Source organism: Saccostrea cucullata, unplaced genomic scaffold (assembly GCF_032062105.1).
Source record: "Saccostrea cucullata isolate Sc308-1 unplaced genomic scaffold, CSIRO_AGI_Scuc_v1 ctg2158, whole genome shotgun sequence".
Lineage (NCBI taxonomy): Eukaryota > Metazoa > Mollusca > Bivalvia > Ostreida > Ostreidae > Saccostrea > Saccostrea cuccullata.
Window position 1 is genome coordinate 1 of NW_026938387.1, and position 60,000 is coordinate 60,000.

The window sequence follows — 60,000 nt, forward strand, 5'->3', positions numbered from 1 at the left end:
GTTATAAAAAGTATTTATGGGAAAGAAAAATATTCAAATTATGTAGTTTTTCTCTTTCAACCGGAAGTTGACGATTTTGTTTCCGGTGATACTATCATATTTCAAAACTACAAATTAGATGCTTTAATGTGATGCAAAAGTTTCTATAAAGAAAAGTTGAATTTTTCGATTTCTTTGATCACTTCCTGTGACAACCGGAAGTGACGGCGGACAATGTTATCCCAACTGGTTTTGCCTACTCATCAAGATCTACCACTTGAAACAGTTTGGTGTCTTAATCTCTTATCGTTTACGAGATCTAGCTATGATAACCTCTCAATTTAAGGACAGAAAATCACGCGACCGGAAATGAATTTAACAAAGATATTTGACCTTCCTGTAGACATTTGCAGTCTGAATTACATATCCAAAAATCGTTACAAATATGTCATGTATAAGAAATATTTAGGAGAAAGAAAAATACTAAAATTATGCAGTTTTTCTCTTAAAACCGGAAGTTGACGTTTTTGTTTCCGGTTGGACTGATATATTTAAAGATACAAATAAAACATTATAACGTCATGCCAGAAAATTTTAATAAAAGAAAATTTGAACATTTTGATTTTTTAGAACACTTCCTGTGACGACCGGAAGTGACGGCCGACAATCTTATCCGAACTGAATTTGCCTACTCATCAAGATCTACCAATTGTATAAGTTTAGTGTCTTAATCTTTTTCCGTTTACGAGATCTAGCTATGATAAGTACTCATTTTGAGGACAGAAAATCACGCGACCTGATGTGAATTTTACAAAGATATTTGACGTTACTGTAGACATTTGCAGTCTGAATAACATATCCAAAAATCATTACAAATACTTTATCTATAAAAAATATTTATGGGAAAGAAAAATACTGAAAATATGCAGTTTTTCTCTTATAACCGGAAGTTGTCGTTTTTGTTTCCGGTGGGACTGACATATTTCGAAAGAACAATTAAAATACTATAACGTGATGCAAAAAAGTTTCATACAAGGAAAAGTTGAAATTTTCGATTTCTTAGATCACTTCCTGTGACGACCGGAAGTGACGGAGGACGGATATAAACAGATTGCACAAATCTACTTATCATGATCTATTATTCCTGAAAGTTTTATGTCTTAATCTGTTATCGTTTCTGAGATATCGTCCGGACATGATCACTTTTGGAAAAACGGAAATCGGACATATTTGACGACGGGAAGTGAATTTTGAAAAACTGAAAACTACATTTGAAAGATATTTTTACTCTCTATCATCCCTGAAAATTTCATAAGAATCTGTGCAGTCATCTCTGAGAAATCGTCAAAAAAAGAAATTACAAAAGGGGAAAAAAAAAATAATAAAAAGAAACAGTAGAATCACTATAAGGTCTTCCGTCTGAAACGGAAGACCTTAATAATAATAAGAAACAGAGTAAAAACAATATGTTCCCCAACTTCGTTTGGGGAACATAATTAATATAATGTAATGTTTCATAACAGGTTATTAACACTTTGTGAGGCTTCTTTTTGAAAGAATTCAGGGGTTCAAATTCTACCAGTAATGTCCATCATGTAGATTAAGATAGATCGAGCCAATGAATTAACATGCAAAAATGAACATTCAAAGTTTTTAAATATATTGAACAAGTGTTTTACAATTTGAGCAGCAATTAAGCTTATCTCCTGAATACACAGGACTATCAAATCCAAAGTAATTTATATATAATTACGAGCATGAGTCTTAAACAACCTTGATTTGTACAGTATTTTCGCATATCTTCTGTCACTCCTTTTCTATTTTTTGCAATGTCACTTTGGTTGTAAAACATTGTAGCTGTGGCTGCTTGTCTTAGTTGTCCAGCTCTTCCAATTTCCTGGAGGTATTTTCCCATTGTTGTGGGGGGTCTACTGTGGATGATCTGCTCAACACTAGGTGCATTAACACCCATTCCAAGAGCAACTGTTGCAAAAACCAAACGCAGTTTACAGTGTATTGAATTTGATTCATGTTTTAAGCCAGATGCTATATGGCATTCACAATTTTGAAAGAGGCACCATTGATCATCATAACAATACACTTAACAGTTGCTTAGATTGGTAACTGAATACCCATACGCAAGGTAGGGGAACAAAAAGGCACTCCAAGTAATCAGTAATATTCAGCAATAATCAGTAGAGCCCCTTACACGGTGACATAAACCCCTTACACTAGGTCCAAACATTGCACAAATTTTTAAAAGGCACCGTTAAAATTGCCTATCAAAAAAATATATAAATGTTTTATAAATACATAGGAGCAGATTTCAAACAATAAATTCATTTTCAGTACATAAGCAGAGCCCCACCCCCACCCCCACCCAACCCCTGAACCTGGGGCCTTAAATACACAATTCTGCAAATTAGGGTTCTTGCTCATCATAACTACAGGTAGTTCATCTACTTCGTACCCAGAGACAGAGAAGAAAATTAAATGAATTTTCACTATATAATCAATAGAACCCCGGCCTAACACCAGAACCCTTGACCCTGGGACCATAAAATTCACAATTTTGGTTGAGGCACTCTTGCTCATCATTACTATGCACTTAGTAAGTTTATTAAATACCTAGGAGCAGAGAAGAAGATTTTCTGAGAATTCGTGTATTTTCACCATATAATCAATATACCCCCCCCCCAAACACTAGAACCCTTGACCCTGGGGCCATAAAATTCACTATTTTGGTAGAGGCACTCTTGCTCATCATAACTATGCACTTAGTTTATTTAATACCTAGGAGCAGAGAAGAAGATTTTCAAAGAATTCATGTATTTTCACTGTATATTCAATAGAGCCCCCCCCCCTACACCAGCACCCTTGACCCTGGGGTCATAAAATTCACAATTTTGGTAGAGGCAATCATGCTCATTATAACTATGCACTTAGTTAGTGTATTTAATACCTATGCGCAGAGAAGAAGATTTTCAAAGAATTCATGTATTTTCACAATATAATCAATAAACCCCCCAACACCAGAACCCTTGACCCTGGGGCCATAAAATGTGGCTGAAATTGGTTCAGTGGTTGAAGCTGAGAAGAAGCTGAAAATGTTCAAATGTTAACACACGACGGACGAAAACGGATAGCAATAGGTCACCTGAGTTAACTTTACTCAGGTGACCTTAAAACTGATTGTTAATGGCTTGATAAGAGAACAGTCACAGACACAGAGTTCATCATCAGGTTCATCACAGGCCTCAACTTCAGGTTCATTATCAGCTTCCTCAACAACTTCATGTTCCTCAACAACTTCAGGTTTATCTACAAATTCATCATCAGCTTCACGATCATCCTTTCATCATCTGAAGTTCATTTATGGACAAGTCAAGAAGAAGACATGTTGGTCCACCTTCGACATGAAATGAAAGATGCATTTATTCAAACAAGAAACCATCAATCCCTGTGGGGTGAAATTACCAAAGAGCTAAACTCTTCGTTGAAATGTAGCATTACCGCTATTTAGGTAATGAATAAGTATCACAATTTGAAAAAAAACGCTGGAAGGAAGTCATCGATTCATCTGGAATTAGCATACTTATTTTTATATTCATATGAAGCAGAATTTATGCAAAATCTTTTACGTGAAAAGAAGAAAATACTTGCTGTGGCCTTCAACTCGACATTTAGATATATCGACGACGTATTGTCAATTAATAATGATAATTTCCATTCCTACGTCGACACAATATATCCTGGTGAGCTTGAGATAAAAGATACCATAGAGTCCGACACTTCTGCTTCATACTTGGATATTTTACTTGAAAAAGACACTAATGGTAATCTTAACAACCAAGCTATATGATAAAGGTGATGACTTTAACTTTTCTATCGTCAACTTCCCTTACTTATGCAGCAATATACCTTCATCACCTGCATACGGAGTATTTATATCTCAGTTGATTCGATACGTAAGAGCATGCTCCACGTATGAACAATTTCTTAAACGAGGTAAATTATTGACAAGCAAGTTGATGAAACAAGAATAGAAACAGTCTCGTTTAAAGTCATCATTTCGTAAATTCTATGGTCGATACAATGACCTTGTCAGCAAATACAATTTATCATTGAATGAAATGCTGACTGACGCTTTTCATACCAATTGTTAGTCCATTATTTATACACTGAATTGACCACGGATTTTTTCCGTTATTTCCTGATTATGACAACGAGCACACGGCGGGTGTGACCGGTCGGCAGGGGATGCTCACTCCTCCATGGCACCTGATCCCACCTCTGATTTTTCGGAGGTCCGTGTTTGCTCTGCTCTTATTTTGTATATTTGTTTAATGGACGTTGAGATTGAGTACTGTTCGTTATTTCCATACCCTTCCTGGAACCAGTGGATCAGAAGCAAAGTATTTTCGACAAAAAGAAGCATTCGATCAAGTATATAGAACAAAAGTTAGTTCGAAACCAGTATGCGTCAAGGATACTTTCGAGAAAAAACAAACACAGAGCGAAAGGAATCCACAAATCCTGACCAGAAAAATATTAAAAGTTAGGAAAGATCTAGAAGGGGTACGTGCACTGATATTGTGGAAACATTAGAAAAACAAAACGTAGAATTTTCAAATAAATTAGAGCATCTACATAAAGAAAAAATGGCCAGACTGGATCGTATCTTGGACTTGTATGAACAAGAAGTGAACAATAATAATAAATAGTAACTCCATAAAAATTCTTGTATTTGTTACATGCATTCCAGATAGAATGATCTTTTTAGCTCACCTGAGGCGATTGCTAAAGTGACCTTTTCTGATCACATTTTGTCCGGTGTCCATCTGTCAGTCTAGTTGTCTGTCTGTCTGTAAACTTTTCATGTTTTCGATTTCTCCTTACCAGAACCATTGGTCCAATTTCAATTTCAACCAATCTTGCCACAAAGGAAAAGGGGATTCAAGTTTATTCAAATGAAGGACCATGTCATCTTTCAAGGGAATATATTTAGGAATTTGAGGAAACATCCTCAGGTAATGCAGATTCTCGTTTCTCCAAATTATGCCCTCTGTGGTAGGGTGGAGCCACAGGCAGTGTAAAATTAAATTAGTTCAAAGAGGGACACTGTGGGTAGAGGCTAAGGGCAGGGGCCTAATTGGGGTCAAATTTTGACAAATGAATAAATAAGAAAAAATCTGCTCATGAACAGAATCATCAAGCAGTTTAAAATAGTCCCCCTCTCCATGTAAATTTTCAATACTGAACTGATTTTTATTCGGCCAATGAGCGATGTGGGTCTTGGGCCTCTTACTTATGAAATTTTAGTTTGATTTGCTCTGAAATAATATGTTAATGAATAACATGATTCCTTTATTTGTAAATAAATATCTGAAGAACAAAGATTATATTTTGTCTGAATCTCCGATATGTCCGTTTAGCTTTGTAAACTTGTCATCAGGAATGAGGTGATTGAAAAAAGTATTTGAAAAAATCAATGTAAGTGAATTTGCATTGAATGGACAAAATTATCAATGTATTTGAAAGTATTTCAAAGTAACTGAACCGAATCCTGCGTGTCATGGGATATTTACAAGCTGCAAACTTCTGAGAATTCCAGTATTTCCAATCTGGTACACATTTTAAAAATGATTTTGATCAACATCGTCTTCTTCAATGTATCCTTCCACTTCATCTTCATTCATAACACATATGTTATGTAGAACGCAGCAAGCAAATATAAGTTGGCAAATATCGCCATGATTATGAAAAGGCACATCTCTAAGTCTTCTGAATCGACCTTTCAGGTGTCCAAAAGCCCTTTCCACTGTCTGACGTATGCCTGAGAGCCTTTTGTTGAATTTCACTTGTCTTGTCAGAAGGATATGGAAATAACGAACAGTATTCAATCTCAACGTCCATTAAACAAATATACAAAATAAGAGCAGAGCAAACACGGACCTCCGAAACATCAGAGGTGGGATCAGGTGCCATGGAGGAGTGAGCATCCCCTGCCGACCGGTCACACCCGCCGTGTGCTCGTTGTCATAATCAGGAAATAACGGAAAAAATCCGTAGTCAATTCAGTGTATGAATAATGGACTAACAATTCGTATGAAAAACGTCAGTCAGCATTTCATTAAATGATAAATTGTATTTGCTGACAAGGTTATTGTATCGACCATAGAATTTACGAAAAGATGGCTTTAAACGAGACTGTTGATATTCTTGTTTCATCAACTTGTCAATAATTAACCTCGTTTAAGAAAGTGTTCATACGTAGAGCATGCTCTTGCATATCGAATCAACTGAGATATGAATACTCCGTATGCAGGCAATGAAGGTATATTGCTGCATAAGTAAGGGAAGTTGACGATAGAAAAGTTAAAGTCATCACGTTTATCATATAGCTTGGTTGTTAGATTACCATTAGTGTCTTTTTCAAGTAAAATGTCCAAGTATGAAGCAAAAGTGTCGGACTTACCAATGTTCTTGAAAGGAGTGATGAGCCAGTTACGCGGTGGATAAGCATTATCTCCAAAGATGTGATGATATGGAGAAAATAACTCTCCAGCTTCAGCTTTGGTAAACAAGCTTGAGTTTTGCAAAAATCTTGCATCATGTACCAACCTGTCCAACCAGTGTATGCATTGAGGATTTTCATCCTGTTGTCCACTACTATCTGTAAGTGAAAAAGACATACCTGTAATTGCATGGAGCGGTATCCTTTTCTGTTGTAATAGTCCTGCTCTCCCCCCAAAGCAGCTGAAAGTCTGATGTGTGATCCATCTATGAAACCTATCACTCCTGGCAAAGAGCATATTTCTTCATTTTCTGTGGCTATTTCTACTTGCTGCTGTGGTGAAGGCCAGCGAATTATCTGAAATTTATTAAATAAAGAATGAAATAATTTTCATAGGATCGGATGTAAGACAAAGAAAAAAAAAGATTAACTTGAGAAATCAACATGTATGATCATGTTGTGAAATTGATATTTTAAATTTACTAGGGGTTAATAAGGGATCAGAGTGAGCTAATTAAAGAACACATCACCATGATCACTGATAAAATTAAAGAATGCCTCACCCGATTACAAAGTTGTGCCAGGACAGTGCATACATCTTTCAATATTTGGTGGACAGTTGACTTTGAAAGACAAAATATATGTGCAGTTTCTTGCATTGACTGGGTCGTTGCCAAACAACTAAGGCACACTAAGAGCTGCTTCTCTGGGGGGCGGTCTGGTGGGGACCAATTCCAGTACTGGTTAGTGAATCGTTAATATTCTCCAAAACAATGTGAAACACGTCTCTGCTCAAACGAAAATTAGTTTAAAAATCGTCAATGTGCTCTGGAATATCCATTTGAAAACTATTTCGGTCACATAATTTTCAATTTCTGGTACATATTCTCGTCTGTAAAAGGGAAAAAATGAATAAATAAACGAATTATGTACATTACAAATGTTTGTATATAGACCCGTTTACTAGGATATGTTTGTATAGAAAAGAAAAAAGTAAAAAAAAAAAAACACCATGAATTTATTAATTTTTTTTATATTTATGTAACCGGTTCTTGGTTTGATAAAACAACAAGATGGTTCTCTCGGGTGTGGATCCAATTTATTTTGGTATAGGTTCAAATCAGATAAGATCAGATAAGATTCAACCCTACAATAACAGTAACATGTAAGCACATACACACACAAAGCAATACAAAGACAATACATACAGATAATCACAACTTGAACACAATCATTTTTAGTTCACTTACATTTATACCGTTTAAAATTATTAGGTCACACTTCACTCAGTTTAGTTATCTTTTTAAACCATTAAACTTTACTTCTAATTCATAGAAATAACTTATAAACAATATTTACATTAATCAATCTGATCAATACACAAACACATACCCATTTATGGAATAAGGTGAATTCCTAACTCCTAGCTAAACCAATCTGACTTCACTTCAAATATATCTGACCTAATTAACAATACGTAAAATTATAACAAACTCTCAAATCCTTTATTTAGGATGCAAGAATAGATTAAAATAGTTAACTTGCTTTTTATAGATCTTTACCAATCTTTATATACATTCCTTACACACACTCACACTTTATTTAGCAAGTTTAGATTAAAATGAATTAAAATGAATTATTTAGATTTCTCATTCATTAAGAAATTATTTAGATACTTATTTAGTAGTTTAATTATTTATTAAATTACTCACAGGAATAAGGGTGGTGTCTCCAACACTTAAACATAGGTAATTTCACTATACACAGGTACACCCTTCAGAAACCAGTTCTCATAATAAGGGAAATCATTATAGTAATTCCCGCCAATTCTACCTTAGAACCAATCAACCACACTGACCAATAGAAATCAATGTCCCACTACATAATGGAATAACCCATTCACAACATTACCTGGTAGTCTACCTGGAATACAACACTTAACTAAATAGGGGTGTTTAGGTTTATAACAGACACTGAACAAGACAACATAGAGTGTTAGTAAATCGCATTGCGCAGCGCTGAATGAATGAGTGAATGACTGAATGAATAAAAAAATGAGAATAATGTGTACAATTTAAAATACATATCTTAAAAATATAAAAAGTACAACTACCACAAACTCCCCCCGCTTGAGAAATGACGTCCCTGTCATTTAATTAATCTCAGCGTAACATCATAATCTGCTATATACAGTAAAGTCATAAAAACATAGTTGTACTAAAGTTTGGTAATCAGGTCCATCAGACCTCTCAATAAGATCAACCGTTCCTCTGGAACATCAGTATCCTCCAACATTTGTCTAAGGATATCTACTTTACTCTTACTCCTGTCATCAGTACTTACTTGGTAAACTTGATACTCCTTTAACCGTTTTGGTGGTCTTTTCTCTCTCCTTGATCTTCTTAATACTCTCTCTGTATTCTCACTGGGCTCAGAGCCATTACCCTCTTCCACCTGGGGTTCAGGGTCTTCCCGGGCTACCCTCTCTGGCTCAGGCCTCTGCTCCTCTACTTTCTCAGCTTCTTCAGCTTGTTCAGCTCCCTCAGTAGTGATGACATGTGGGTCATCGGCTGGAGCTTTTCTAGCTGTTGGTACCGGTACCTTAAAATAATAGTCAACTTCCGAGTCACTGGAACTTTCTTCTACTACACGCTCCTCTCTAGCTTGATCTGTTTCTACTCTTGGTATGTTTTGTGGCTTCTTTTTCCTAGGTTTTGGTTTTGGTCTATTGGTAATCTTTTCCTGCTCATCTGGGTCGATGCATCCAATTGGCAGTAATAGATTCCTATGAAGAGTCTTAGTTCTTCCAATGCCATCTTCCCTCTTCACCACAAAGACTGGGATATCAGGATTTGGCTGGTTGTGAATCAAATAGGGCTCTTCTTCCCATCTGTCCGCTATCTTGTGTTTTCCATCAAAAGTCAAAACTTTCACTAAAACCCTGTCGCCAACCTGTAAATTTGCACCCCGCACCTTTAAATCGTAATACTTACCCTGTTTCATCCTAGCTTTCTCTGCTGAATCCATAGCCAACTTGTACGCTGTACTCATTCTGGCTCTTAAGTCAGCTACATACTTTGTTAATGATTTGCCTTCGCTGTTGTTCAGCCCAAAAGCTAAATCTACTGGCAATCGGGGCTCTCTTCCAAACATCAGGAAATGTGGGGACTGTCCGGTACTTTCATGCCTGGTGCTATTGTATGCCTGTACCAATGGTGATAAATACATTTTCCAGTTGGATTTCTGGGATGGCTGTAATGTTCCAAGCATATCTAGGAGTGTACGATTAAATCGTTCACACATCCCGTTCCCCATGGGATGGTATGGTGTTGTTCGGGACTTCTTCATTCCACTTATCTGACATAGTTCTTTAATGATATTTCCGTCGAAGTTTGCTCCTTGATCGCTATGTACCCTGGTTGGAAAACCATATTTGGTGATGAAGTTTTGGTACAAGGCCTCAGCTGTTGTTTTCGCCGTCTGGTTTTTGGTTGGAATGGCCTGGGCAAACCTTGTAAAGTGGTCTGTAATGATTAGAATGTGATGGAAACCTCCTTTGGATGGCTCTAATGTGAGGAAGTCCATACAGACCAATTCCAGTGGATACGATGTTCGGATTGGAATTAGAGGTGCTCGCTGGTTGGTAGGGACTTTTCTTCTGAGACATCTCTGGCATCTCTTAATCCACAAGTCGATGTCTTGATTCTGGCCATTCCAGTAAAAACGGTCTTTGACAAGGGAGATAAGCCGATCTCTACCTGGATGACCAAAGTCGTTGTGTAGACTCCTAAGGATAGCTGGAATCAAGTCGACGGGTACAACAAGCTGTTTCCTGGTGATTCCATCTATTTCTACTTTCCTCTTCAGTACTCCATCTTCTATAATAAAAGAATTAAAATTTCTAATTAACGCTAAAGAATGATGAGTAGGTGGTAATTCATCCATTCTTGGCTTCCTTCCTGATCTTACATGCTGTATCCAATTCCTCAGTATAGGGTCTTTGTGTTGAGATGTCTCCCAGTTGATTGCCTGAAACTGAAAATTACCTGTAGGAGAATTAATCTGATTTAAAATACCTGCATCCAAAGAAAAATTCTCTACATATGGAACCTGGACTTCTATGGAATGACATAAGGCTTTGAAAGAATCTGAAGAAATAGAAGAATTTTGAATTTCAGAATTAGTAAGTCGGGAGAGTCCATCTGCATCCGAGTTGTTTCTGCCTGGTCTATACTGGATCTCTAGATCAAAGTTTGCTAAGGCGGCTAACCATCTGTGCCCTGTGGAATCTAATTTAGCAGAAGTTAGAATGTAAGTGAGTGGATTGTTATCTGTTAGTACTTTCGTCTTACTACCTAACAAATAATCCTTGAACTTGTCACACACCGCCCATTTTAAAGCTAAAAATTCTAATTTGTGGGCAGGGTAATTCTTCTCTGCCTTGGTAAGCCCTCTGCTTGCATAACTGATTACTCTCTTCTGTCCATTCTGTTCTTGATACAGTACTGCCCCTAGTCCGTGATGGCTCGCATCAGTGTGGAGCTCAAACGGGATGTTGTAATCAGCATAGCCTAGGATCGGGGGTGATATCAATGCTTCTTTCAGATGGTCAAAAGCGTCTTGTTCTTCTGTGCCCCATCTCCACTTCCTCTTGGTTGAACTTTTCTTAACCGTTTTCTTGGTCTCTGTTGGGTTTGGCATTAACTGGCATAATGGCTTAGCGATCTTACTGAAGTTCTTAATAAATTTACGATAATAGCCAACAAATCCTAAGAACTTCCTAACTTCCTCTGGTGTTGTTGGGGTTGGCCAGTTGATAACTTTACTTGTTTTCTCTGGGTCTGTCTCGATGCCGTTGTTGGATACGATATGTCCTACATACTTTACTCGTTTCTGGAAGAATGTACATTTTTTCTGTGATAATTTCAGCCCTGCATCTCTAAGTTTATCAAAAACTTGTTGTAGTCGATTCAGATGTTCTTCGAATGTCCTAGAGAAAATGATGATGTCGTCTAGAAATATAAAGCAGATGTTCAGATGCAAATCACCGAGGCAGTCTTCCATTAGGCGTTGGTATGTTGCCGGGCTGTTCGATAATCCAAATGGCATTCGGTTGTATTCATAAAAACCTAGTGGGCCTACTGTAAATGCTGTTCTCTCTTTTTGACTTTCCTCGATTTCTATTTGGTGGTAACCCGATTTAGCGTCCAATACAGTAAAGTAAGAATTTCCCGATAAGCTGTCTAAAATATCTTCTATTCGGGGAAGGGCGTATGCATCTTTCTTCGTTTTGTTGTTAAGTTGTCTATAATCAACGCACATCCTCAACTCTCCATTCTTCTTTCTTACTAGTACAACGTTGCTGGAGAAGGGTGATTTGGATCGTCGTATCACTCCTGCTTCCATAAGTTGCTGTAGATGGTCCCTAACTTCTTTATACATGTTTGGTGGAATACGTCGGTGTCTTTGCTTGAATGGCGTTTCATCTGTTAATTCTATTTTGTGTTTCACTGTTGTAACGTGTCCAATATCTGTATCTCCCTTTGAGAACATGTCCTTGTTTCTGTTGATCATATCTCGTGCTTCTAAGTATTGGTCTCTGCTTAAGTTGTCTTCAGCAATATTGAATGCTTCTTTCTCTAATGTACTCTCAGGTGTTGATTGCTCTGATAATAGTCTTGAATCTTGAATAGTTACTGGCTGAATTTCAGCTATAATAGAATTTGGCTGAATCCTGACTGTTCTTGTTGTCACATTGCTGACTGCTACTGTAACTGGTTCTCGCGTCTGATAATCAAAGTCTATAATCTTTGGAATTATATCCAAGTCGTTTGGTATGGCTGATCTCTGAGTGGCCTGTATAAGAGCAACTGTCTGATGGTAGGGAACTATCTTATCAGTAAATCCCTCAATGGTCACTTCACAGTTTGGTGGGATAGTTACTGGCTCCCTCTCAGCAGATTTGATGACTCCTATCCTGTAGCCATTTTTGAGTAACTCTTTTTCTCGGACTGTCAAACATCTGAATGTTGAGTACCAAGTAGTGTGAAGATCTGTTTTCTGTAGGAACCGCTCACCATGAGTCTCCTTACAACTATCCATAATCATGTTTAGGATATTGGTCCCTAAGAGAACTGGAACGTTCCTATGGTAATTGGTATCATCTACGAGAAGAAAACATCCATAATGCACTGTATTGTTTTCCAATCCTGGTGATGATATCTGTAAATCTATGACTCCTTTGTACGGTAAATGACTTCCATCTGCACACTGGAGTTGAAATGTTTCTTGGATACTCTGGATATTGACATCTTGTAAAAATTCATCATAAAAGGACTGGCAAATTGTTGAAACTGTTGATCCAGTGTCCAACAAAGCATGTGTTTTAATTCCATTTACAGTCAGTTCAACTTCAGTCGGATCTCCAATGATTCCTCTCTTGTGACGCTCAGTATTACTCTGGCCTACCGTCCGCGTCTCGAAGCAGGCCTGGGGTAGTTTAAACGTCGATGGTCCAGTTTGACTCTACATCCATAACTTAAATGTCCTAACTGACCACATCTGTAGCACACTATATCTCCTTCATCATTGCTTCTGTTCCGTGGGTCTACAGGTACTTGTTCAGACTCTGAATCATTACTATTGACTCCGTATCTGTCAATGTTTCTTTCTTCGTAATATCCTCTTCCTCTTGATGCAAATCCTGAATACTGACCTCTTCCTCTAGATGCAAAGCCTGAATACTGACCTCTTCCTCTGGATGGAAAGCCTGAATACTGACCTCCTCCTCTAGATACATATCCTTGACCATATTGCCTTGTCACAGAAGGCTGCATCTGATACTTACTTCTGACATCATTTATATCATCTTTCATTTGGTTCATCTTTGTGTCCATCTTCTGAATCATGGCTTTCAGCTCATCCATTTGTGTGTTACTTGCAGTTGTTTGTTGTATTGTAGCTTTCTTTCCCTCTTTTCTTCTCAACTTATCCTGTTCGACTTTCCTTATCGCCTTTCTAAGCTCGTTAAAATCTGTACATTGTTTAAAAATATGCCCTGTAATGTCTTTCAAGTTTTCTGTGAGCCCATTCCAAAACATGTTTCTTAACATCTGGTCTGTTTTTGTTGGTGAAATTTCTCCATTCTGTATCACTTTGTTCAATAAGTCTTCCAGACGACAACTCCATTCAGAAACATCCTCATTTTCCTTTTGTGTTGCACTATAAAACTGGGAAAGTAGATTTTCATCATCATCCACAGTACCGTATACACTATCAAATCTGTGTAGGATATCTACAATGTGTGCATCTGTTCCCAGCCTCATCAGAACTCGAGCTGCACTTCCTCTCAGTGAGCGTCTTATACTCTGTAGTAGAGTTGAGTCCTTTACATCATCTTTCCTCAAACATTCAACCTCGTAGCGCCACAGGTCGTAGGTAGTGTCACCCTTCTTATCACCTGAAAACACTGGTAGTTTAGGTGGATTGTTAATAATGTGGTGCTTTTCACTTGTTTCCTCGAATTGAGAGTGCGAATATTCTCCTTGAGACATCTTTGGTGTCGTCCAATGGGCATAGCTCACCATCCATGCTTTGAGATCCTTTGCAGTTTTAGCTTTGGGTTTTACACCTAGCTCTTTGAACGCATTTGCTATTTCCTTCAGTTCCTCATCCGTCATAGTATCCTGACCTTCCGGGTTTAACATGTTTACACTGCGAGTACTACTTTTACTTAAATAATATATGCTAATCTATTCAAAGTAAATAAATATTTCTAAGGTTAACTAAGTAACTAATAAACTAAATCTATTCCTGTTGTAGATCAAAAATAACTATCAAAGTCTAATATATCCTAAATTTCTAACTAAACTGTCTTATGTTCACTAATTAATTGCTATAATCTAATTAATCTCTACATCTTATTAATCTCTAAAGTTAACCTGCAAAGAATTTGAAGAATAAATTAAATAAATACTATCAAAATCTACTAATCAAAGTTGCTATGTAATCTGAAAAAAAAAATCTGTAATAAAAAATAATTATCAAAATTGTAATAACAAAGAAGTTCCTGAAATGCAAATGTCAATAAATAATTTCAGCAATTAATTATTTTATCAATGAACAAATGAAAAAAAAAAATGTCAGCAAAATTCTGAGTGAAATTCCAAGAAAAAAAAATACTAATTAATTAAGACTAATTAACTAATTAAGTAACTAATTAAGTGACTAATTAACTCTAAGTAACTAAGACTAAACCTCTAAGTAAGACTAAGAACCTAAATGAATTAAACTAACATTAAGTTTAAGAAACCGACACGCTAAATACAAGAAACCGACACGTACTATTGTTATTATAAAGAAACCGACACGAAAATAGCTGAAATTGAAGAAAAAAAAATTTAAAGTCAGAAATTAAATTATGAACTGAAATATCAAGCAAAATGTTTGCAACAGCAAAAATATGAATATGAACTGCGAGATTACAAACTCTGGGGAAATAAATAAACAAATGACAGATATCAATGACCACAGACAAACTTCTCTCAGTGTTTCTTACCTAAGGTCCATCACTTGAAGTGTCTCTGCTAATATAATTCTACTGCACTAAATATTGCTGAAGTTTTGCACTTGGCAGAAAAAAAAAATATACTGCTTTAAACCATCATGATTAAAACATGATTCTATGTATGTAATTTCCTACTTAATACTGATGATGAGTGACTGATGAATGAACGCAGCAAGCAAGCGCAAGTTTAGTAAACACACAAGACAAGACAAAAATATTTCAATGTTGTTGACTGAGGAAAATTACTTTGGTATTTGACCTACATTTTTATAAAAACTGCAAAGTTTGGATTTGAATCTAGTTTAATGCAACAAATAATCAAATGTCAACCTTTGACTAAGAACTAGACGAACAAACCTTCAAATAATACCACTGCAGTGAGGAATCAATGAATGAAATACTCTTTTCTTTCAAGACAACGTGGTTTTGTTTACACCGGATATGGCTAAGGAATGTCAAGGGCAGATAATAAAATGTAGTTTAAGGCGAAAGTTAAATTCCGGATATAATTGGAAAATTTTAACCTTTACTTTACACTTTCTCAACCCGCTCTCAACTTTCTTTCAAATAATAAACAACCACAAAAAAAAATAATTATGAACAAGACACACAAATAATAAACACAAATGCAAAATAAACAGCTAAAGCAAAATGACCTCGTTACTCTAAATATAGAATCAGCTGATGTCAATCACGTGACTGGGTAATACTGTCACTGCAGTTTCACGCACGAAAGTTTGAGCTCATAAAGTATCAAATACAAACAGTCTTACCAGCTGGCGATTTCGTGATCCATGATTCTGTAATCATACGGACTGTACGTACATTTAAACACAACACAGGCGTCACAGTTCACATCACCTATGGAACGAATACACAGAACACGTGCACAATACACACAAACACAACCACCTGTCCGCCGCACTCCAGGAATGTAACTTCCGGGAATAGTGAGTAGTAGTCGGTAGTAGTCATCGGCCACCAATCGGTTGTCTAATGCTGTTGGGCGCCATTTTTTGTAACCGGTTCTTGGTTTGATAAAACAACAAGATGGTTCTCTCGGGTGTGGATCCAATTTATTTTGGTATAGGTTCAAATCAGATAAGATCAGATAAGATTCAACCCTACAATAACAGTAACATGTAAGCACACACACACACAAAGCAATACAAAGACAATACATACAGATAATCACAACTTGAACACAATCATTTTTAGTTCACTTACATTTATACCGTTTAAAATTATTAGGTCACACTTCACTCAGTTTAGTTATCTTTTTAAACCATTAAACTTTACTTCTAATTCATAGAAATAACTTATAAACAATATTTACATTAATCAATCTGATCAATACACAAACACATACCCATTTATGGAATAAGGTGAATTCCTAACTCCTAGCTAAACCAATCTGACTTCACTTCAAATATATCTGACCTAATTAACAATACGTAAAATTATAACAAACTCTCAAATCCTTTATTTAGGATGCAAGAATAGATTAAAATAGTTAACTTGCTTTTTATAGATCTTTACCAATCTTTATATACATTCCTTACACACACTCACACTTTATTTAGCAAGTTTAGATTAAAATGAATTAAAATGAATTATTTAGATTTCTCATTCATTAAGAAATTATTTAGATACTTATTTAGTAGTTTAATTATTTATTAAATTACTCACAGGAATAAGGGTGGTGTCTCCAACACTTAAACATAGGTAATTTCACTATACACAGGTACACCCTTCAGAAACCAGTTCTCATAATAAGGGAAATCATTATAGTAATTCCCGCCAATTCTACCTTAGAACCAATCAACCACACTGACCAATAGAAATCAATGTCCCACTACATAATGGAATAACCCATTCACAACATTACCTGGTAGTCTACCTGGAATACAACACTTAACTAAATAGGGGTGTTTAGGTTTATAACAGACACTGAACAAGACAACATAGAGTGTTAGTAAATCGCATTGCACAGCGCTGAATGAATGAGTGAATGACTGAATGAATAAAATAAAGAATGAGAATAATGTGTACAATTTAAAATACATATCTTAAAAATATAAAAAGTACAACTACCACATTTACACAAGTCATTATGGGCATCCCTTGATCTCATACCTTAATAAGATTTGTAAATATGCTGCATTTTTGGATCTCGATGCCAACTGAACAAGGACATCCTCTTCGTTGTCATCAAAAATCTCTAACAAGCACATCTTTCTTAAAATCGCCGCCATATTATCAGCTGATTGCTTTACCAGATCGAGTTCGAGCATTTTAGTAAGCCAGACATGCGCAGTGAAGAACAGAAAGTTATACTATGGTTCGGGATCGAACTACCTCAAGGTGAATTTTGACACGGAGAAGTGATGAAATTACACCATTCTTTTAAAGAAGAGATTAGACCCTCCTATTATTTAATCACAATAAATTTAAGCTAAAAGTTTTATAAATCAATTTTTTTGATTTTTAATCGGTAAGTACCACGAATCCATGAGGTACCTGAAAATTGACGGTTGTGGACTTTGTATGGAAAATCCTGTGCATGACTGAACTTTTCTAAGTCGTTGTGTGCGATAATTAATTCGTACGATAAACCTCACGCAATTCGTCTTTAAGCTATCTTCATCGTGGCACTATGGTCTCTCAACTTTCCTACTCTCGTATTATACCATTGTTATAGCAATATGTAAAAAATAAGAGTTATTTTCATGGAATTAAATCTGAAATCACGTGAAAAGATAACTTTATCTTAATGAGACCATAAACAACATGTCATTTATTTCTTTCATATAATAATGTTTGTGGACTTCGAATGGGAAATCCTGTGTATGACAACATTTTAATGGTCCGAGTTCGAAAAAAAAATCGTAACATAAACAGTTTTTAATGTATTTAATGATAGTTGAGAACTTTGTTTGGAAAATCCTGTGTATGACTTACCATTTCTAAGTTGTCGTGTGCGAAAAATAACTCGTACGATAAACGTCAGGCAATTAGACCAGCTTCATTATGGCGTCACAGTCACTTTCCACTTTCTTACTCCCGTACAACACGACCTGAGTCACGTAGAGTATTTTCATGGAATTAAATGTGAAATCAATTTTAACCAGAAGTCTCTGTCGAGACAGTAGCTCTACTGGTTTGTACTTATCAAAAACCATTTCACTATTTCATGTATCTTTGTGTAGTCTACTTGTATGCCAAATTATACTGAAATCAGACCAAAACTGTAGAAAGAGAAGCATTTTAAAGGAATTTCAAAGAAAATTCTATTTTTTGTAACCATGGCAACACCGTTCATCAAAATTAAAAACCGATGCACTATTCTATGTATCTTAGTGTAGTCTACTTGTGTGCCAAGTTATATTAAAATCAGACCAAAACTGTAGAAGGAGTAGCGTTTTGAAGGAACTTCACAGAAAATTCTATTTTTAATAACCATGGCAACACCGTTCATTGAAATCAAAAACCGATGCACTATTCTATGTACAAATACAAATACAAATATTTATTGGCACAAACACAATTACACTAATTGGTAAAGGCCCATAGTAAACACAGTGATAAGCATGAAAATACAGTAGAACACAACTAGAAAACAAACAATTGGTGTAGCAAATTATGTATTGTACTCATAAAATACTATATAAATACATACATATGATTCTGATCAATGTAATTACTCATTTATAGCTAAAATATTTTTTCTTATATCAAATATTTGACATAAAAATGATGAGAATATTTTAAGAACCTTTTTACAACTAGTTTTCATCAATATTTTCAACAATTTGTCATTATTATGGATTGTTTGGTTCAAGTTAGGAAAAGTAGATAGTTTTGTTTTGAATATGTTTCTCTGTGCTTCATATTTTGGACATAGCAAAATGAAATGTTTTTCATCCTCAATATCAAGGTTTTGACATACTTTACATATCCTATTATTTTTATTAATTTCAACATATCTACCTTTTTCAATTTCTAAGTTGTGTGCACTTAACCTAATTTTTGCTAAAAATGATCTATCATGTAGTGACTCTAGTTTGTCAACATAATGAGCGCGTCTATTATCAAGAAAAAAGTTCTGATAAAAAGACAGTTTTGAGTTATATTGAAATCAGACCAAAACTGAAGAAGGAATAGTGTTTCATAGATAAATCTATTTTTAGTAACAATGGCAACACCTTTCATCTAAATCAAAAACCGATGCACTATTCTATGTATCTTAGTGTAGTCTACTTGTGTGCCAAGTTATACTGAAATCAGACCAAAACTGTAGAAGGAGTAGCGTTTCAAAGGAATTTCACAGAAAATTCTATTTTTAGTAACAATGGCAACAACGTTCATCAAAATTTATTTTAGTGTGGTCTACTTGTGTGCCAAGTTATATTAAAATCACACCAAACTGTAGAAGGAGTAGCGTTTTGAAGGAATTTCACAGAAATTTCTATTTTTAGTAACCATGGCAACACCGTTCATCAGAATTAAAAACCGATGCACTATTCTATGTATGTTAGTGTAGTCTACTTGTGTGCCAAGTTATATTGAAATCAGACCAAAACTGTAGGAGGAGTAGCGTTTTGAAAAATTGTTTACAGACAGACGGACGGACGCCGGACGCATTACTATCGCATAAGCTCTTCTGGTCTCTGACCAGTAGAGCTAAAAATAATCCTGATATAAACATTCACACATTGCCTTTATCTGAAACGCTGGAGGCATTTTTTTTCAAAAAGTGTCATGTCAAGTTACATTAGGAGCTCTTTTAACCACACATTCACGCTTCCTCTCTGATTTTAAACAAGAATGAAATATTAAATGAACTGTAATTCATTCAAAAAATATGTTAAGTTCGTGTTTTGATAAATGAATATAACTCAAAAAATATTAATCCATGGTGACCAAAGATTTTCAAAATTTTTCACTGTTAATTTTTTAATTGATATGCATTTTTTAACTTTGTTCTTAAGAGTCAAGTGATGTAGCAGCCCATTAATCCAGAATCGCTGGAGGCAATCTTGATACATTTTCTGTCAGATTAAAAAAAAAACCATAATTCCTGACTGGTTATCTGAATTTTTTATTGGCAATATATAGCTATAAAATATTATTTTCATCTTGTTCAGCTACAATTTGTATTAAAAGGTTGGGAGCCTTAAACAAGGGGGGGGGGGGGGGTAATCAGGAAAACAAAGCAAATGTACTGGTTGCTATAAAATCTTCCTCTCCATAACCACCAGGCAGATTTTCACCAAACTTACATACAAGGATCAGGGTAAGCCAAAGATTAAAATTTGCAAAAGGAATTACCCTGGGGCAAAGGGCGTGGTCTCAAGGTCACTTCAAAATTGACCTAAATATTCAATTATTAAAAACGGGAATATCTTGCTTACTATAAGGACTAGGATCATCAAGTCTTGTAAGTTGATGCATCTCACGACTTCACATTATGTAAACTTAAAAGTAGGTCACGGTGACCTACTTTTTGAAATATTTTGCGGGGATTTATTTTCAAATTGAATTGAAGGCATATTTTAGATACTTTAAAGCCTTTGATCATCAAACTTTGTCAGTTGATGCATCATGGGTCTTCAAACAATGTCAACTTAAAAGTAGGTCACCGTGACCTACTTTTTTTTTAACTTTATGACTTAACTTTTTAAAAACATTAAATCCCATTATATCAGACACTGGGAGGTTTAGAATCATCAAATCTTGTACTTTGATGCATCTGGGGACCTTAAAACATATTTATGAAAAAGTAGGTCACTTTGACCTACTCACTTTGACCTACTCTTTAAATTTTACCGACATTTGTTTTCAAATATTTGAACACGTATATTTTGATTAATTTCAGACCTACGATCATCCAAATTAGTCAGTAGACGCATCTTGAGTCTTTGAAAAATGTCGAGCAAAATGTAGGTCACGATGACCTATTTTGGACATTTTTTGGCTATATTTAAGCATCTAAGGTATTTATTGGCTTAGAATCATCAAACTTTGCGAGTCGATGCATATATAGTTTTCGACCAAAAAGTAGGTCACGTTGACCTACTTTTGACATTTTATGGCTTTGTTTATTTAAGTATCTCAGGTACTTATTGGATAAGAATCATCAAAATTTTGTGAGTTGATGCATCTTGGGTTTTCGGAGAGTGAGGACCAAAACGTAGGTCATGGTGACCTACTTTTGACATTTTGTGGCTATCTGGTACTTGTTGACCTAAAATCAGCAAACTTTGTCAGTTGAGGCACCTTGGGTTTTTGGACGTCGACCTGAAAGTAGGTCAATGTTACCTACTTTTGACATTTTATGGCTTTATTTAATTATATCTGGTATTTGTTGGTTCGGAATCATCAAGATTTGTCAGTTGAGGCATCTTAGGGTTTCATTGAATGTCCAACAATGTGTACGTCACGATGACCTACGTTTGAATATCTCAGGTACCTTTTGACTTAAAGTCATCAAATTTTGTCAGCTTAGGCATCTTGACCTTTGATAGCTAGGCCATTCCAAGTTTTTTCTCTGTTTAGCGTCCACCCATCTTTCAAAAACCTACCTACCTATTCGCAAAAAACACACTAGCCAAAACATAAAACACAGGCTTAAAAGTAATAAAAATGATGCCTTTCAAATGATTTGAGCTAACTAAACTGCTTTAATAGAAGAAATATCTATTTTTAGGCAAAAACAAAGGATTAAAGGCTTAAAATACGCCCAATCTAACTTACTGTAAAAAATTATTCGGAGAAATTAAAAAAAATTCGGCTGAATTAATAAAATTCAGGACTCCTGATGTTGTGTGTTTTATTATATGGGGTGTCAAACACCAAGGCCCACGCGGACTCTAAACATAGTTAAGACTTGGAATGGCCCTATATTTAATTATATCTGATAATAATTGTCTTAGAATCGTGAACTTTTGTCAGATGATGCATCGGCGGTTTTCAGAAAGTGACCAAAAAGTAGGTCATGGTGACCTATAATTGAATATCTCAGGTACTTATTTAAAGAAAGGCCTTAGAGGTTTTAACTTTCAAATCAGTAAAATAGATGATGAAATCATGATCACTGTTCCATACCCTATGATGTCCCAACTGCCACATATTTGCTCAACTTGAACCAAGGACCCTAAAATTTTCTTGATAGCAAATAAGGTCACAGATGAACAGTAGCGGAATAGCTTGAGTAGGTTGGATTCAAATACAATGAATTTTCTTTCATTCCACACTCCTGTACCTTCACTTTGACTGAAAACAAATATCCATTAAATTGTACTTTGTACACTAATGCAAGAAAAGTACAACAGAAAAACTCTAATTCTCACCAGGCAGCTTCAGAGCGTCCCTTGCAACCCAAAAAAATGAAAGCTGCCTTTAGAAAACGTGAATATATGAGAGTAAGTAGCATTATTTCTTGTTGTTTATTATTGTGGAAAAAATACATTGAATTATTTAATAATGTTAAAGGTTCTCCAGCCCAAAAGCAGTGTCAGCGTGAAAAACAATACTTTTTGCAGTTATGATCTCTTTGATTTTAATCCCTCTTTCCTGAATATGGTTTGTGCTCCTAATACACCCTTCCTTTTTCATGTGATAGCTACTTTTCACTTCATTAGGGCCCCGCAAGGATTTTCGGGTGCCCTATAGTAATCACTCTGTCTGTCCGTCTGTCTGTCTTCCGTCCACAAATTTTCTGTTTTTTCCTAATAACTTTTTTTTATAGTTGCCCAATCAAGTTCAAATTTGGTATGGTAGGTCAGTATGCAGAAAACATATTTTGATGCTAAGTTTGGTTCTCAATGCCTTCTGGTTTGGAGCTGGGGTGGTGGGGTAGATTCCTTAACTATGCATAAGAATGAATGTGCAACTTTTTTTTATGGTTGCCCAATCAAGTACAAATTTGGTATGGTAGTTCAGTAGGCAGAAATACATATATTGATGCTAAGTTTGGTTCTCTGTGTCCCCTGGATTGGAGCTGGGTTGGTGGGGTAGATTCCTTAACTTTAGAATGCATTGGCAAAGAGAGATAACTGCTGAAGATGTTCCCATTGTAAAATGAATGCTGGCTATCAGTCCTTTGGGATTAATTAGGTTTCCTCCTGAAGAAAATCCAGAGCATTATCTTTATCTGTCAGATTGAGATGAATTACCACCTCTGTAACATCGAGGTTAGGACGTAGATCACTGGAATAGGAACGAGATAGTAAATCCTCCACAGATCTTCCTGTGGAACATCTCCATATGCGGGTACAAGTCCGGTCAAGATGGAAATGACTGTCAAAGGTCAAGATGGAAATGGCTGTCAAAGGCTTCAAGAACGGTAGATGTCTGAGGACTGCAAAGCTCCTGAACTATACATGGGTCGCTCTGAGATACTGGTAGTGGTTCTATAGGAAAGTCCACATCAGATCCATAACTGACATCTATGACTGTTGGTTCATCCTCTGTCGACGAGTCAACGACCGGAACTTGGGTCTCCTTTTGATATCAAATATGTATGTTTTTATGCAAACTTTGAGGATTATCTTTCAAAAATTGGAGAGAAGACCCACTCATAACAAAAAATAGTGTTATAGTGTGAAAAAATGACCCGTTTTGTCATCTTTTGTGTGTATATAATATCTCATAGGGAAAAAACTTTCAAGTTCATGAGATATGCGCAAGTTGTAGAGATTTTACATAAAGTTCACTTTGATGTTAGATGAAATATTAAGGAAAATTTTGATATAACTGAGAATTAGATTTTCACCTTCATATTTGTCGCGTTATGGGCTTATCTCTCGTCAAGATAAGAGGATAAGACAGTATCGTTTCCATCTTCAACATCTTTAACATGCAACTTGTTGAATTCTCAATCTCCTACTGATAAAAAGTATATATCAAACAGAATGATAACATTATTAAAACGTATATATATTTGATTACAAAACAACTAAAACTAAGTGTTCCAGAGTTTGATTTTTTTCCCTTTACGTTTACAGGAAAACATTGTCGGTTTCGTCTTCAACACGCGCTCTTCGTTTAGTACCAACTTTAATCTGTAGTTTAATGAAAATAACTCTTTATCTCCAATAATTTTTTAGGTCACCTGAGTAAACTCAGGTGACCTATTGCTATCCGTTTTCGTCTGTCGTCGTGCGTCGTGCGTTGTGCGTCGTGCGTTGTGCGTTAACATTTGAACATTTTCAGCTTCTTCTCTGCAACCACTGAACCAATTTCAACCAAATTTGGCACAAAGCATCTATGGGTGAAGGGGAACAAAAATTGTGAATTTCATGATCCCTGCCCCCCAGGGGCCTGAGGGGTGGGGCCAAAACCACTAAAATGAATGCAATCTTTAAAAATCTTCTTCTTTACTCCTGGGCATCAAGCAGTCAAACTGTTTGCATGAATGTCATCAGCAATGAGTCCTCTACCAAAATTGTGAAATTCATGGCCCTGGGGTCAGGGGTTCTAGTGCTAGGGTGGGGCTAAATAAGTAGGTAGTGAAAATGCATTATTTCTTTGAAAATCTTCTTCTCTGCTCCTGGGTATTAAATAAACCAACTAAGTACATAGTTATGTTGAGCAAGAGTGCCTCTACCAAAATTGTGAATTTTATGGCCCCAGGGTCAGGGGTTCTGGTGTTAGGGTGGGGCTCTATTGATTATATAGTGAAAATACATGAATTCTTTGAAAATCTTCTTCTCTGCTCCTGGGTATTAAATAAACTAACAAAGTATATAATTATGATGAGCAAGAGTGCCTCTACAAAAATTGTGAATTTTTTTGGCCCCAGGGTCAGGGGTTCTGGTGTTAGGGTGGGGCTCTATTGATTATATAGTGAAAATACATGAATTCTTTGAAAATCTTCTTCTCTGCTCCTGGGTATTAATTGACTAACTAAGTGCCTAGTTATGGTGAGCAAGAGTGCCTTTACCAATATTGTGATTTTTATGGCCCCAGGATTAGGAGTTCTGGTATTTAGGGGGGGGGGGGGGCTCTATTGATTATATAGTGAAAATACATGAATTCTTTGAAAATCTTCTCTGCTCCTGGGTATTAAATAAACTAAGTGCATAGTTATGATGAGCAAGAGTGGCTCTACCAAAATTGTGAATTTTATGGCCCAAGGGTCAGGGGTTCTAGCGCTGGGGGGGGGGGGGGAGGGGGCTCGATAGATTATGTAGTTAAAATACATGAGTTCTTTCAAAATCTTCTTCTGTGCTCCTGGGTATTAAATAAACTAACTAAGTGCATAGTTATGATGAACAAGAGTGTCTCAACCAAAATTGTGAATTTTATGGCCCCAGTGTCAGGGGTTCTGGTGTTAGGGTGGGGCTCTATTGATTATATAGTGAAAATACAGGATTTTTTTGAAAATCTTCTTCATTGCTCCTGGGTATTAAATAAACTAACTAAGTGCCTAGTTATGATGAGCAAGAGTGCCTCTACCAAAATTATGAATTTTATTGCCCCAGGGTCAGGGGTTTTGGTGTTAGTGCAGGGCTCTATAGATTATATAGTGAAAATTCATTAAATCTTTAAAAAAAATTTCTTCTCTGCTCTAGGGTATTAAGCAGATGAACTACCTTTATAGTTATTATCTACAAGGGCCCTAATCTTCCAGAATTGTGAATTTCAAGGCCCCAGGGTCAGGGGTAATATGGGGGGGGGGGGGTGTACTTATATACTGAAAATGAATGAATGGTTTGAAATCTGCTCCTTGGTATTAATCAAATATCAAGGCCTTAGGGTCAGGGGTTCATGTGTAGTAGGGGCACTACTGATTATTGCTGAATATGGCTGATTAGTTGAAATACATTTTTTGTTCCCCTACCTTGTGTATGGGTATTGAGTAAACAAACTAAGCAACTGCTAAGTGTATTGTTATGATGAATTAAATTTAATCACTAGAAAGTTGTTGCATAATGCTCAGGTGACCTATAAGGCCCATGGGCCTCTTGTTTTATAATAATAAAAATTCTTGGACGTAAATCACATTTCTAAAGAGATAAAATCGTCTGTATGCTTTAACTTACATGGGGAGTACTTGGCGGTGTATCGATCGTCAATTTCTTTCATGTCCTCTATTCCCCGCTTGATCGTAAGTTCGCTCAGCGACATTGCCTCATACACAGCAGCTGGCATTGATACTTGCTAAGTTGGTTATCTTAAATTAAGTAAAAATTACAGGTGTATTCCCAGCAGGCATTTTAACGTTGAATTTTGGTTGCATAAAAAAGGTGAGGCAACGTTGAGACATGACGGTGTTTCTACGTCAATTTTCAACGTTGAATAAACGTTGAAAATGAGTTGAATTTTTGGTTGCAAATGAAAGTTGAGGCAACGTTGAAGCTTAAACGTTGTTTTAACGTCAAATATCAACATTGAACAAAAGTGAACATTGGTTGATATTAGGTTGAGATTTGGTTGAATTTTTTCGGTTGTACAAACGTTGATATTTGGTTGAAATCACGTTGAATTCATTTTACATTTTGCTTTATAAACAAATACATTTCAAATTCTAATAAAATTTATTCAAGTTGCGTAATATTTATATAAGTTGTAATTTAGTAAAATGATTGTAAGATGACATGTATAATTAAGATAAACACAAATTCGGATTTAATCACTGACACTCAAAAATCACTGCTTGACAAAATTTATATTCCTAGTTAAAAGTGGGTCACAGTAATCACATACAGGTCCTTCTAAGTACGCGTCTGTCTTACACTAATAAGTTCCAAAAAGTAACGGATCCATTGAATTTAATCACGCATATAGTTAAGTCCCACGAATGAAAGAAATGAACAGGAGAATCCACCCTCTAAAGCAAAAGCCTATAGATAAAAGAAATAAAGATGTAAAAGTCATTTGTTCGATAAAATGTACGTAACACATTATTTCAAATAATAAAAGTAAATATATATGAATGATTTAAAAACCACATAAAGGAATATATTTCGGTACTTGGATTTAATCAACATGAATAAAAGAATTATAGTTGACTTCATGATAAAATTCGTATGAGTATGCTTATAAATAATTTTTACTAAAGAAAAATGTTATAAACATCAATAGTGTACTTAAAAAATGTTGCATGCCTTTGTATAATTTTGAAGGGCGAAGAATCGGATGATATAGTAGTAGTAGTATTTTGATACTAGCACACTTTAGATCCACCCATTCTACTGCATAAGTCTACAAAATATGAAAATTTAGCAGAAGGCTTGGAGACTAGTCCTACCCACTCAACTGTTAAATATTTATCAAATATGCAGAAGGCTCAAGATCTGATTCCACCCATATTATAAATAGCCCTACCCACTGTACTATACAAGTCTGCCAAATATGTAAATTAATTCTACCCACTGGTAATAAGACTTGATAGCATTTACTTAATGTTCATACAGAAGGCTCGAGATCCAATGTTAAATACACTAGATGATATATACCAAATATGCAGTGTTTTCTTATATTCTTACAGAAAGCTCAAGATCTGACTCCGCCTACATGATGATAAGCAGAAGGTTTTAAAATCACACACAATATCTTACAGAAAGCTGGGGAATTAAATGATTCCAGAATTTTCCACTGAACAATATTCTTAACATCATTAATATATATTTGACTCAAATAAGAACAGACATTTATATTGATTGTTTAATAAAGTCAACAGAAAACATTTCATAAAAAAAGTCTTAATATCTTCAGACACATATATCATGTATATAAAAAATAATAAAAAAACAAAAATACATAATCAAGAACATGTATGTATCTTATTGATACATACCTTGTGTATATTAAAATAAAATATAATAATCAATAACAATTACAATTTACATCAAATGATTGTTATCATGCTTGGTCAAACATTTTTGGCACATAACTCATGTAAAATAAAAAGTAATAAATAATTATAAATTTACATCAAATGATTGCATATAAAATCCAAATTCTTTTGACACATACTTCATGCGTATTTATAAAAACGAAAGATCAACACTTAATAATCAATAACAATTACAATTTACATCAAATGATTGTTATCATGTATGGTCTAACATTTTTGGCACATGTATGTATCTCATGTAAAATAAAAAAATAAAACGTAATAAACAATTATAAATTTACATCAAATGATTGCATTTAAAATCCAAATCCTTTTTGGCACATATCCCATGCATATATAAATTGTAGATCAAATGATTGCCTATTACATCAGACAAAAAAAACAATAATCATCATCCATGAAGTTCTTTGTTTTAATTTTAAGCAGAAAAAATTTCAAAAATGTAATAACCTTATAAATTAACCAAAAAATAAGATTGCACTAGTTACACAAGGAAAAATAAGACTGTATTGTACTCAATGGGATCAATTCAATTCTTTATTGCAAAAGACATACGTCTTATAGCATTTATACAATATAAACAAAAGAAATAAAGGAAATTATGGCTGGTCAGTCTTGTAAACCCTTATGAAACATGCACATATATACATATAAACTCATTTTAACAGTCTTTACAGTTCATATGGAGAATGACATGTTATAAAGCAGATATAATCATATCAATCATATAATAATATAGGAGTAACAAATCAGCAAATGACACACCATTACATTATTAAATCATTTCTAAGCGCGAGGGCTTTATAGATAAACTTCCCTAAACTACATAGTTCTTTTACATTATTCACACTTAGCAACTGTATTAATTAGTACATAGATGGTCTATACCAATAATATTTTTTCAAAACCTTTGTCCGCAATGTTGAATAAATTGGGCAAACAAGTAAAAAATGGTATTCATCTTCAATTTCTGTAGTACATATTTTACAGAATCTTTTGTCTCTTGTTATATTTTTATGCCTACCAGTTTCAATAAACAGATTATGCGAAGACAACCTCATTTTAGAAATACATTTTTTGTACACCTTAGGTATCGATTTTTCTAAATAATATTGCAAGCAAAAATTGTCGATTAAATGTTTATAAATATAACATTTGATTCTATTTGCATTTTGCTATATTGGGTCTGTATAAAGTGATCATTAAGTCTTTGACGAATGATTGGCAGACAGATCCGACTATTCAGATTCCTTTGGTCGTTCCACATATACCCAAGGCCCAAACAATGTAATTGCTCCTTGATAAATTTTGCCCAACTTTGATAATTTTGCTTATCATTTTCACAACTATAATAAGACCAATCATAAGCAGCTCTTAATATACAATTTTCAGACTGTAATAATTTAAACCAGAATTTAAACATTCGATACATACGAATAAGGTACATGGGTAGATGTCCTGTCTCAAAGTACAACATGGACGTGTTTGTAGTTTTACGAACACCGAGTACATATAGTATAAACTCAAGATGAATCTTTTCAATGTCTTGGCCTTTGTGGGATCCCCAAACTTCACATCCATAGTTTAAGATACTACACACATAGGTATCAAAAATAGAAAACAAAGTACAATGATTTAAATAAAGCTGCTTCATTGTTGATTTAAGAGCGAACATGGCCTTGCGACCTTGTGCCGCTAATTGTTTTTGGGCATTAAGGAATTTACAGTTAAAGTTAAACACAATGCCTAAATAGACAAACTGGTCTACTATTTCTATATTTTCACCATTATAGGTCCATTTTTCATTTGCGTGGACTTTCCCACCATTTCTAAAAACAACAACTTTAGTTTTTGATACATTTACATCTAGACCCCACTCGTGCGTATATATTTCTAGTGTATTTAACATGCTCTGTAATTCATCAATTGATTCTGAAAACAATACCATATCATCTGCATACATTAAAAGATAAAGGCTTAATAGCTGCAAATCAGTAGGCGTGTTACCCTGCTTTATGAACTCATTCTCAAGATCATTAACATATAATACAAACAGCATGGGCGATAAAACTTCCCCTTGTAAAAGACCAACATGACTTTCAAAAAAATTTGATATACGATCAGAGGATTTTACACAGCTTCTAATTCTAGAATACATGGAACGAATAATTGTAAGAAGTTTCCCTTGTATACCATAATACCATAATACTTCAGTTTTCTATATAATTTTTCCCTAATGATGGAGTCAAAAGCCTTCTTATAATCCACAAAACAACAATAAAACCGTTTTTTAGTTGAAATAACATCTCAACAAAATGATATAGTTTGTTGAAACCCTCGAAGTTGTTCAATTCCCACTTTAATAAATGTCAATGAATTAAATGTAATTATATGAGGGATACACATCTGAGTACAGGTATTATTTATATAAACAATATAAGTAAAACTACGGTACAAAAATATTGAACTTAATTGGCCGGTTGCGTATCTCAGATTTAAACCTACGATCAATGATTCCGGGTTTAAATCCAAGTTTTCGCGTTGCACGCATGTAAGGATTGGCTGAGTACGGCTCAGAATTACGGTAAATTCTGAACCTGGTGTAGAGGTGGTTTAAACCCAGCTTTACAAGGTTTCCATGTATTTTTAGGTAGAATATTTCGACATTTTGAAATATTTCGATGTTGCAGAAATGTTTTATGGCAATTATGATTGCATTGATATATTTTGCATTATCAAAAAAAGCTATTCTACAAAATAATTTTTTGGCCATGTTGCAGCAACATGGGGATTTTTCTTTTTGCACACCTCTTCAACAACTGTTCAATGTGCCGTTTTCACACTGATTTAGCTGTAGTATGAAGTTTTGGAAGATACTTTTAATTAAAATGCATAAATGTACATAAACAGGAATTTTATGGAAACTCTCTAATATACCAAATTTAAATCAAATTACGAATTTTAAACTTTCGAACAGCTGATGATACACATTCCAATAATTTCTAATAATGCCGAATTTCATGAGGATAAAAAGTCTTTCAGTTATCAGTGAATCAGGCTATCTACAGGGCCGGATCGGAGGAACCGGGCACGGGGGGGGGGGGGGGGGGGGGGGGGGGGGGAGGGTATGTTCGTCCCCTATAATTTTGCCGCTGTATAAAATTCTACAGAAAACATAGATAATAATTTAGTGTTTTCTCAAAAATAATGTCTTATAATTTTTTTTCATTTGATTTTAAAGTAAAAATCTAAATTTATACATTTTTGCTTTATTATTTACCTGTGTTTTGATTTTGTTTCTTGTTTCTAATTTACTTATTCCAAAGACCCCATTCATGTTTTCTTCTTTTCAGTCTTATGCAAAAGCTGTATTCTGTTTGCGTTTTTATATTTTCTTATGGTTTGAGTTTCGATGAAAGATGCCGTGATTTGAGTTAAATCATGTAAATTGAAAATATGTTACGCACGGTATTGGTGACGCTTTCTATTGATTTTCCTTCTATAGGGAATATTGACATGCATTACTCTATAATAGTGTAAATAAAAAGTGTCTTTAACTATATAAAACCCAGGGATACCTTCATGCTGAGTTTTACCAAGTCGCTCACTGATATGAGTAATTTTACGTTCCGTTTACGCGACGTTAAACGTCATTTATAACGTTACCAAAGAACTTTATTCGGTAATAACCAATATTTGCCCCCCAAATCAAACTTTGATGGGGATATATTTAATTAAGTTCTTAAACAGGGGAGTATATGCTGACTTCAAAACACTGAATATTTTCATAAGTAATGACGCCATATGTACGTAATGACGTCACAAACATGACATAAATTTCAGTTTTTTATGAATTGTACAGAAAAATGTACATATTTCGTCGATATTTTGAGTAAAAATCACCGAGCGCATGTGTGTTCAGGATCAATATTTTGATGTATAATGTGTAGAATGATAATATCAATGAAATATGTCAATATTGTTCCTGAACAAACTTGCGCTCTATAAATTTTAAAGCTAGAATTGTTGAAATTTTGTCCATTTTGTCCTCTTTCTGAAAAAGGATATAAAATCGGACTAGTTTGTGACGCCATAAAAACAAAAATTGTGAATACACTGCTTTGACACTATAATATTTTCTCTTAATTTATATTTCTCATACAATTTATTGAATTCAGCACATTTCAGGAAGTTTTCAAAATTTGACTTTTGTGGGGGGCAAATATATGCAATATACCGCATATAGTTCTTTGACACCAACACCGTGCGTAACGTGATAGCATTTTTTCAGCATTATCAATTTACAATTTAACATCAATATATATCATTGTTTTTAAATATATCCTTTTAATTTTCAACCATTTACTAGTATTAAAACTTGTTTCAAAGTGCAGTAATATTAGGGAACCTATTATCCTTCAACATTTTATACGAGTAAGTCAAGATTAGGTAAACCTTACTCAGTTTTATAGCGTGCAACAGAAATGCGACTCAGGTAATCCCGACTCAACTGGGGTTTAAACCCGGCTTACGTGATCCACGGATCAACCATTGAGCTGTACTTATCTGAACCATGGGTACGCAACCGGCCAAATGAGTTTCAGTCACAGCCATTTATTCTGGTTCATTGGCTATTGCTTGGACACTGTCAAACTGTTCTGCTGCCTGAGGTTTCTTCAGCAGGATTAGCATTGTTGTTAACATCTAAAATTGTAGAAAATTCTTCTTATGATGTATTTAAACTTTAAATAAAATTATTAGTAATCACAAAAAGAGAGGCCTATGGGCCACATTGCTCACCCTTTGCCCAGGAACTTTAGCCATGATGCTGTTCTTAACCAGATCTCCCCCCTTGCAAATTTATATTGTGCACCCCCACCCTACCCCCCTCAGGGGTCATGAATTGTAAAATTTATAATCTACACATGACAGACAAATTTTAATAGAAAAATGTCACCTGAAAAACTCCTGCAACTTAAAGATACAAGATTTTTTTCTTATTAATGATTTTGCATAGTCTGAAAGTTTAATGAAACCATTCATAAACATCATACCGTTGACTTCAGTGCAATCTCTAAGATTAAGTGGAGGTATTGAGGCAATGGTTGAATAGGTCAGCTGCTCAACTCTGTCTAAGTAAAAAGAAAATATATGGAAATAACAAACAGTATTCAAGTTCAAAAAATACAAATCTGGTGCAGGTCAAATATGGACCTGTATATAATAAGGGACAAATCCAATATCAATAAGTGTCTTGTTTGGCGTGCATAATTTGGTCAATTTACCAACTCCAACGAACAAAAAAAAAAAAAACAAAAGAAAAACAAGAGGCTCACGGCCCACATCGTTACCTGAATGGCTTTGACCATTCTGTTCTTAACCAGATTTCCCCCTTGTAATACATATTGTGACCCCCCTAACCCACTGATCATAATTAGACTTATTAGACTAATTACACTAACCCAGGATGATTTCAAACAAGTTTCATCTTTTCTGGCCCAGTGGTTCTTGAGAAGAAGATTTTTAAAGATTTTTCCTTTATATTTCTATGTAAAACTTTGATTCCCCATTGTGGCTCCGCCTAACCCCCTGGGGTCATGATTTGAACAATTTAGCTCTTCCTACTGTCTGACTGAGGTAAGAATTTGGAAGAATCCAGAACTATGTGCAACATTTTGTATGCAATGAATATCCATTTTTTTTCAATGGGTGGCACAATAGTAGATAGAATCTTCTATCGTTAAAATGGTAAATGTCCTACGGACCCGGTTTAACGATAGAATTTGTTCCGTGTATCCGTAACGTAGCAAAAGAAACAAGGGTGATAACTCGTAATCAGTGCATTTACCACTGTTTACTATGAACAATCTAGAGAGTTCCGATTGTAAACATGGCAGAAAAATGTTGACAAAATTTATTGGATTTTTGCCTTTATATGGATTGTATTTTGGGTAAAAAGGCATAATTAAATGCAATCTCAAAAAGGTTTGTTTTGATTAATTTATTAGTTATTTCCAGTGCAAATCCTTTTATATTCTTCAAAATCATTTCGGAGTGGATCCACTCCGATTTGCTACATTGCAAGTATATGGGACGTATTCTAACTGTGGTGAGGGCGTGTTCCAAGACACAGTTAGATTATTATAACTAGCACAATAGCTCTCCGGGATTGTCATAAATATGTATTTTTTCGGAGAGTTGTAGATCTGCTGCAGCTAACAGGTCCAGTCCAAAGACTATTTCTACCTACGTAGGTATTAATAGCTACGTAGGTATTTAAAGCTACCCAAAGTAGCTATTTTTACCCACTTTCTGCTTTACTTGCATTTTGAGGCCAAATGCAGGAACGGCGCAAAATGGTGAGCACACACTTTCTTGATACAGTCACTCTGATGATGAATATGACAAAAATTTGGCCAAAAAATGAAAACTTCGTATATAATCAATTTTGCATAGAAACTAATGTAAAATTGCCGATTCAGGAAGTAATCATTTTTTTGCAAAAGTTTTGTCGTATTCATCATCAGTGTGACCATATCAAAAAATATGGTATTTACCATGTTGAGCCGTTTGGTCTTTTGGTCGCAAAATGCATAAATTATATAAAGTAGGTAAAAATAGCTACTTTTGGTAGCTTTAAATACCTACGTAGCTATTAATACCTACGTAGGTAGAAATAGTCTTTGGACTGGACATGGCTAAACCTATTGTTATGTCATTTTGTTGCCATAAACTTTTAACTACATAAGTAGCAAGTTTAGGAATCATATATATTCAAGACTTGTTTAGGAAAAAAATCAAGTTAAAGTATAATAATTCAAGGATATTATTTCATAACTTGGTCAATTTGACGAATTTCTTATTACCTTCATCTATTGGGACTGATAGCTGTAGACGCCCAAATTCCCGGCTCAAAACTGGTGTGATGCCTCAGTCTGGTTTCGTTTTAGATAAACCATGAAAGGGATGTACACAATATCTCTCGCCCCGTTTCCAGTACAGACCAAGCGCGTATCTGATTCTTTGGCAAATTTTCTTGTTTAGCTGTGCTAATGTGATTACATCGATACCTGCTCTGGATAGAATTAAATAACTTTCGGGCAGATCTATACCCTTAGAGTTAAGAGTCCAAATATCTGAGGTGGTGAAAGGTTTTTTTAACACAGCCGTTCAAATAATATATCGCCGTTTCTTCACAATCTTCACCAAAATCACACATACCCGACGACATCGCTGCCATTTTCCCTCCATGTAAATAATGACTTTTTTACTCTTCATGCACTGAAGAGTTCGAAAAGATCGATAATTCGGTAAAAAATAAAGAGATTCAAATGTGTATATCTCGAGATTCATTGTAAATCCAAGAAATTCCTTGAAATATGTTGTGTAAAATAACTAAATAAATCAGATAGATAATTATAAACAAAAGTTCACCCGTTGTATCAAACACAGCACTGCGTTTCTCATAGAGATATAAAAAGTCAAGTGAATTTTCTTTTATAAAACCTTTTGAATTTCCCAAATTAATAAGATCTGGTAAACAAAATTCCACTACAAACAAAAAGTTATACTTATAAATTCAACATAAAACACAAAATTTTTCAACATTGATTCATTTTATTTTTTTGAAGGGCTTATAAAAGTGCTATTTTTCCTTGAAAATCCAGCCCACCAGTGGGCTATAAATAGATTCGGGGCTATCTCGATTAGGAGGACACCTTTGTTAAAATTTTTTTCACAATAGTTATATAGGTCCATTCTCTTCAAAATAATGTATTTAAAATCATCTTTTTAAAATGTGACTAGTGTAACAAATTTTTAATTTTGCATGATTTTCTCGTAGACTCGCTCTTAATAATGAGTAAATTGTGCAGGTAAGATTAAATACTCTTCCTGATAAAAACTAATTAAACTTCTAAAGAGTCTTTGAAGTCAAAATGGCCAATGCGTACTCGGAATTATCAAAGGGAAATGGAGTCATGGGAAACAGTACTCTCTGGGTTATTCTTCCCAATCAGTACAAGGTTATCACGTGTCACGAGTACCTAATCCAAGGTGCGTGACCCATTAGTATTATGGTCTGTTCCCTGAGAGGAGGCAAGGTTTTTTGTCCAGGTAATGTGGTTTTTACGAGTTGATGGCATCAACTCAAGTTTTGTTATTGGTAAGGGATTCTCCATGAATCGAAGCTAATCACGTTTTCGTTTGAGTATTTTGCATACAGATTCTTGTATAATATTGGCTTATTTACAATATTCATGTGCTACAGAATAAGAATATGTTTTCTGATATGATTTGAAGTGTTTATAAATTTAAATACTTATTATTTTATTTTTCTGGAATTTGTGTCAATCCGCGAGAGAAAATAGTGCAAGGGGCATGCATGCAGTCAAAAATTGTGACATATTGTGCAAACAGAGTTTTGACTGCTAAGTCAATGAATACTAGTATTTTCAACTATTTCAACTTATTTTAAATAATTTGAAAATATATTTTGAAAGAAAATTTACACAATTAAATATTGTACAAACGAGGTTATTTTTACAAGACTGACGTGTTAGTGGTATATAAATAAATTAATCCTTGCGCTGATCCAGTATGCTAATGACCAGTGCAATTTTCCAGGGATAACTAGTGATGAAGTGTTTATATATACCTGGTAGAACATTACTTATGTTTGTAAACAAAGCGAGAAACACCTAGTTAAGATAGTCGAAGTATATCAAATATCAATCTGAAAGGGAAGAAATGAGCTGTGTCAGTTGATCAAATATTTTTATGTAAATGCCATTACTTCTTGTGCAAACAATAAAAGAACCACTGTCTTTCACAATTTAGATCTGTATCACAGCAAGCTTTAAATACAGTAAAGGTCACTTTACATGTCTTATCTTATTGTCTGCGCTACTCTGGAAAGAGAGTTCTAAGTCCCTGTCTCTTATGGTTCTAAAGTTATGGCAAAGGTTAAAGTTGACAACAGACAGAAAGAAAAACGGATAAACAGACAGGACAAAAACAATATACGCCCGGGATTTATCGATCTGGGCGCATAAAAAACATGAAGACTCTTTCCCTTTTATCTTTGGTATAATAAAATTCTTATTTGTTGCACTTCATGTGATATTATTTAATACAAAATGTTCATGGAGGTAAGCTGGTGCATAACCATGATATATATTAATCAAACTTAACTCAATATGAGTTAAGTTGTATTATAGAAATGAGTAGATAAACTTTTATAACATAGATAAAGAGGCATAACTCTTGCAACATTTAAACATCATTGACTTTTGACACTACCCTTCAAAATCATTAAACTTTGACACCATCTCCCTTTTATACCAGCATATATACTACGCGCGCGCCAATTGCAAATTCTTTCTGGAAATTCTTCTCAACAAAATTCAACAGACTAACTACCATCGAAGGAATCCTTCAAACTTTATTAGCCATTCTATAATTTTGTTAAAGTATTTAGGTCATCAAAGCAACGGTACGTACTTACTTCTATTTATTTTGATTTGGTTGACGTCATTTAGGCTTGTAAAATTGGTAACAGATTCCAGCTCCACCATCATCCTCTCGGCATTTGCCGCCATCATTGTTGCATGGTTTGTTTGAATTTTAAAGAAAACTTAAGGTTCTTCTGTTTACGAATAAGAATTTACAATTATAATGAATTATAATGATTTTGAAACACAGTAAAACCTGCACTTCATGATTTTATAATATTACCCAACGGTAATATTCGTCGGGCCCGTGCAGGCCCGCTTAGCTAGCCTTAGGCTACCATGCATGTTATAACAGTAAATATATTAGTCTTACGAATTCCTAGGGAATGTTGCGATGTAGCAAAAGAAAATCCAAGTCACCCTATGCTAGGCCTGTCAGGACCCCAACTGACAGGTCCATTGCAGACACGGCCCCCGTGATCACGGCAACCCAGGTGTCACAGCCAGCCAGCCAGACTGCTAATTCATCGGTGGCAACCCTTAATCCTCCTGAAGTCCCACAACTTCCTGAAGTCCCTCATTCAGCTAGCGTGAACTCCGAATCCTCAGTGGCAACCTCTTATCCACTTTCTATAGGGGATATTACAACGGAGTAATCCTTGACATCAGGTGAAAACCCTTTAATTAATATTACGGATGAGCTTGGGGTTCATGTCCCCCAGGCCATCAAAGAAAAAAATTGGTCAAAGCAATATATTGATTTGGCAAAAGTTATTATTTCAGAAATAGATAATCAAGATACACATAAATTCTCAATTGTTGAAGGGCAATTGGTCATCGAACCAAAAACCAAAACAACCAAAATCATTACAATGCAAAGTTGGGTTGATGTCTTTTTGATATTCGCTAGTATATACCTAGCTAGGCATCCTTCAGATATTCAGGGCATATTGAAATATATACACACAGTGCGCCTAGGCTACAGCCGAAACACAAATGCTAATTGGCTTGAATATGACAGACAGTTCCGTCTCAAAATGTCCAAAAATACATCACTTGGCTCAGTCGACGCAGAGTTGTTGCTAATATATATGCAGGCCCAACCCAGCCTCAATGCTCCACAACTAAATGCATCAATTAAATGCTTTGATTACAATCTCAAAGGCTCATGCTCCAAATCACAGTGTTTTTATCAACATGCATGCATGCACTGTAACAAGACCCATCCACGTGTACACTGCTTGGCCTACTAGTCTACACTTACTAAATCTTCAATGCCTAATACCAACTACCAACAGTCTAACACAAGATTAAATCTAACTCGCCCAACTGCAGGACAGCAAAATTATGCCCATCAATCTTCCTCGAATTTTCGTCCCTATCGCCCAAGGCAATACCAGTCACCAACACCAAGATTTAACACGCCTAGGTTTTACTCCAATTAAGCTCCCAGTATTACAGAAATACCTAGCTTTGTACCCTCAAGTTCAAGATGCCCAATTGTTACTCAATGGTTTTACATCTGGTTTTTATCTGAATTATGCAGGCCCTCAAGACTATTTACAACCAAAAAACATGAAGTCTGCTAAGGAACACGTGCAAGAATTATTGTCAATTATTAAAAAAGACATAAGCTTAGGTCGCATGGCAGACCCTTTCCCTAGCCCCCCCCCTCCACTCCAACCTTAGATGCAACCCGGTCGGAGTGTTGCCTAAAAAAGATGGGGGGGGGTGGAGGTTGATTTCAAACCTGTCGGCACCAATCGGTAATAGTATCAATGAACAAATTCAGCTCTTTCGACCAAGCAATTTCCATGATTCAAAAAAATGGGAAAGGGGCATTACTCTGTAAGATGGATTTGAAAGTGCATTTAGATTATTACCAATCCACCCTACAGATTTTTCCTTATTAGGTATGTGTATTCAAGACAAATATTATTATGATATGAGCATGTCATTTGGTTGTTCCATAGCTTGTTCAACATTTGAAAAATTCTCATCATTCCTGCACTGGTTAGTAGCACAAAAAGCCAAAAATCAAAACATTATTCATTACCTAGATGATTTTTTATTTGCAGGGAGTCAAAATACTCCACAATGTTCTCAACTCGCTGAAACATTTAAGCTAACCTGTGGCGAACTAGGCGTCCCAATAAATGATAAAAAAAAAAACGAGGGTCCCTGTACAAGATTGCGTTTCCTAGGGTTAGGGATTGACACAGTAGAACAGGTAATCTTTATTCCTGACAACAAAGCTATAGAACTACAGTATAAGCTTACCTCACTGCTTTCATCCAAAAAAGTAACACTCAAGGAAATGGAATCACTTTGTGGGTCCCTAAACTTTTTTCAAAAGCCATCCCAGGTAGCAGAGCATTTAATTGCAGGTTTTACAATGCAACAATTGGCATTAAGAAACATTACTTTTTGATAAAGGTTACCCAAGCCGTTAAGGATGACTCTAAGGTTTGGCTAACATTTTTTAAAGACTACAACGGGCGCTCTCCATTCCCTGAACTATCCTGGTCAAGTAACGAGTCCCTTAACCTTTTTACCGATAATTTCGGTTCCTATGGTGGAGGTGCAATTTTTCAGAATCACTGGGCAGTTATTTCCTGGCCAGAATCATGGGGCCCAGATATTCGAAGAGATATCACCTTTTTAGAACTAGTACCAATTCTGTTGGCTATTTGGGTTTGGGCGGATTATTTTGCAGCAAAGAAATTATTGATAAATACCGACAACATTGCTTTGGTTTATATTCTTAATACCCAAACAAGCAAGTCTCAAAGGGTCATGACACTTTTAAGGCCATTGATATTGCTTTGCATTAGGCATAACATTCAGATTTAAACTATCCATGTTCCAGGTTATCAAAACTCTATCGCGGATTCAATTTCTCGATTTCAGTGGGAAAGATTCAGAAACTTGGCTCCTCAGGCAGACATGATTCCAGTCACTATACTTCCGGCATTGATAACTCTCTTAAACGACGTGTAGAAAGTTTGCTCGAAGCAGCAGTATCTTAAATACTGCTTCAACATATCAGAAGGGCATTAACTCTTTTGAAACCTTCCGCTCTAAATATAATTTTGCCTTGACTTGGCCTCCACCAGTCCATCAGATTATTAATAACATTGCATACCTCCATACAAACCATATATCACATGCCACAGCAAGATGTTACTTAAGTGGTATCAGTTACAAAATCCAGTTAGAGGGGGGTTTGGGCAACACTAAAGCCTTTCTAGTTAAGAAAATGTTGGAAGGCTTCCGAAGGCTAAATCCAGCAAAAGACCTTAGATCCCTAATTTCCCTACAAATATTGCATCAAATGGTATCAATTCTTCCAAGAGTTTTTTTTTAAACACCTGTGAAGCCACAATGTTTTCAACTGCTTTTTATTTAGCATTTTTTGCACTGCTGCATATTAGTGAATTTGCTTTCACCAGTAACCTTACACCAGTACTATTTTTCCAAGACTTCACCATTGATGAAGAAAAAATTTCTTTGTTTATCAAAGGTTCAAAAAATGATCAATATCGTAGGGATACCACATTACAAATTACATACAATCCTCAAAGTGCATCTTTATTTGAGCATGGGCCCATTATTCTGCCATATCAACGCTAAACCTCTCACCAAATATCAGTTCACATCACTCCTACACAAAGCCGTGAAATTCATTGGTTTAGACACATCTATATTCAAATCACACTCATTCAGAATAGGTGGGGCTACTCATTTATATTCACAAGGTGTTTCTGATGAGGACATTAAGTCCAAAGGTAGGTGGAGGTCTAATGCATTCAATTCTTACATTAGATTGTAACGGTTATCATCATACCTGTAACATGCCGTATTCTAACGGAATACCAATTTTGCAGGTCTACAGCTATGTACGTCAACGCTATAACGCCAGTATTTATCCTCCACCTCCCTCTGTGTAAAAACAGTCTCCCTGTCATGGTACTAGGGCAGAATTTTGTCCGCTTGTGGCGGATGTCTTCATGTAATATATTAATCTATTTATCATACATGAAGACATATGGCCGAATTTTGCTTAAGCCTGCCACTGATTCTGTTTTCTTCCAGGTCTGTGGCCAATAATTGGGCTTATTTTAATTGACACTTTTATGGAATACATTGAGTGCTTGAAAACATTGATGAACTGATTGATTGTCATATTGACTGATTGAAAAACTCATTGATTGAAAATGTTGATTGATATGTTGTTTATTGTGTCGATGTAGATCACCTATATAACATAATGCAATGATATACTGATTTGATATAGTGTTTGTCAAATTTCATTTCAACATGTATTAGTAAAGTAAAGCCATGGCAAAGACTGCCAATACTGTGTTGTTGATCTATTCTATTGAAATAAAACATGATTTAATCTAAATTGTTTAGCTCTATCCTCCACTCTTAACATATTTAAAAAGGGTAAAATATTAACAGAAATAATCTCTCTTAATCTAAGGTTTAAAATGAACCGCACTACTTTGTTCGGGGTTTCTTGTAATCTGTGTAAGTTGTTTGTTTATTCCACAATACCAAAAAGAACTGGCATAGTCAAAATAACATTGTATCAAGGCAGAACATAGGGTCTTTCTAGAATGTGTACCAAGACAGGGTGCATTTTTATATAAAAACTTAAGTCTAGCTTTAACTTTTTGTATGAAACTTAAAACAATATTTTCACATGAAAGAAACTTGTCAATACAGATTCCTGAATATTTAACACTGTCAGAACCTTTAATAATGTGACCATTACACACAATTTTTAAATCTGTGATACTTTGAAGCTTTCTTGGAGGACCAAATAAAATAGAATTTGTTTTACCTAGATGTCTTACCTTTCAATCTATTGTCAACTAACCAAGAGGAACATTTGTCAAGAACAATGCCCACTTTTGAGCAATAATAACAAGATTCACTAAGTAAACGATCTTCATGTAAATAGCATTTTGAGTTCTTAAAAGTTTATTAACAGTTCTTCTTATGATAGCAATTTGCTTTCAAATATAGGTGAGAAGTCCAATTATACCTACTAAAAATATTCCAGTCTTCTAGTTTTATATTACATGTAGTTAGGAAGAATTTAAAATTTTAACATGTTCTGATCTTACAGAAATAACTATATACCTACACATGCAAATTCATAAGGAGATTTATTCATCATTGTTTCCTATTGAATAACTGGAATAAACATTTTCTATGTTTTCTAAATGGTCTTGTTGGACACGATTTCTAATAAAGCGTCGAACTAGCACTTGAACAAGCATCCAACACAGGAAACCACAGAAAGATACTGCAGACAACAACGCGAAACAACAGAATGATATGGGGACATCACTGGAAGTAAATTTTAATGCATAATTCTATATCATAATAGAAATGTCTCAAAATTAAAAAAAAAATGATGTTGTGTTATTTATAATTGGTCATCTCTTATTTCCACCTGATATTGATCGTGATATATTGGATACAACATATTATGGTGTCTTGTCTTTTTTAACCAAGAAATAGTTATCATAATTAATACAAGTACAAAAGTACTTGTCAAAACTGCACAGATAGCTGAAAAAAAAAATTAAAGAACATCCTCATATAATTCATCAGTGTGTGGTCTAAAATAACCTTCTGAATCAAAAGAGTCAAGTGAAAGACAAGTACTCGATCCAGTATATAAATTGGACTATTTAAAGACTGGTTTTGTTTTACTTTGATATGCAATACTCTTTAAAAAGTTATTGTTATAATAATTGTAATGAGTGACAAACAAACAGAAGAAATGGATAAATATTTACTTATAAGAATGGTTACTGCTGTATCCGTAGTCGATGTTGTATCCACAGTCGATGTTGTATCCGACCGCTGTCGGAGGTGGCTGAAATATTTAAAATTTATTAGAAAAATCATAAAAGAAATAAGATTATAAGGCACTTTTTAACATATTTGGTAGTCTTAGATGGTTGAAACATAAAAAAGTTGCATAATAACGCAATTCATGACCAATGCTACCTTATCTTTTTCTGATATTTGCAGCTAACACTGAGTTATGACTATTGATAAACAATTGCATAATGTAGGTAAGATAAATTAAGAGATATATATAATACCAATGTTTGAAACTTAAAAATAAATGTAATACCTTTACATTCTTAGATTAACGATATGGTTGAACAAATGAATAGATCAAGTTAGCTTTAAAAAAATTAAAATCATTTCGTAATGAATTAATTTGAAGCACCTTCTACACTAACCTTAACGTCCTGGCCGGGGGATTCTCTTGTGGTGGTGGTTATCTTGGTGAGAAGCTAGTTGGAAGGCTAGGGGGACACGAACATAGAATGTCAAATGATAAACAAAATACACAGATACAAACACATGGCCACAAAAATACTTACACAATGTGAAAAGTAAATTTTACTAATAAATGCAGTTAGTTGATAGTTAGTGATGGTTGATAAATTGAACCTTAACCTTAACATCCTGAGATGAGGATTCTCTTATTGTGGTGGTTGATTGATTTTATATTGTTTAACGCCGAGTCGGCAATTTTTCAGCCATATTTCGGCGGTATTGTGGTGGTAATCTTCGAGTCAATTTCCGAGAACCTTCTGCTAGAGGGAAGGCTAAGGGGAAAGTCCTAAAGAAATAACAGTAACAAAATGAAAACATGTAGAATGTCACACGATGAACAATATACACAGATATGAAAGAAAAATACCATTCACATTTCAAATCCCCTCAAAACACCTGCACAACATGACTCGATCTTAGAATTCTTTCAAGATTTGTGCAAACATCATCACATTCCGCAATGAAAATCCTGCGGACAGAATAACTGCAGCTTAAATCAATGGCTGATGATGCGTCAAAAAATTGAAACACGACTTCTCTGATAGTAAGGGCGACGCACCCACTATATAACACACCAGAGCTCTAGTCACATACCATCTTGTAGTCATTGTCTGAACATTGATAAAAATTAAAGCTATTTACGGAAGAAAATCCAAAACTTATAGCAAGAAGTGTGGCAAAAAATGTTGTACTCATATTCCTGGATCTACCTGTAATCACGCGAAAATCAGCAAATTCAATAATCAGATATCGAACCCGATGTATATTACAGTGCAGGGAAATATTTTTGTTACAGCATCAATGCTGATTTTGATGCTTCCTTTGCTTGCTGATTTTGATGCTAGTTATCTTTATCCTGATCCTGGTTTGATCCTTATCCTGATGCTGGTTTGAAACTAGGACAATGCTAGTAATGCTACCGGAAGTAGGATTATCCTGCCGGAAGTGGATAATTCAAAAACAGCATCGCTATTTTAAGCCATTAAAAATAATTTTTGGAGTGATTTTTATTTGTAATTTGTATTAAATGGCTTTTCTTTATCTGTTTTCACTTTTTAACGAAAAAAATAGCGATTTTTAAAGAATGTCGTTTTGCAATCGTATAGAAACAAAATGGCGACAAGGTGGAAGTTGGGAGTAAATGACTATATATTCATCTTGCGAAGTTATCGTAACATATTATTTGATATGGATTACAGCTTACAGTGCGATGATTTATCCTATTTGTGATGCGATTTCGATAGGTGGAGTAGCCCTTGTGTGTCCAACGTGTAGGCATGGAAACGTGATTGACATGAACATGCTGAAGTTTATGTCAAATCCAGATGAAAATTTATTGCGTGTCCTGTGAATATTTCAGCGAAATTATTATGCTTTAAATGGAAAAGTCGTAATCCAAGGAACCAATAGATCATCAGTACAGTCACTACAACCACTCAGAGGGTATGTAAACAGTGTTTTTTTAATCAGATTAAATAAAAATGGTAAAGATGATGTGAAACAGATTAGTGTTACAAAAAATTAAAAGCTCAAATTCTGAGCGATTAAGGCATTTAAACATGTTAAACCCATGTGATATTAAAAGGTCAATTTTTACAATTGAATAAGAAATAAATGAATTTTTTTTTATTGAGAATCTGCAGATGCAGTATTCTGTAGTTAATCCACAAGGTATCAAGACAGATTATACATAACCCATTGTTGCAACCCACGGCCAAAATGTACAATCTTCTCCCATTCTGACGGTGGTCAAATGAGAAAGAATATTTTGTAGCTCGATCATTAATATTTTTAGCTCATTGAAATATTGACCGATGCAAATACATGTAAATCAAAGTCAGATATTTTACTTTGATCATGATACCCAGTCGCAGTGTAAGAAACACTGTCGAATGAATGTAAATTGTTCATTTTTTAACTGGTATGGAAACAAACCCATGTTTACTTACAATGTCATATGACGTCACAATAAAGATTGAGGCATCAAGATAAAGATAAGGAATTTTTTTGTGATCAAGCACAACTTTCTCACAACTGTGAATTGCAAATTTTTGGTGTCACTTCCGTAGTGAATAAGAGAATTTAACATGCTTAATTAAGTATGGGTAATGCGCGCCGGAACTGGTTGTTGGTTCGTTTTGCAAAGAAACATCAACTTGACTGAACAACGACTGCAGTAACAAGTTTACAGCACCAACTATATCTGCAGCTTCTAATGCATTTTCTCCATTCATGACCTTTGGCTTGATGTAAATCCTGGTTTTCTTGAGGTCAATATAGTCCATTCCATTTTGAGCTGATTATTGATATTCAATTGGTGATCTGTCTGAAATCTGAGATATAGGTCGCACATCTTGAAAGTAATTGTTTCCAACGGCTGTCTGTGTGGGTGGCATATCAAACAGAGAAAGTTGACTTGGCATTGCTTCCCTAAACGTTTCCGCTGATAACACTGACATTTAATGTCGATCCCTGACAACGATGGAATGATGGAGAGAAAGGGTTAACACTGTATGCCCCAACTTTTCCATGGTGGGGACATAAAAAAAGTGGGTTAAATTGTCCTTGACTGATTACTTACCAATAGACAATCAGGTATTTCATAGGCAAATCCTTATTTTCAGGTACTCTGATGGGCTTCTTGGAATAAATGAAAATTTTGCTTCGGAAACAATAAACTCCAAAAAAGGTCTTCATTAAGCTTTACAATGTTTTTTTCTTCTCAGGACGTTCTCCTCATTTGCGTGTCGATTTCTCACTGGAATGTTTCCTCTGCTTAAGCTTTTTGGTCTTTTCTCTAACTCACTTTTAGCATGATCAACCACCCGTTCTGAAGGTGATTTCATTTGTATTTTTGGTTTTGCCTCTCCTTCAAGTGACTGTTTAGCGTATTTGTCAATGGATACCATGTATGGAGATGTATTGTTTCTTAAACCACCTCAACGTTGGTAACGCAGGTACCCCCCTGAAAAAATAAGCTTAAATCTATTTTGGTTTAATATATCTTTTTTTTTTACTTTGATTACCAATACTTACTTTTTATATTTCAGGTGATTACCAATACTTACTTTTTATATTTCAGGAAAAGCACAAGCCATTAAGATTACCAATAGGATTGCTGAAGTACAGTTACGGTGAAAAAAGGTACAAACAGGTAAAAAATACAGTAAAAAAGCAAACAGGGACAACAACAATTGTACTTCCCCGAGATGCCGGATACGAGGAAACTAACACAAGGAGGGAAAAGTTGTATAGGAAAGTTGGCATGCATGGAAGCTCAATTAGGAACTTTAATGGGAATATAGTAAATCCAGAAACATTTACAACAATACTAGAATGGGTAGAGAATGAACAAAAACACCAACAAAAAGCACGGCTCTACCTATTGACCAAGAAAAAAGTATAAAACCTTTCATGGTATAATCTGAGTAAGGATTCACGTTCCCTTGTTTATCTGTGTGTATAAAGAACAAAATTCGTTATTAGCAATAATTCGCCGCAAATATTACGATATTTTAATCATCTTTGTATTATTGTTTGATGTCATGCATTAAAGTATAAGGAAGATGCGAAGTAAATTCTACAGGTACAAAATTAAATTAGTTTGGGTCCATAAAATCCTTCAAAGAAAAAAAAATACAAGGATTAATAGTAAGTATATCGTAACTATTTTCACCGAAAAAAGGGAAGAGCAAAGCTGGGAAATTAAATTTTCAAAATTAGTTGTGTAGATATTGATAGCGAAAATAAAATTCCATATCTTACAAATATCATCCGTTTTCTAGATTTGAAACTATTTGCATATATTTACATTAACATTTAATATAAAAATTGACAAAGAGAATGTGGAAATTTGGAACCTTCTTAAAAATTTGTTACCACTCTTTTTTCTCTAAATTTTACAAATATAAAAAAAAATACTACGCTCTGCATTGTCTTATTTAGAATAACAGGGAAAAGTGGGCTTTTTAATTTAATATTCTTAATAGCAACTAAACATTTTTTTTTATTTTTTAAAAAAGAAAGTTTTTATAATACAAAAGCAAGATTAAGAACTATTGTTTTTTACAGGCCAATTCTAACCGGGGGTGCACGGGAGGCCTTCGAGTTCATAAAAAATATGCTCTTTTTATCTCCGTATTATTTTAATACTCTCCAAAATTGCTTTTTTAGAAATGTAAGCTTCTAGTTTAAACTCCAGAAGTCTAAATTTGATTTTTAAATGATGTTATCATTAAAATGAATAACGTCGTACTCACGTCAAATAGGAAAATACGGGAATTTTCGGTAATTATCAAAATAGAGATAAAGTAACAAAAAATCTAGAAAGAACTCGTATCATTTCTTTTTTTAAATAAATTTATTTTTACGCACAGACACAGTTGATAAATTTGTCTAACCTGTTTAGAATTTACTTGCAATTTCTTAAAATAACTCCCTCTTGAAAAATGTTTATTTTCCTATGCATTTATTAGAAAAACGTCATAACAGCACCATCAACAATACCATGTTCAAGGCGGCACTGCATAAGAACAGCTTCGACAAATTTGATAAATATTTTATATAAAATAAACTGTAAATACTACAGAACGATTTGACAAATTTTCAGTGTATGTTTTTCCGTGAGATTTTTTATGGGCTAAATCCGCGACCCACCTTTAGAATTAGCGTAATTATAACAGCCAAGTTGTATAATTGTCTAGATATCTATCTACTGGAATGATTACAGAAATCACTTCGTGTTTAAGTAGACGGTTGAAGATAATCAATGATAAAAGATTGTTTTTTAAATATTCAAACTTTGTATGATTCCAATGATGGGCAACAAACCAATTTTTAAATATAACTAGAGCCGAGCTCGTTGCAAAGCAACGAGTAGGTCTTCCGTCCTGTTTAACCGGAAGTAACCTTCATTTTAAAAAACAAGAGGCCCATGGGCCTTATAGGTCACCTGAGCATTATGCAACAACTTTCCAGTGATTGAATTTGATTCATATTTTAAGCCAGATGCTATGGCATTCACAATTTTGAAAGAGCTGGAAGTCCATTGGTCATCATAACTATACACTTAGCAGTTGCTTAGTTTGGTTACTTAATACCCATAGGCAGGGTAGGGGAACAAAAAATGCATTTCAACTAATCAGTAATATTCAGCAATAATCAGTAGTGTCCCTACCACACATGAACCCCTGACCCTTAGGCCTAGATCTACACATTGAACAATTTTTGTACAGGCATTCTTGTTTTTCAAAAATATTTGATTAATACCAAGGAGCAGGTTTCAAACAATTCATTATATATTATATTTTCAGTATATACATACAGCCCCCCTCCCCCCCCCTCTATGGAACCCCTGACCCTCGGGCCTTGAATTTCACAATTCTGGAAGATTATCATAACTATATAGGTAGTTCATATGCATAATACCCAGGAGCAAAGAAGAAAATTTTCAAAGATTTAATGTATTTGCACTATATAATCAATAGAGCCCCGCCCTAACACCGGAATTCCTGACCCTGGGGCCATAAAATTTATAGTTTTCAAAGAGGCATTCTTGCTCATCATAACTATATAGGTAGTTCATCTGCTTAATACCCAGGAGCAAAGAAGAAATTTTTTTCAAAGATTTAATGTATTTTCACTATATAATCAAAAGAGCCCCGTCCTAACACCAGAACCCTTGACCCTGGGGCCATATATAAAATTCACAATTTTGGTAGAGGCATTCTTGCTCATCATAACTATGCACTTTGTAAGTTTATTTAATACCCAGGAGCAGAGAAGATTTTCAAGGAATTCATGTATTTTCACTATATAATCAGTAGAGCCCCCCCCCCCCTTAACACCAGAACCCCTGACCCTGGGGCCATAAAATTCACAATTTTGGTAGAGGCACTCTTTTTCATCATAACTATGCATTTAGTTAGTTTATGTTATACCCAGGAGCAGAGAAGAAGATTTTCAAGGAATTCATGTATTTTCACTATATAATCAATAGAGCCCCGCCCTAACACCAGAATCCCTGACCCTGGGGCCATAAAATTCACAATTTTGGTAGAGGCACTCTTTTTCATCATAACTATGCATTTAGTTAGTTTATGTTATACCCAGGAGCAGAGAAGAAGATTTTCAAGGAATTCATGTATTTTCACTATATAATCAATAGAGCCCCGCCCTAACACCAGAATCCCTGACCCTGGGGCCATAAAATTCACAATTTTGGTAGAGGCACTCTTGCTCATCATAACTAAGCACTTAGTAAGTTTATTTAATACCCAGGAGCAGAGAAGAAGATTTTCAAAGAATTCATGTATTTTCACTATATAATCAATAGAGCCCCGCCCAATCACCAGAATCCCTGACCCTGGGGCCATAAAATTCACAATTTTGGTTGAGGCACTCTTGCTCATCATAACTATGCACTTAGTAAGTTTATTTGATACCCAGGAGCAGAGAAGAAGATTTTCAAAGAATTCATGTATTTTCACTATATAATCAATAGAGCCCCCCCCCCTTAACACCAGAATCCCTGACCCTGGGGCCATAAAATTCACAATTTTGGTTGAGGCACTCTTGCTCATCATAACTATGCACTTAGTAAGTTTATTTAATACCCAGGAGCAGAGAAGAAGATTTTCAAAGAATTCATGTATTTTCACTATATAATCAATAGAGCCCCGTCCTAACACCAGAATCCCTGACCCTGGGGCCATAAAATTCACAATTTTGGTAGGGGCACTCTTGCACATCATATCTATGCACTAAGTTAGTTTATTTTATACCTCGGAGCAGAGAAGAAGATTTTCAAAGAAATCATGTATTTTCACTATATAATCAATAGAGCCCCGCCCTAAATCCAGAACCCCTGACCCTGGGGCCATAAAATTCACAATTTTGGTAGAGGCACTCTTGCTCATCATAACTATGTACTTAGTTGGTTTATTTAATGCCCAGGAGCAAAGAAGAAGATTTTCAAAGAAATAATGCATTTTCACTATATAACCTGTTTAGCCCCACCCTAGCCCTAGAACCCCTGACCCCAGGGCCATGAATTTCACAATTTTGGTAGAAAACTCAATGCTGATTACAGTCATGCAAACAGTTTGACTGCTTGATGTCCAGGAGTAAAGAAGAAGATTTTTAAAGATTGCATTAATTTTAGTGGTTTTGGCCCCACCCCTCAGGCCCCAGGGGGGCAGGGATCATGAAATTCACAATTTCTGTTCCTCTTCACCCACAGATGTTTTGTGCCAAATTTGGTTGAAATTGGTTCAGTGGTTGCAGAGAAGAAGCTGAAAATGTTCAAATGTTAACGCACGACGCACAACGCACGACGCACGACGACGGACGAAAACGGATAGCAATAGGTCACCTGAGTTTACTCAGGTGACCTAAAAAGAGTAATGAAGTCCAAAAATAAGTTAATCCTCCAAATCTATGTTTAGTATTGCAAAATTAAGCCATTCTTTGGTACTCCCGGTTTGACCGGAAGTGACGACGACGGACGAAAAATTTATATTTAAGCTTCAAGTGACACATGTTACCCAAAAACCTGTCAAAAACGGCAAAAATATGCATTTTCTGACTACTTCCGGTTCGACCGGAAGTGACGTCGACGGACGTATTTTGACGACCCCCTCAGATAAAGCTTGATATTTTGAACAACTTTGCTTCTTTGATGTATAAGAAATTCTCAATACTGTTTGAGATATCTGGAAAAAACTTTTGGCCCCTCTAGGTCCCTTAATTTAGGGGTCAGCCCTTTTTTCGACATATCATTTGAAAGATCTTATAATTCTGCACAAATTATGTGCTATATATTTTAACAAAATATTTTAGTTTAGAAGATAAAAAGAAAAATACGAGTAATTTTTTGTTCTTTTAAGCGTTCTAATTTTTGACCCCTATATAGCGCCATTTTGAATAGAGAAATCGAAAAACAAAAACCGATGTGCACAACTTCAATCCTTCTATTATCTAAAATCATTAAATTTATGCTCCAGCTTTAGCCGTCTCTGAGCCTTTGTCTGGAAACGAAAGCCTATAAATTTTCCTTTAAAGGGAAATAACTCAAAACCGGAAGTGGCTTTTTGAAATTTTAGACAGCATTTTGATAGAGTTTATTAACGTCTATAACGTCTGAAAATTTGAGCGAAATCCATTGAGAAGTGAGCGAGATATGAGGCCTCAAAGTTGCGGTCTAGGAAGCAGAAGAAAAAAAAGAACTAGAGCAAAGCTCGTTGCAAAGCAACGAGTGGGTCTTCCTTCCTAGCGATAAGCAAAAGATGAAATGTTTCTGTCTAGATTGTCAACTTTGCTAACATTCTCTTTTTCGATTTGTCTCAAAAACCCTTACTTGAATTCTTTAATTTGGTGTGAGCATGAGGTCTAAAGGGTACTCTCTCTAACAGCATTCTTGAAATCGTTTCCACAACAGTTTAACTTCCAATATTGTTTTGAACGTAGTTTATTGATATCAATCAAAAGGATTGGAAACAAGTTCTAAATAACTTAGTGAATTCCTCTCCTTATATAATACAATATGTCATGCAAAAAGAAAAAAAATAATACAATTGATACATGAATAAATAGATACAATATAATGTAATACATCATGTAGAGAATCTACATGTTTCGTCAATAAATTTATGAACAGCAGCAAAAATTCTGTTATTTATCTGTAAAGGCAAATTAACATCACCACATAATAATACATTAATATCAATAGAAACCAAATCAAGCATGAACAAATGATTAAAAAGAGTACTTCTAGCACTGGAATAATTTGTGCATGCAAAAAAGAAATGATACACATCTTCATTTTTTTTACATAAACATAATGGACTACTTACAATATTTCGTTTATATAGATCATCGTTTAGTATACAGTAATGTCTTAACTTGGTATGAATGATATTTGTGTATCATTTGCCAAAAGAAAAGTATGGTGGTGGAATATCAATTTTTGTTGTCAAGTTTTTTCTAAATGCTTTGACTGTAACGGCTTCTCTCGTATCTGTTTTTAATAAATTTTGTAGCGTCAGGTACGAATGAGTTTCTAAATAGTTCTAATCTACACTTAGGAACAACATCTTCCAATATTATGACTTTTGATATCGGATATATCATGTTTGTTGCAATTATGTTTGTAAAACGTGTCATACTACAGAAACATAAGTGTTTTGCTACATTACCATCTTAAAAATGGCTTTAAATTCATTTAATATACAATATAACTAGGTAAATAAAATAAACAAATTATATAATTATTCAAAAAATCCAAATGTATTTACAATAATGATGAACAATCTTCATTAGTTGCAATCAGTAAGTAGAACAATACTTTTATATTAAACGCACAGAAATGTGTTGTGTATGTTTTGAATTTGAAGCTTTCCACTAGCAACTAGTGGTACCTCAATAGGAGTGTAAAATTCTCTGAAAGGTATATTGTGAACATATTACATATGGCTGTGTATTCTTTTTTAGCGGCTTTGGCGGAATGCAGCAATCACTAAATCAAGTACAAAGCTAAAAGTCTTGTAAATAAACATAAATAAGAATATCTACGCTTACTTATTCAAAAGTCAATTTCCACCAAATATTGTACAAGCTAAATATAATACATTTACAGCATTAAAGAAACAAATCTCTTTGAAGGTATTGCCCTGCATAAGAACAATTTGAATCCCCTACACTAAGGATGCTCTGTGCCAAGTTTCACTTTGGTTCTGGAAAATGATATTGTGAAATTTTAGACAATGATGATAATGGATAAAACTAGTGCTAATTGTAATGGGGACCGTTACAGATGTTCCCCAAACGCTCCCCAACTCCTTTTTGGTGCCATATTCCCTGTAAGCTTCATTAAATAAGACAAACTCTGTGCATTTTGACTTTAACAACGTTTTCTCAGAAGGATACCAATTATATTCAAATTTTAGCATTGTACCCGTGCGCATGTGAATGCATGTCCGTTATGATCATATCATCTTGTCTACACTATCTACATATTTTAATATACAATATATTAAAGCATTCAGTCCAAAAGTATGAAAAATCACTCTATCAAATGTATTTTTCATTTCACTCGTTCCAAATGCACGCACGTGCGTGCACGTGCATGATGACCATACCTTCGTGTAGGAGTCCCTTACATCTATCTATATTCTAAATCCCATCCTGTTTGGTTGAAAAACAAGGGAGTTATAGCCATTTCAAGTTTAAGCCAATCAGATTGCAGCACACGTGCATGCGCGTGATTTCATGATTTTTTTTCTATATCATATTGTAGGATATCCTACTGCATGACTATGTTTTATATTTCAAAGCATTTCGTCAAAAAACAAAGTAGATATAGCCATTTAAAGTTTCAGCCAATCAGATTGCAGCACGCGGGCATGCGCATGCTTTCATGAAAATTCTTATATATCATGCCGTAGATCTTCATAATGTAGGTCTATGTTCAAAATTTCAAAGGATTATGACAAGAAACAAGAAAGATATTGAGACTTTTGTTTCAGCCAATCAGACTGTAGATCTCCCTAATGTATGACTATGTTCAAAATTTCAAATGATTTTATCGAAAAACAAAAAAAGATATTGAGACTTTAGTTTCAGCCAATCAGAGCAAAGCACACGTGCATGAGCGTGCGATCTTGCTATTTTGACCATGTCAGCTTGTGCATACTACAAATATATCTTTACATTATAAGTTTCAAAACATTTCGTCAAAAAAAGAGAAGTTACGGTTATATCCATTATATATTGGTCATTTTAAGTTGCAAGCACGTGCGCGCAAAATGACCTTGATTCCGCAAATCTACATAACATGCCTACTTACCCTAAAAAGGTTTCACCTAAGTCGGATGTGTAGTTTACAAGATCACTCGCGCACAAAATTTTCCCAGGAAGAAAAATAAGAATAATAATAATAAGAAACAGAGTAAAAACAATACGTTCCCCAACTTCGTTTGGGGAACATAATTATGTTTTTAAAAAATTTACTGGTTCCTTTAGCTCAGATGGGCTAATAAGTATGCAACAGGCAAAGTTTTGCAGTTGACATTGAAATGCGACTGGACATCTCTTCAATCTTGTTTTAGAAAACTACATGTACATGCCCTATGTACTGAATTCCTGGGAATCATACATATGTTTATGCCTTTAATTAGTTGTATGTACCAAAATAACATTTTATTTACATTATACTGTAAAAAAAAAACACATATATGTATTACAAGATCTTATATTCCTGCTGAAGACAGAGGATATGGAAATAACGAACAGTATTCAATCTCAACGTCCATTAAACAAATATACAAAATAAGAGCAGAGCAAACACGGACCTCCGAAACATCAGAGGTGGGATCAGGTGCCATGGAGGATCTATCTTAATCATTATAATAAGTAAGTCTAAACTTTGAAAGGGAAGACCTTAATAAAGAGGTCAACATGCTACACAAACAAAATATTATTATATTTAAAAAACATAGGTAATCAGAGATTACAGAGCTCACCTCAACGAATGTTGTCTTTAAGTAAGGGAAAGTCACACAATTAACCAACAAAAAGTGCACATTCCAAAAATGAAAATATTTAAGCAATTTTAATCTGATACTTTGAAATAGACCTACATAAAAAATTTAAACTAGTTCTTCTTCATGAAAATGTAATCAAAATCCAGCATCTGAAGCAAATTTGAGATTTTTCATCTCTTGATGCAACATTTGTGCAAGTTTGGTTTATACAATGTTATATAAGCCTTATAGTTTTTTGGTAATAGACCTGCACCCATAACTTTTACCTGGTCTATTATCTGAAAAATGTATGTCGAATTCAGCATCCGAAGCAAGTCCATTAGTGTGCATCCTAAGATGTATCGTCCGTGCAAGTTTGGTCATTAAAGAACTCATAGTTACTTGGAAATGAATCACTCACGAAAAACTTTAACCCATTCACTCAACCAGAAAATGTAGGTCAGATTCAGCATCCGAAGCAAGCCTGGTAGTATGCATCCTTAGATGTATCATCCATGCAAGTTTGGTCAACATAGGGCTTATAGTTACTTGGAAATAAAACCTACACCAAAAACTTCAACCTGTTCACTCAACCGGAAAATGTAGGTCAGATTCAGCATCCGAAGCAAGCATGGTAGAATGCATCCGTAGATGTATCATCCATGAAAGTTTGGTCAACATAGGGCTTATAGTTACTTGGAAATGAAACCTGCACCAAAAACTTTAACCTGTTCACTCAACCGGAAAATGACGGTCAGATTCAGCATCCGAAGCAAGCCTGGTAGTATGCATCCTTAAATGTATCATCCATGCAAGTTTGGTCAACAAAGGGCTTATAGTTACTTGGAAATGAAACCTACACCAAAAACTTTAACCTGTTCACTCAACCGGAAAATGTAGGTCAGATTCAGCATCCGAAGTAAGCCCGGTAGTATGCATCCTTAGATGTATCATCCATGCAAGTTTGGTCAACAAAGGGCTTATAGTTACTTGGAAATGAAACCCACACCAAAAACTTTAACCTGTTCACTCAACCGGAAAATGTAGGTCAGATTCAGCATCCGAAGCAAGCCCGGTAGTATGCATCCTTAGATGTATCATCCATGCAAGTTTGGTCAACATAGGGCTTATAGTTACTTGGAAATGAAACCCACACCAAAGACTGCACCAAAAATGTTAACCTGCTCCAAAAACATTAACCTGGTCATTTCTTTGCTGAAATTGCAGCATCTGAAACTTTGACTGGTACAATGAAACACACTAGAACCATCTTCCATGCATGTCTAATCAATATAGGACATAGAAGTACTTAAAAAGAAAACTGCTCCAAAAAAATTAACCTGGGACGCCAACGCCGACACCGACACCGACGCCGAGGGTATTACATAAGCTCCCCCAACTTCGTTGAGGTGAGCTAATAACATTTATTCCAATGTAATTACTGGTACATGTATTTCTGTTACAAAAACTATTTCACTTTAAAAACTGAGAGCAATTGATATGTTCATATTTGTGGATTTATGTTGTCAAATCAAAATTTAACAAGCATTCTGAGAGTATTGCATAAGCAATACATGTCCCCTACCGGGTTCCCCTTTTTCTTCAGGATGCCATTTTTTAATGTGCAAAAGTCATGTCCAAGGTTAAACTGAAAGATTTTCAAGTTGTAAATGCCTTAAATCTAATAAAATAATAAACATTAAGACGACAATTCAACTCATTTATCCATCGTCTTTTCCTCGCTTCATATTTTTGTCGACAATCGGAAGTTAGCGCAGTTCGAACCCGATCTTAATTAAGCGATTATGAAAAATATTCAAAATGCCATAATTCTGTCAGAAATCAATGGAGCGAAACGAAATTCAAACTTGATCTGTAACTCATTAAGATACACTCACTTACCAAAATTCAGCTTAACATCTGCAAGCGTTTAGAAAAAAAGTGCGGAAAACCAAGTGGGAATGAAAAATATTCAAAATGCCATAATTCTGTCAAAAATTAATGAAGCAAAACGAAATTCAAACTTGATCTGTAACTCATTAAGATACACTCACGTACCAAAATTCAGCTCAATATCTGCAAGCTTTTAGAAAAAAAGTGCGGAAAACCAAGTGGGACAGACTGACGGGGACAGACAGACAGACGGACAGACAGACAGACGGACGGACGGACGGACGGACGCAGAGGAAACCTATAGTCCCCTCCGGTTTCACCGGTAGGGGACTAAAAATGATACACAGTGTGTTTAAAAGTTGTCTTCACAAACCAAAAATTGACTTATTTTCACTATGCTGTTTATTCCATGTCACATCCAAACAGATGATCTTCTGGCAAATCATGGTCATGCTTGGTATCAAAATTCAGTATTCAGATGAGTCAAACCTATCCAAATGAAATTGAAATTTTTTAATTTATAATTCTTTTACTAATAAAAAGTGCAATTCATGAGATTATAAATTAGATTATCAAATTGAGAGATAAGATATTGTCACATTTTTTGTGTATAATTTGTAAATTTTAATGTACTCTTTCATCAATTAAAAGAAGTTTACACTAATTAAGGCAGTCATTTATGCTATCCCCTAATAAGACAACATACAAGTGCAAAGTAATCATGCACTAGTGGGTTTAGGATAATGTGCTACAGTATTTATGACAACATACTAGCACGAGGTGACAATGTGCTAGCATGTACGTCAGTGATAATATGCCAGCACACTGAATCCAACATTCAGTGAAGCTAACACTCAACAGATTGTTTAGAGTTGTGTTTGCATGATATTTTGTTTTGTGTAAACACAGCAGCGTGTTGTTTAAAGCTGCATTGGAGTGGCAGTCTGTTGAAATTAACATGCTAACACACTGCAACTTCACATCATTGGAACACCATAATTTTAAAACTGGCAAACCAATATCTATTAATGATTACTAACTAGGTAATTGCAACTGTAAATGCTGATTTCATGGTGACAATAATACCGGTAATTCACTGTATATCTGAGAACTGATCAATTATAATAAGGCGTGTCCAGATAGGGCCACTTGCTAAAGCTCAATAGCACTTTCATAAAAACGTGCCATCTTACCGACACAAAAGACGCCATTACGCTATCACACAGCTCGCCATCACAACACTGAACAAGAGGCCCAGGGGCCACAGCGCTCACCTGAGCACATCGGGCTTGAATTTAACCCCCCCCCAGGCGTTCATCATTTGAACAAACTAGAATCAACACTACCTGAGGATGATTCCATATAAATATCACTAAACATAGCTTTGAAGTACTTGAAAAGAAGATTTTAAAAGGTTTCACTACATATCCCTATGTAAAACTTGGGTCGGACATTTTAGCCCCACCCTTGCCCCGGTGGTCATGATTTGAACAAACTTAAATCTACACTACTTGAGGATGATTCCACATGAGTTTCATTTTTCCTGGCCCAGTGGGTCTTGTGAAGAAGAATTTGAAAGATTTTTATTATATGCAGACCTGCCTACCCTTTTCATTGCAAGGGTGTAATTTCAGTACATTTTTGGTGGAGTTTTAGAGGTAAAAGCGTAATCAATCATGTTTTCCTATTTTGTTGTTCTACTACATGTATGTTACCTTTTTTTTGTTCGAAAACAAACCAACTTATACATTACTAAACAAAGCTGGCATAAACTCATCTTTTTCGAATCATGTATTGGCAAAAAAGTGTTGTAAAATACCAGTATCCTATATTAACTCAAATCAAAATCACGCCTTTGATCAGGTCCAGTCCAAAGACTTTTTCTACCTACGTATCTAATAGCTACGTAGGTATTTAAATCTACCCAAAGTAGCTATTTTTACCTACTTTTGGTATTATCTACATTTTGTGTCCAAATGACTGAACGGCGCAACATGGTGATACCATAATTTTTGATACAGTTACACTAAATAAATGCGGAATAAGACAAAATTTTGTTTCTATGCAAAATTGATAATATACGAAGTAATCATTTTTTGGCCAAAATTTGGTCATATCCATCATTAGTGTGACTGTATCAAGAAATTCAGTGCTCACCATGTTGCGCCGTTCCTGCGTTTGGCCACAAAATGCAAGTAAAGCAGAATGTAGGTAAAAATAGCTACTTTGGGTAGGTTTAAATACCATTAATAGCTACGTAGGTAGAAATAGTCTTTGGACTGGACCTGTTGATGGAGCATTTGATCATTTTGTATCAAATCACTTAATTGAAGGCTTGCGTTTGCAAGTTGGCACAAATCTTACATAATAACACTGTATTTTATCTTTTTATCACTCACATTTCTCTATCTTGTTCTAAACAATGTTAAAATGAACTAAATTGAGCATAAATAATGGCTGTACTTATTTCAATATTTAATAGTTAACGTTAGTAATAGTGCCTTCTCGTGTTCGTCCGAATCTTCGCCATACCAGCAGTTTACATATAACTACACTGTACTTGGTATATTACGTACGTTATCGAACTGACCCTCTATTAATTACTTTTACTGAAACTTCTCATTTCATTTCAGCAAGTCCTACTTTGACTCTAAATTTAGACGTTCATAATGTATTTTAAACAAAATTATCACAAGCGTAAAATTAATACAAGTGGCGTAATAGCATAATTTTGTGGTAAAAAGCGGAGGAATTACGCCAAAAGCGGAAGGGTAGGCAGGTCTGTATATGTTCCTATGTTAAACTTGGGTCGGCCATTTTGGCGCCACCCTTGCCCC

At 35.0% G+C, this 60,000-nt stretch overlaps 4 long non-coding RNA genes and 1 pseudogene across 4 annotated transcripts in view; 1 reads left to right on the forward strand and 4 right to left on the reverse strand.

Annotated features, from left to right (window-relative positions):
- Positions 1-32,532: 32,532 nt before the first annotated feature.
- On the reverse strand, positions 32,533-35,303 carry LOC134250103 (uncharacterized). Its single transcript, XR_009988423.1, has 3 exons — positions 34,794-35,303; positions 32,982-33,059; positions 32,533-32,631 (listed from the first exon to the last, which is right to left on the reverse strand). It is a non-coding gene; the product is annotated as an uncharacterized LOC134250103 (long non-coding RNA).
- A 2,124-nt stretch (positions 35,304-37,427) lies between these two features.
- Positions 37,428-41,412, forward strand: LOC134250107 (uncharacterized). The gene is made up of 2 exons (XR_009988425.1): positions 37,428-38,048; positions 41,267-41,412. It is a non-coding gene; the product is annotated as an uncharacterized LOC134250107 (long non-coding RNA).
- LOC134250106 (uncharacterized) lies at positions 40,200-41,271 on the reverse strand. The gene is made up of 2 exons (XR_009988424.1): positions 40,763-41,271; positions 40,200-40,486 (listed from the first exon to the last, which is right to left on the reverse strand). It is a non-coding gene; the product is annotated as an uncharacterized LOC134250106 (long non-coding RNA).
- Positions 41,413-42,819: 1,407 nt separating the features above from the next.
- On the reverse strand, positions 42,820-44,447 carry LOC134250105 (uncharacterized; annotated as a pseudogene).
- Positions 44,448-56,803: 12,356 nt separating this feature from the next.
- LOC134250108 (uncharacterized) overlaps positions 56,804-60,000 on the reverse strand; it is a 6,718-nt gene continuing 3,521 nt past the window's right edge. Inside the window, exon 3 of the long non-coding RNA XR_009988426.1 lies at positions 56,804-57,652. This is a non-coding gene — a long non-coding RNA (uncharacterized LOC134250108). The remainder of the gene's footprint in view (positions 57,653-60,000) is intronic.